At 34.0% G+C, this 72,089-nt stretch overlaps 3 protein-coding genes and 1 pseudogene across 4 annotated transcripts; all 4 read left to right on the forward strand.

Moving 5' to 3' along the window:
* Nucleotides 1–11,798: 11,798 nt before the first annotated feature.
* LOC145954506 (tubulin beta chain-like) lies at nucleotides 11,799–20,933 on the forward strand (annotated as a pseudogene). The gene is made up of 3 exons (XR_014431748.1): nucleotides 11,799–11,825; nucleotides 20,029–20,426; nucleotides 20,507–20,933. The product of XR_014431748.1 is annotated as a tubulin beta chain-like (transcript).
* A 110-nt stretch (nucleotides 20,934–21,043) lies between these two features.
* On the forward strand, nucleotides 21,044–22,667 carry LOC145949660 (uncharacterized). Its single transcript, XM_083060303.1, has 4 exons — nucleotides 21,044–21,100; nucleotides 21,231–21,295; nucleotides 21,726–21,815; nucleotides 21,906–22,667. The coding sequence occupies exons 1-4, from the start codon at nucleotides 21,088–21,090 to the stop codon at nucleotides 22,026–22,028; spliced, it is 291 nt and encodes a 96-aa protein (XP_082916429.1). The 5' UTR covers nucleotides 21,044–21,087; the 3' UTR covers nucleotides 22,029–22,667.
* LOC145949659 (uncharacterized) lies at nucleotides 22,553–23,527 on the forward strand. Its single transcript, XM_083060301.1, has 3 exons — nucleotides 22,553–22,674; nucleotides 22,983–23,046; nucleotides 23,156–23,527. Exons 1-3 carry the CDS (start codon nucleotides 22,553–22,555, stop codon nucleotides 23,510–23,512), a joined length of 543 nt encoding a protein of 180 aa, XP_082916427.1. The 3' UTR covers nucleotides 23,513–23,527.
* Nucleotides 23,528–62,249: 38,722 nt separating this feature from the next.
* Nucleotides 62,250–67,106, forward strand: LOC109816675 (uncharacterized). Its single transcript, XM_020381756.3, has 2 exons — nucleotides 62,250–62,416; nucleotides 66,223–67,106. The coding sequence occupies exons 1-2, from the start codon at nucleotides 62,344–62,346 to the stop codon at nucleotides 66,870–66,872; spliced, it is 723 nt and encodes a 240-aa protein (XP_020237345.1). The 5' UTR covers nucleotides 62,250–62,343; the 3' UTR covers nucleotides 66,873–67,106.
* Nucleotides 67,107–72,089: the final 4,983 nt, after the last annotated feature.

Raw genomic sequence — 72,089 nt, forward strand, 5'->3', positions numbered from 1 at the left:
TTGTTTAAAAAAAACTTCGTCTTTCATCTACTTTCATTTCAACAAACTGTTAGATGAAAACACACTTGTCCACTATTTTTGAAGAAACAATTTTTGGATGATAAATCCTTTCAGACGGAAAACATATTTACTCAACTTGTTTCATGAAGCAGACGATCAGTTTTATTGGACGCAAAAGGTTTTCTAGTCAAACAAGCCTGAACAAGTTTTCAACAGTGCTTGAATATTCTTTTTATTAAAAGAAAAAGGAATATCTTTACAAAACAATTTTGAAAAATCTTCCTTCGAATAGAAACACACATTCAACCCCCCTTTTGTGTGTATTTTCGCTAACTTCACAAAGGTGGAAGCCATGGGAATGTAGAAAATTATGCACTTAGTGCTCTGGTCGTGACTTAGCGCTGCAACTGTGGGAGAAAATGGGATGGTCGATACTCAGTGTTTCAAATGTGGCTCAACGCTCTAGTTGTGGGAAAATTGGGATGGTCGAGACTCAGCATTGTAGTTGTGGTTGGGCACTGTAGCCATGGGAAAAGTTGGGCTGATTGAGAGTTAGCGTTGGAACGTTGAATGAGTGTTGTAAAGGTGGTGGTAAATTACCGAATTTGGTCTTATAGTCCTCATGAAAGTTGTAGCCTTGGATCTTAGCTTTCCAATCGCTTTGAAATCACCTAAATAAGAGGTCTACAACTCCAGTTATGACCTTTTTAGTGAGAAAAGGTTAAGCTGTCAACACTTAGGTAAATTATTGCGGTTCTTACAATTTTTAACATGGTAGATGAGGGAATTAGAACCCGATTTCTTCATGAAAATTGTCTTTTATATGAGATAAGGATGAGAATGATAAGAGTAGTAAAAATTTCTATGCATCATTTTATGTGAAGGTTTTTAGTATAGGATAAGTGATTTTGATAAGTTGTATGTTAATACATTTTGTATGATGGGTTAATTTGGTCAACATGAATAGAGTACTTGTGTCTATTGCATGTTGTATGATGTAGGATGATGATAATAAGCATTGGAATGCTATCTTTGTGTAGTTGAAATGGGGATGAACATTGATATGCTATGTATGAGTGATATGCTATTGTTGAATGAATTGTGGAGCATTGATATGTTATTATTGTATGAATTTTTAAGCATTGATATGTTATTCTTGGTTGACGTGTTAAGCATTGGTATGCTATACATGATTTGTAATATTCTAAATTTATGATACAATATTATCTTATATATATATATATATATATATATATATATATATATATATTTAAAAGTAATATCTCTTTTTAAATTTTAGTTACCTTATTTAAAATAGATAAAATTGGTTGTATTATTATTATAATTTTAGATAGTTATATTTCACATTTTTTTATCATATATATATATATATAGATGACATCCAACAATATTATAAATATTTATCATATTATGATTATATATAAAACCATCTATTATAACTTATATATTTTAATAAGTAATTAAAATAATTAGTATAAATATATATATGTGTGTGTGTACTAACTAATTATATTATAAATATCGCCTATGAAAAATAACTTATTATAAATTTGCATGATGTTATAGACATATAAAATAAAATGGTTCAGTGGTTTAACTAGTTGTACTTAAGGATTTCGTGTACTGGGTCCTGGGTTCAACTCCTACCAGGGCCTTATATACTTTTTGAGGAAAAAAAAAAATATATATATATATAACTTTTCCATATACTTTTTGAGGGAAAAAAAAAAAAAAATATATATATATATATATATATATATATAACTTTTCCATAGTACACTGGGTCACGTATAATGGCCACGTCCACGTCAGCATGTATATACACCTGGGCAGTTCATAAATGCAATCTGGATAAGGGATAACAATAAATCTTCAGGGTAAAATAGGCCTCATTTTCACCACGAAGCACGAAGTAAAGAAAAGAAATAGTGGAAAGAGAGCACTAGAGTGAAATTAAAAAAAAAAAAAAAAGGGTGAGAAGCGTAGTAAAATTTTCTTTGCGGTTAACTTGTGATAATTTTACATTCCAAGGTAAGGGGGAGGAGAACTTTGTTTCTTTAAAATTTTATTTACTACTATGTTATTTATTTATGTTATTTTCTTGGTACATTTATATAGTGAGGTGCCCCTAACCTCATTTATTTGCTTAACCTATGTTTATTTTTATCTATAATAATTGTTAATGTGTTCATATTTTATATTGTTTAATTATTTTATAATGATTGTTATATTTATTTATATCATTGATATTCTTGATATATTCTTGTTACGTAAATATATTTATTATAAATATATTTATAATCAACTATGATATAATTGTGATATCTTGGACTCGTCTTGTTGTTATTTTTCATGGATTTATGAAAATAAATATTATTCTATGGCCATAGAAGATAAAGTTTGAATTATTTATAGCTGAAGGTTTGACCTTGGGAATTTAAATGAGTAAGCATTTATGGTAAAATATTCTGGTGATATTTGATTGATATTACAATAATGCTCATTTATCCTGACTAGTCACTATTAAAATGATTCAAATTTTATTATTTAATTTTTTTTATAGATAATCTTGTTATTTATTTAATTATATTTATTTAATAAGTGTTCTCACTCCTTATTTCTTGTTGTGAAAAATTTAATATATTATAAATAGATGGATCTACCGGCCATCCCAGGTCCTTTCACAGTAGTGATCACTGCCGTCTTTTTCGGGGGTAATTGGGGAATAGATGCTATTTCCAACTCTGTCACGTTCCAAGGCATTGGACTGTCTTCATTCATTTTTTTTCCCGAGCAAGAAAATCCTACCATCATAGATGGACCTATTATAGTGACTTTCTTTTTACCACCGGCAAATCATATAAATCCTATTGTGAACTTCTTTCCACCACCAATGTAGCTACTATCGTAGTAGCAGTGTAAAATAACAAAATATATATATAGAATAGGTAATGCGTGTACTCTCAATAATAGTAGAATAATATGTATGTAAATATTAAAAATAATAATGTAAGATATTATGTATATATTTTTAAATATTTTAAGATCTTTGTAAGTTATTTATGTGTATGTGAGTTTGAAAATTCTCTTTTATTATCAGAAATTAATCTCTTCAAACTTTCGATATAATTATCTATAAACGTATAAAATTAGGATTAATACGTATATTTTAGACGTTATATGATTGATATTATTGATCTCTATATGCATTAACTTGATGTGAAGTATATAGTAGATGTATGGTGAGGTGTGGATGCTGAGAATGCGGTTTGGCATTAAAGCATGATGGCTAACTTAGGACTTGAGGAGAGGAAATTATTTTGAAAATTGAAGATCCCACATAGGGTATCTTGGAGTGGTGTTCGAGTAGGCCACAATTTAGAAAATCCTTCTTGAGTAGGTGTGTCTCTTGGAGTAGGTTTTGAGGTGTGTTGAGTCTCTTCCAAGTCCATAGTTAGTGGTTGAGTAAGATAGGAGGTCGAGGGCTACAACCCTTAATCAAGTACCTAGAAAGGTTGTGTGATTCCTTGAGGATAATCAGTGGGCGAATTCAATATGTGACTTGGTAATGCATGTCAAGCTCGTGGTAAGCCTATACCCAATTGTACTACTCCTAACGGTGGAATTGGTCTTTCCTAGTGTAAGTGACGAGACCCGAGAAATTAGAAGAGGAATTGATATCCCATTTTACTGTGATTGAGCTAACACTTTGGACATGAAAACGATTGGGTTGGTTTGGGCTTATGTTGTTATGAGATTTCCATAGATGAATGCGAGACGACGCATTGGTTGATATATTTGTATATGATGTATGTTGAGGTGTGTTCATATGCATTGTTAATGTTTTGTGGGACATCATTGGATGAGGTACATGTTTACCTTGGGTGTATTAGCTTTCATGTATGATATATGGCGTGATGTTGTATAATATAGACTTGTTTTCTATATGTACATGTTTTCGAACTCTAACTTACCATTTTTGTTTCCATGGTGATTTGGACTATGATGATCATACGTTGTGTGAGAGCAGATCAGGACTAGGCTTGCGAAGTTGATGCAAGTAGATGTTGTGACCCTTTTGACAATGGTACTACTGATGTACTTTGTATAGGTGTGCTCGACCGACATTAAGATCTCAGATTATTTGAAATTACTGTACACATGCATATATCCTGTTTATATTAGTCTGATTGTTTTACTTATATACTCATGTTATATATATGTATGTTATGTTCCTTCCCTTAATCCTGTACATTCTAGTAATTTAGTTTTCGCTGCTAGTTGTAGTGATTTCACAAAGTGTGACTACCACAATGGTCGTTATAGAAATAATGGATCTCAATAATGTTAAAAATAACATTAAAACGAGCAATACTAATTAAATTAACTAGTATTTTAGTTTGTGCAATATACATATTAAATATTTATCATATGTAATAAATTTTATAATAAATAAAATATATAAATAAATATTATATTTGAATATATAAATTATATTTAAAATTTATATAAATAAATAATTTTAAATATATAAATTATATTTAAGATTTATATGTACTATAAATAAAAATATGCCAAAAAATATTTAATATTTATGATAAATAATTTATAGTACAATATTATTTTTTATTTATTAATAATTTATTTTAAAAATATTAAAATTTAATTCATAAATAATTAGAATAATAAAAGTTAAATTAGATAAAAAGTTAAAAAAGTTCTAAAAGCTGTTTCAATAAAGAAAAGTCCTTCAAAACATTCTAAAGATTTATACTTAATATATAATAATTGATTAAAATTTATAATAAATTACATATATACTATATTTAAATATATAAATTATATTTAAATTTAATATATATAAATATTTTTAAATATATAAATAATATTTTAAATTTATAATAAATAATTTGTATTGTAACAAAAAAATATTTTATTTATTAATAATTTAATTTAAAATATTAATATTTAATTTATAAATAATTATGATAAATGAAAATTAAATTAAATAAAAAATTAAATTTTCTTTACAAATCTTGTTATTAAAGAAAATTCTAACCAACACGTTCATGTAATATAAATTTTTTTTGTTTAATATATAAGAGTTGATTGATAAATTAATCTAAAAATAAATGTTTATATTTAGGGAAAAAAACATTCTATTATCATGGATGGATAAAACCATTTTTGTTTTCCACAATTATTTTTGTTTTTCACAACTGATTTTTGCATCTTATTACCGACTTGGGGATATCATGTTGGTCACCCCAAAATTTTTAAGTTCATTTCAATTTTTAGTATTAAAATATTTTTGGCACCCTAAAAGAAAGGAAAAGTGAGGGAATTTGGTCTTAGCCTTCTTAAACATAAATTCTCAATTCTGCCTCTAAATAAAATTGAAATACATTGAATTTCTATTAAATAAAATTATAAAAAGATGATAAATAGTTAAATTAAAATTATTCTCTTAGTTCCACAAAAGCAAGACCTGACACATGTCTTACATGCAAAATTTTACGCTGTCTTGGGTATCAGTCATTCCATCATTTAGCTGCTACAAAGCATCATTCTATTTTAAATGTCTACTTAATGCACATTTAATGTCTTAACTTTTCATACTGTTTATCTGCCTATCAATGTCGGTTTTATTTTACTCCATAACATTTAATTGATTTCGATTAAGATACTCCCTCTTTTTTTTTTTTAATGTTGTTTTGGTGCTATTTTATTTATTTTTATTTTTTCATTATTATTTTCTTAAAATTAATAATTAATTAAATTTTTATTTTTATTTTTATAATTAATATATGTTTACTGAATAATGTGATTAAAAAAATAAAAACATTAAAAATAAATAAATATATTATTTAGTAAATAAATATTAATTATTAAAGAACAACTTCATTATTGAAAAATATATAATTAAGATTAAAGATTTTACTATAAATGATTAGATAAGTTTTTTTAAAGTAAAAATTGATTATCAATTTTATTGTTAAATATTTTGTATTAATAATATGATTATTAAAAATTTGATAATTTTTTTCTGTAAAAAAATTTAATAATCTTTAATTAGTTAACACATAAAATATTAAGTATTACTAATAAAAGAAAATACAAAATATTAAACATTTTTAAACATCTAGTTTTATTAAATTTTTAATTATATTTTTGTCAAGTAATTAGGAAATTGCTGAAATTTAAAAAGGATACACTCTTATTTAGATCAAGTATCCATGTTAGAATATGGGTAGTAGTCGGTTACTATTTATTCTACAGAATAAATATTTGTTTTTGAACTCGTTCTATATGTTTATAGAGTGAACATTTGTAATTTTTTTTATTATCTACATGTATTTAAGGGCATCATTTGATATTTATTAAAAAGATATAAATATTTTTATAAAATTTAGTAATAAAATTTATTTAATTTTTTATAAATAATAATTTAACTGTCAAAATTTAAATTACTAAAATATTATAAGCAGATGAATATTTAATTTAAAAATAAATTTAACTATTAAATTAATTCAATCTCATAAACTTAAAAAAAATATTTTAAGTAATAAAATAAATTTAAGTAATAAATATTTACTTAACACATTATATATTTAAAAAAATTTAAATAAATTTATTATAGCATATATTAATAGATATAGGATGAATAATTTAATATTTATTTGCATTCATATTTATTAATAAGTACGAATATTAAATGTGATAATAGAATAGGTTAAATTAGACTTTGAATATATAGATCATATTTATTTTATAAAATTAATTTGAATTATTATTTATTATAGCTTATTTTTATAAGTTTAACTTAGTCTTTTTAAACTTCAACATGAAATATTAACTTATTTTATAATTAGTCTACTTAAAAGTCTATTTTATACTGACAATGTTAAATAGATCAATAAATTTAAAGCTTTAAGTCAATAATTATATTTTTAAATACACGTCTAAGTCTTTATTTAATTTGTATGATAATGATTTTTTAAATTGTATGGTAAAAAATATTTTACTCTATTATTATTTAAAATTTAGAATTTATAATAAAAATAAAAAGTTAATCAAAAAACAACTCATCTATACTCATATATCTTACTAAACCTTTTATTTATATCATATTTGAAGTATTGTAAATAATCAACAATAAAAATGAAAAAATATAAGTAAAAATGTAATTATTAGAAAAAATTTTATTTTTAATATCTTGATTTCGTATAAACAAAAAATGTAAAATGATTAAGTGTAGTAAAAATATAAAAAAAATATTGATAATTTAAATATTTGCATTACAATTTTATTTATTTAATTATATTATTTATAATAATATATATTATTTTTTATTATATAATAAATAAATAGATTTACCAATCAAATCTAACAATTTTTTTTTCTTAAACTTAATCTTTTTAAATGAGTTTTTTTTTTTTAAGTTTAATCTTGATATTTTTATTAAATAAATAAAATGAGAGCACAATCTTTTATTTAAGGTTTAATATATTTTTTTAAAAATTATTAAGGCACGTGGTGTTTGTGAAACATAAATCTTATTTTACAAATACAACTTTCTTTTTTCTTTTAAAAACTGAAATTGTATTTTTCAGAGATGGCCATTTTATTTTATTATGTAAAGCAGGCCTTGAATGTAAAATACAACTTTGACATTTTTATAATATAAAGAAATAAACACAATCTTTATAAAATAAAAATCATGTGAAATATAATTTTTAATACGACTTATTTATGTTGAAGATTCTTTCAAAATTTGTCTATTTTAATTTTTTTTTTAAAAATTATTATCTTCTAAAGAAATTCAATAAAAGATAATTTATAACTATTAATAAAATAAATACATTTTTAAATAATTATTTTGATCTCCATTTTTTTAACTGTTTTATTTATTTGATTATATAATAACTTTTTATGAAAAAAAGGATAAAATAGAAAAAAAAAAAATATATATATATATAAAATATAATTCATTATGTAATTGTAAGAGACACAAAATGCTTCATCTTTTTAATAAATAATAATTTTGTGTTGATCAATCAAACTAATAAAAATTGAATGTATTTTTAGGAAATGCAAATAAATCAGGTATCATTATAATAACACATTGAATTCATGTAATATGATTTATTATTATTTTTTACAATCCCTGTAATATGATTTATTAAAACTTAATGATTAAGTAAGGTAATTAATTAATTTAAATTAATCAACAAAAATAAAATTACAGTTGCAATATAAACATCAGTGTTGATTTAAAATCATCCCATTAATCTAACTCACCAATCAATTAATTAATATAGTATTAATAAATTTCAGATTCATCCATCTTTACTTTTAAATATTTAATTATCAGAATATTATATAATATAATTGAAATCAGACCAATCATATTCATGAATTGCGCATTCGAGTGAAAATAGAGAAGATAATGTCTGCAAAACAATAATTAAGTATACAGAAACAAAAACTCTAAACTACCTTCTTTCAATCATTTGAATTACAGCGTTTTTAACCTTTAATAATAATAATAAAATTCTTAATTATTATTATAATATGACATCATTTATTAGTTCTTCATTATTTTATCCTTTAATTTATATTTTTACTAAAATTACTTTTTTATATTACTTTTTTATATTACTTTTTTTAAATCATGACATTGATATATCTATTAAAAATGTTAAAAATAGTGATTAATTTTTATAAAAAATTATAAATAAATAAATATAAATAAATATTATCTTTTTAATATAATCTATTTTATATTATTAATCAATATATACATTAGTAAATAATTTTCGTTTAATGATTTAGTACTCAAATATCTTTAAAGATATCTAAAATTTACTTGTACACAAGGGTGAGAATATGACAAAAACATATAAGACTTTGAATATATAAGACGAGTTTATTTTATAAAATTAAAATTAAAATTATTATTTATTATAAATTTTGTATAAGTCTAATTTGATTTTTTTAAAAAGTTTGATTTCACTTATTAATCTATTTAAAAATCTATTTTATTATAACGATGTTAATAATACTAATAAATATAATTTTAAAAATTAACAAATTTATTTTTGAATATAATGTTGTGAGTTATTTTTTTAATTTGTGTGATAAAAAAATAATTTATTTAATATTATTAAAATCTAAATTTTAAAAAAAATATATACAATGTTACAAAGAGAAAAAATGAATCATTTTTGTTAAAGAAACAATTTGTGCATACACTAATGCACAAATTATAAGCATGTAATGAAAAAGGGTAATTTTATTCTTATCAATTTTTAAAAAATATTTTTTATATCTCATTTAATATATTCTAAATACTTGACTACTATTTTAATAAACTAAAATAATTATAGTAATAAATTAAAAATATATATTGCACATGAGATTATTTCAAGGATACATATATAATGTCACAAAGAAAAAAATAAAAGAAATTATTTTTTATTATAGAGACGATTCATTTATACTCATATATAATGACATACATATTATACACAAGTGTATAATATTGTACAATAAATGTGACTCCAAGATTTCTATTTATGATTTATTAATTTTGTATGTAAAATGTTTAAGTGAAATAATGAAAACTATTGATAATTTTTTTTATAAATTTATTTATTTATATTATTAATAATATATATATATATATATTATTTTTTATTATATTATCTATAACATAGGAGATTAATCTATTTGATATACAAATTTTTAAACGATTTTATTTTTAAATTTTTAAATAATAAAAATAATATTAAAAATTAATCATTTTTATAAAAATAAGATTCAAAACTCAAAACTTTTAAATTTGAATATCAAATACAATACCAATTAATTTATTAATATTAATAATTTTAAAAAACTTTTATTAAATAAAATACAGAAATATAAAATATCTCGATTCTACTAATATAAATAAATATGATGACTTATTAAGGATAATAAATTATTTTATAAACTTAATCTTCCTCCTTTTAAATGAATTATTTTTAAAAAAGCTTAAACTTATTTTTTTTATTAAATAGATTACATCAAGTCAAAACTTTAAAAATGCTCGATCAAATCAAATTTAAAAAAAAAATGATAGAATCTCATTTAAAATCTGAAATATTTTCATTATTGCGGTGGCACTCTTTTCAACCATCTTAATTCGATATTCGGCCACCTTCGATAGTTTTATCCTTTCAATTAATACTCTCTGAAAAAATCGATAATTCGATATTCGGCCACCTTTGATAGTTTTATCCTTTCAATTAATACTCTGAAAAATCTGTATATATAGTCATTATCAACATGCAGTTTCACCAAACTTTCCATTTCACAATATATTAAATATTTGGATGACTAAAGCATACTTTTAGCCTATTTTGTTCTCATGCCTCAAATTGTTTATGATATATATAGTCAAAAAATTGATAAAGTCTTTATACTAAATAAAAATTGTTGTTGAAGGTTAACATTTTTATTAAATATAATTAAAAAATAAACTAGTTATTAGTTGATGAGTAGAAAATTAAAAGTAAAGCTTATTATAAATATCTCTCTAAAAAATGCACCTTTCATTTATTTTTAAACAAAATAGACTTTTTTATCTTCTGATGATATGTATTTTATTTTATATAAATTACTTATTAAGAAAAATAATCTTATAAGTTATTACAGCTGAATTGAGTCATGTTTGAATAAATTTTTCTATATTTTTAAGAAAGAAAATAGAAAAAAAAATATAATGAATTTTAAAATTAATTTATATGTAAATTGTCTTATTAATTTTTCTAAATGTTTATTTTTAATTTATACATATATAGACTTTAATAGAAAATAAAACTTTTTTATTTTTCATTTTATTTTTCTTAGAAGTGTTTATAAAAAAAATTATACAAATATATTATTTTTTAAAACTAAAGTATCCTCTAAAAGCTAATTATTAATCTCTTGAGATAAAAGTACTAGATTTCATTTAAGTAATCTTTCTCAACAAAAGCTTTTCACATATATGAACCAAAGATTTAACCACAAAAACATAATTAAAAAAATAAATTATGTACTACCATCTCACACTTTTCTTTTTTTTTTTTCTTTCAAACTTCTTCTTACAATATTGTACATATCTAAACTTTCATGTCTATATATATATATATATGACTCTACCACGCTCACTAACAATACAACTCACAAGAGTCTCTTTTCCGTCACCTCTAGCTTTTTCACTCTCTAAATGGTTTTTCAATACTCTTTCACAATGACCTCTAATATCATGTTTTTGTTCTGCTTGGTTGCAGTGATCAACAACACTGTTGTTCCAAGTAGTGCAACAAGGCAACTCAAGGCTTCACTGGATGAGAAAGAAGCCATGAGCAGCACTGAAAATAGAGGACACGATCAAGTGGATCCAATAAACAAGAACAACAACATGGAAAGTAAAGAACAAAATTTTGACAAGAACCAGTTTCCTCCCGTTTTTCCATTTCCACGACGACCTTTTCCACTTCCACCATACGTTCCAGGGCTTCCATGGCCAATTCAACCTCCCCCAATTGGCATTCCTGGCATTCCTTCATTTCCATTCCCTCCTGTGGCCATCCCTGGTGTTCCTAGCCTTCTTACACCTCCACCTGCCTAAGTTGTCCAAAAAATGTTAGTGCACTCTTTTTAACACTTTTGTTAATATTTTCTTTATTATTAGTTGAAAGTTACAAATTTAAGTAGATGTTACCATTAAATCGAGAGAAACTCGTTAAATGGAATACAAGATCTACAAAAAATTTGTAAGTTTTAATAAATTTTGATTAATAATAAAGAAAATATTTAAAAAAATGTTTATTAGAGAGTGTTAACATTATCCAACTTACTTATATGTTGTAATCAAGTTTGCATGTTATGTTATATTTTGGTGTTGTAATCAAGTTTGCATGTTATGTTATAGGGTTTGCTTCTACCATGCACATACATAAAGTTGTATGGTATATGTTTATGTGTGTTATGTTATGTTTGCAGTGAAAATAAGCATAGATAATGATGATAAATAAAACAAAATTAGTATGTGTGAGTTTCATGTTGCTAGTTAGCTTTTGGAATAGATTCCTTTAATTGCTAACTAGCTAGTAAAGTTTTTGTACTTTTATATTAGCATGCATAATATAAAGGGATGTATTTCTTTAATTTTTAATATGATGAATTCTAAATGTCTTTCTTAAATTTTGTCGATGACTGAAATTATACTTGGTGATTACTTTGAACTTTAAGAAAATACTGCAATTAAGAAATAACAAAACTAAGATGTGCATCACGTGTTTCTCGAAATCATCCATGGATTATTGAAGAGAGCTTTATGACTTTGAGAATATTATATATTAAGAAATATATAATATATTTTGTTCTTCAACCTTTTAATTTAATAATTATATTTTTACTTTTTTTTTTATAACTTTTATATTTTATTTTTTAAAAATATTATAATTAATTATATTACTCTGTGTATTATACGGTTCCATGTACTAGGTTTTCCATAAAGAATGGACCGATGGAATGACATTTATTGTCTTATCGACAACAAAGAGATCAAGATCTTATTACTAGAGTATAATTAAGGATATTCTAATTCATAATATTCCACATTTACTTTATATAAGAAAAAAATAATTAATTCATTAAAATCAATAAAAATAATTAAAAATATAATTTTATTAATAATAAATTTTATTCAGAATACTTTTAAAATTAAATCGTTTAATTAAATAGTAATTACATTTAATAATATTATGCATAATTATATATATACAAAATGAGCAATTAAAATATTTCAATATAAGTCTTAGTTTTTATAATTAAAAAAATTCCTATTTATTTCTTACTATGGAGACTGAATGGGAAGTATGACATAAATAACACCGCTTCATAATCTTTGAGCAACTATTATACAATATTGGATTCAAGCATCAAGTAACGAAAGAGTAGCTGGTAGAACCCAAATGATGAAAAATCATTCCCATGTCAGCTGCTTCACCTTTCAAAATGTAGAATAATTGAAATGATACTGTTCAGGAACACGGGCTATACTATCGCTTAGCAGAGAACCAAGCCTCTATATGCGCAATAATTAAAGTGGAAATAATTCAAACACGATTTATTTATTTAATACAAATACTTATAAAGAACCAAAGCAGGAAAATCAGAAAGTTTGGTTGTTTTTAGGCTAAAAGGTTAAGGGAAACGAGAGTTTTAGGGCTCATAAGACCTACCTCTTCATCTCAAATTATAAGATATTTATTTATAATCAAAGAATTTACGGATGGATTTTAAAGGTGGAATTTAAAAGTAATTAAATTACAATTGATAAGTCTTACTTTTGACTATCGACACATAATTACAAATTATTTTACAATTGACAAGTCTTATTTTTGACTACCGACATTGAGACAAATTAAAAAGCACCTTTTAGGCGATGTAAGAATCACATCTTCTTAGTTGGATGATTTTTCACTAACACAATTACAGTTGGGGCCAAATAGCTTTCTAGCGCAAAATTCTTAAAATATTTTGTGATGTTCTATACCAACTTGAGTTTCTCTATAACTTGAGCAATTCTTTGAAAGCTGACATCAAACAAATTGATTTTAGGAGTCTTAAAGAAGTGTTCTAGTCACAAATCTTCAAGGCCAAGAGCAGGATTTTATGCCATTTGTAATTGGTAGCAGTCATCTTTTGGACTACTGCTTACTTCCTCTATTTCCTATTCATCATCAGAATCTAACAAAGAAAGGGTATCTAATAATTTTTTCTTAAATTCTTCTTTAGAATTGGCTTTCAAAGAAAATTCCAAAGGGGCCTTCTTTTTTATCCCTGTAATTTTTTTAGATGATACATAAGAAAAAAAAAGAAGCCAATCTAGTCTTTTAAGACTTGAATTTGGATTCAATAAATTCTATACTAACTTTTTTCCACCAAAAAAACTTTTACTTTTAGGCAGAGACTTTGTGGATATGGAACCTCCAAGTATTTGTGAAACTCATACAAGTGTTGAAACAACCAACTTACTCCATGGTTGAGCAAAATTTGAGAAGTTTCAAGTGGGTAGGTATATTCAAAGTTAATGCCTTGAAATTATCAAAATATTTTACAATTTTAAATGGTAAAATGACTCTTATTGGTCTTACAAACTGGAACCCATCTAGAAATAAAAAAGATAATTCAACAAGTAATTCATTTTTAAAACTTATATACCATGAATGTCTATGGTTCTTTTCAAAAAGAATCTTATACTAAGCTTCTTTGTAACCAAAGTAATTTTAAGAGGAAAGGGTAAAGGATCTTGAAAAACCCTTTTCAGTAAAAGGGTGCTAATTTCAACATGAAAATATCAACACTTTTTGTCATTTTAAGTTTAAAATAATTGACAATGAAGGGATCCCTTTTATCCGTTTCTAGGGTGATCTCTACAGGTCCAATGTCAATTAAAATAAACTAGTAAAACCTTTTTTCTCCAGGCTTTGATTTTTAGATATCCAACTCCAATTAGAAGGGAATAACCTTTTACTGATTTCTAGTGATTCAAAATTTTCTAATTCAGGTTCTAAAGTAACTAGTTTTTGATAGGTGGTTTTTATATGGAAAATTAATGGTGATGGTAATTCTGTGATTTTTTTTCAGAAATTTTAGATGATTATTAGGGTTTTAATACTAAAAAAGAATTAGCGGTGGTTATAGGAGTATTTAGGATAGTTGGTAATTTTCTAGTCTTTGTAGTGGACTTTACATATGAAGGAGTAAAGTCACCTAAAGATAAGCTTTTAGAGGGTGTGAGAACTATGAGCCTCATGGGGGCTTCATTTTTTTAAGGGAGTTCCTTATAAGAACTCACGAGTTAAAAAATTAGGTAAAAATTTATTTTTTCCTTTTATAAATTCTATTTCAAAATCAAAACAAGAAAGAAGACTTTGCTATATAGCAAATTTTTTTTCTGAAACAACATTTTTAACATCCTCTTCTAAAACTTATTTTACAAATTTACAATTGATTCTTAAAGGGAATTTTTTTATTTATTAGATTACTTTTTGAAATTTTTGAACACAAAGAATAATACTTCAAATTTCCTTTTTAATAGTACTATATTTAAGTTGGGATTCTACCTAGACCACTACTAGAAAAATTAATATTTGTGACGAATTTTGTGACGGAAAAAATAGCGTCGCTAATAGTGACGCATTTTGTGAGGGAATTTTAAGTTTTGTGACGGATTAACATTTATTGACTTTTATGACGGATTTTGTGACGGAATATATTTCGTCTCTAAAAATCCGTCACAAATTTCGTCACTAAATAAAAAATAAAAATTTTGTGACGGAAAAATTTTCGTCTCTAAAAATCCGTCACAAATTTCATCACTAAACAAAAAAAATGTTTGTGACGGAATAAAGTTCGTCTCTAAAAAATCCGTCACAAATTTCGTCACTAAATAAAAAAAAATTTAGTGACGGATTTTTCCCTCTCAAAATTCCGTCACAAATAGGTTAAAATATTTTGTGAAAAAATTTGTGACGAATTATTCCCTCTCAAAATATTAAATTTTATTTATGAAACTTTTATATTTAAGAATTATGCATAATTAAAGAAAATATGTTAAATATTTTTAAAAAATAATAATAAAAATAAAAATATTTTATTTCATTAAAAGACTGAAAAAATTATGAAATTTATTTAATTAAATAAAAAATTGTCAATTTTGAGCATAAGAAATTAAGACATTCATTAAAAATATTTATAAAAAAAACTTGTGAAATTAAAAAAAAAAGAGTATTAATTTAATTTTGGCTTAATTACATTTTTGTTCCCTCAAGTATTGTAATTGTGCAATTTTGATCCCTAAGGTTTTAATTGGATAATTTTAATCCCTAAATAATTGTAATTGTGCAATTTTAGTTCTTTAATTTTTAATTGAACAATTTTAGTCCCTCAAATATCATAATTGTACAATTTGAATGTCTCCCATTAAAAATTTAATAATTTTAAAATTTTAATATATATATATATAATAATTTAAAATTATATAATTATTTGCTTATTTAAGTTAGCATATACTATAATTTTTATTAATGTAACAAATGATATATATTTAATATTACTAAATAAATAAAATGTATATATTATTAATAATTTAATATTGCTAATAAATTAATATCAATAATATTTTTAGTATATTTATAGATAAACTCATAATTTGATAAATATAACTTAGTATATGTTAATATAATTTTACAAAAATATAAATATACTAGATAAGATATGTATATTTATAATTAATATACTTATAATTTTGTAAAAGTATATTAATATATAATAAGTTATATTTATCAAATTATGAGTTTATCTATAAATACACTAATAATATTATTGATATTAATTCATCAATAATATTATAAAAATAATAATATATAAATTTTATTTATTTAGTAATAATAAACAATTATACTAATAGAAAATTCGGGATGTTACAATTTGATATATTAATGAAAATTATAATACACGTTGATTTGAATAGACAAATAATATAATTTTAAAATATTGTATATATATACATACATATATATATATATATATGTATGTATATATAGTAAAATTATGAAATTTTTAATGAGAGTATAATATAGTATTAATGAAAATTATAATACACGTTGTTTTTTAGTTTAGTTGTTTATTGAAAAATGTCTTTCTAATGTCATAATTTTATAATTTTAAAGTGTAAATTTTTAGTTAAAAAATTAAAAGTTTCTTATTTTATGTTAATAAAATAATATCTTTTAATTTCTTTATTTTTATGTTTAAAAACAAACTATAAATTAATGTAATTTAGATTTAAAAGTGACAAGGATAATTTACAAGTTTTTAATTATTTTTTTTAACTTTAATTGCTTCTAAATGAAGGAAAAAAAGTAAGAAAACAAGATATCTTGAAACCCTTCATTGAGTCATATCTAACAAATTATGAGAAACAATCCCACACTCTAGTGAATAAATTTTTATCAATACCATAGTACTTGACTCAACCATGGGTTTGACAGTAACACATGGTCGTTATGAATTCGATTAACAAGAATATGGAGAGGTTGGGAACCTTATATCGAAGATTTAATTCGAATGAAAATAGAAAGTACTACTACTGTGATGAATTGGAATGATTATTCGATAAACCCTAAACACTTTGATTTTGAAATGCAAGAATTGCTTTGCTCCATCCTCTTTCAACCGTCAATAATTTATCTATTTTAAATTATGTCTTATTTTTATTATAAAAACCAAAAAAACTGTAAAATTGGATAACCAACAAAACTACTACATGGAGGTTATTTTTTAATAAAGTGGAGACCAAAACCTTTGTATTTCTTTTATCTTTAGTTAAGTTATAAATAAGTTTAAATTGATTTTTTTTAAAAATGAGTAAACATGATTTAGATTATATAAAAAATGACTAAACGTAATAATTTATTGTAGATTTTATTTATAATTTTTTTTTTTGGAAAAAACTCAAATGAAATCAAATTTCTAAATAAAATATTCAAAATAACATAAATTTAGTTATTTGAATTTTTGTAATTAAAAAACCATAAGAATTATATAAATTTCAAAATTCAAAATTAGGCTAATTTTAAAATTGAATTTATAATAAAATATGATTATATATTTAAATTTTAAAAATGAATTTAGAAATTATTGAAACGATAATTTATATTTATGTTATTTTATATAAAAAAATGAATTTGATAAATAGAAATATCTTAAATTTAGATTTTTAATAAGTTGAATATGTAATAACTCAAAATTGCTGGTGGCCGAAACGGGCCGTTTCAAAAGTGAAACGGGCCGTTCCGGAATAAGAAAAATGCCCAAAATTGGATAAACAGAACGGCCCGTTCTCATAACCAGCAGAACGGGCCGTTCTGCTTCTCCAATATAGGGCATTTTTGTTATTCCGGCACGACCCGTTTCACTTTTAAAACGGCCCGTTCCGTCTACTGTTACGGAATAAATTTAAATTCAGTATAAAAATAATAAAAAAATGATTATAAAAACTAAAATTAAATAACTTAGTTAAAAAATGACTATAATTAATAATTTAATGTAAAATTTGTTTAAAATTTTTTGAAAATAAATAATAAAATAAATCCTCCCTTTCGTCTTCTTCACTTTTTAGAAATGTGTTGACAAGATAATGGATAATATATTTATTTTTAGATAAAACTTAAATCCAATATTAAATGCTAGAGGGAACCGGCCAAGTTAACTATATATAGAGTATCATACAAAGAAGGAGAGTGACACTTAAGTATTCTTAATTAAGATTTATATTAAAGTTTATATTAATATTTTATTGTTGAATTTATTGTATTACCCTTTATCAAATTTTTCTGGTATTAAGTGCATTTATATATTTAGAGTTTTATAAATGTTACACTCAAAATGTGAGGAAATGTATTAAAAATTTTATATTGAATAATGATATAACTAAAATAAAGTATATATAAATAATAAAAATTCGTACATTACAAATCACTTATATATATATATATATATATATATATATATATATATATATATATATATATATATATATATATATATATATGATTAAGAAATAACTTATTTAAGATATATTATATAATAAGTTTTTATATAATAAGATCTTAATTATAATTAACATTAAACATTCAATGAACTCGAATAATGATATGTTTTAAGAAATAACTTCTTTAAGATCTTAAATAATAATTTTTAGAGATTTAATGAATTGAGTAAAATTTATATTAAAGATAATATATAATTAAGATTTGTAAGTTATTGATTATAATACTTTTTAGTTACCGTATTTACCAAAAAATTATTTTTAATTAAAATATATTTTAGAATTTTAGTTAATTCATTATCATTCACTCACTTGATTAAAAAGTGATAAAATATAATTAATTTTTAATTAATTTAATAAAATATATATCTAAAATCTGTAACAATTTCTTAAATACAAATATTTAATTAATTAATTTTAATATATACTAAATTTAATATTAAAAAATTTATAAATATTTTAGTTATCATTTTTATTATCTTTTGATTTAATATTGGATTTCTTTTGATTATGAAAGATATTTACCTGGATTTGAGTTATGATTGTTATAATCTTTTGATTTAATATTGGATTTTATTTATTATAAAACATAATAAATAAAATCTAAAATCTAGAGCAATTTCTTTGATACAAATATGTAATTAATTTTAATATATAATAAATTTAATATCAGAATATTTATTATAATTTTAGTTATGATTTATATAATATTTTGATTTAATATTAAATTTCTTTTTATTATAATATTTTAATATATTTTATTTAAAATATCAGTTAACATATTTTATTATATTTTCATTTTTATTTATTATAAAATAATTAGAATATTTAATTTAGAATTATGAAAAAAATAACTATTATAAGATTTAATTTATTTAATTTCATTATTTATTATAATACTTTTTGGATAATATTTTGTAGATATGTGGTTGATTTTGAGAATGATCATGTTTTGATATGTATTAAAGTGCTCTATGGGTTCCTACGGGAAACCTATTTATGAGAAAGAGACAAAATAAGAGTGTTTTGATCATGTTTACGGAAACCTGTTTAATGATAACGAGAAAAAACATTTTTTTTTTCATGTAAATTAAAAAATACTCGTAGTAATATATTTGAAAATAAATTTGTTAATTTTTTTAAAAAGTTAAATTTATTAATATCATTAATATATAATAGACTTTTATTAGGGTTTAGGCTTCTTGCTTCATTCGTTCCTACTGGTCTTCTTCGTTCCTTCATTCGTGCTTAGGGTTTCTACTGGTCTTCTTAGTTCAGGTTAGCAAAGAGACAGCTCTCCGTTCGGGTATGCAGAGAGGTTCGCGAATATTGAAGAATCTCCATCACTGCAATAGCACATAGACCCATATGCTTACCCGCGTTGCAGCCCCTTCTCCTTCTCCGTGAACAACATTAGGTGCGGGAACCAGATCGGCGCCAAGTTCTGGGAGATGATATGCAACGAGCACAGCATCGACCACACCGGCAGGTACAACGGCGACTCCGACCTCTAACTCGACCAGCGGCGGAAGGTACGTCCCACGCACCGTCCTCATGGATCTGGAGCCCGGCACCATGGACTCCGTCAGATCCGGCCCCTGCGGCCAGATCTTCTGCCCCGACAACTTCGTCTTCGGCCAGTCCGGTGCCGACAAAAACTGGGCCAAGGGCCACTACACCGAAGGCGCTGAACTCATCGACTCCGTCCTCGACGTCGTCCGCAAAGAAGCTGAGAATTGCGATTGCTTGCAAGGTACTGATTCATGATCCATTCATTCGCTCCTTCTTCATTCGGTTGTTAATCGATGATTGTTATTGTTGTTGTTGATGTAGGGTTTCAGGTGTGTCATTCGCTTGGGGGAGGGATTGGCTCCGGCATGGGGACGCTGCTGATCTCCAAGATTCGACTAAAATTTTACATAATCATAGGTAAAATATACAAGAAATGTACAAGAAATGGCGAGGATTTGAATTCGAGAAAGCTCTTGTTCATTGCCCGTGCTTTGTTTTCTTGTTAGCATGGATAGCTAGCTCTTTGTTCCCTGCAGTCGTGTTGCTTTGTTTAACACTTGGCTCAAGTTATTTTCCCTTTTGTTCTTACAGGGGTATTCTGATCATCATTCACGGGCTTAATGAACACAGGTAATCTTGCTTGGTCTACTTTTTTTGTGAAACTACATTCTTTCTGGGCTTAATAGTTGTTTTTCATTGTGGGACTAGTGTAGTCTGCTTTTTGTTTTCCAAGTTTGATTTTTCAGGTCATTGTCAAAACATTAAAATCTTTTTCCTTTTGTTATTTCTAATGTAAGATAATAGGATTTATCCCACAACTTCTGACTTGGTACTCATTTTTCAGTGGCAGATATGCAGAATTTGCAAGGCAATTAACCTCATGCAACTTTGGTGTCTATGCGATGGACTGGATTGGTAATTTGAGATTTCTTTTTCCATTTACTCCCACTGTGATCCTCATTGGTACACAATACTTTTGAATCTAATGCATTCCTGCCCTTATCATTTTGTGATGAATTTGGGGTGATTTGTCTGTTTGTTACAGGTCATGGTGGTAGTGATGGATTACATGGTTATGTTCCTTCTCTTGATCATGTGGTTGCAGACACAGTAAGTAATATATATACTTTCTTCAATTTGTATGAATATAGACTCGTTCGTGGCATATGTTTTTGTTGGTGATGGTAGTTCTTAGAATGGAAAAATGTTTTAGGCGTCGATAGTTTTCCTACCATTTCAAACATTGAGACGTAAGAAGTGAAATAAGCTATTGCGTAAAGTTCAAATGCATGTTAATCTTTAATTCTTAAGAGTATAAGGTAGTGAAGGTGTCTCAGTTAACTTGCTATTTTTTTTTCTTGCTAGTTATATTTATTTTGACGTTGTCTCAATAGTATAGTAAGTATGTATCCATCGTTCAAATATTCTGTGCTATTCTTTGCTTGTTTTCCTTGGGAGATATATTATATTATTGCATTTCAAATGTCAGTCAGTGATTTTTGCTGTGTAATTTACATACTGATTGTAATGCCATGGATAGGGTGCTTTCCTGGAAAAGATTAGATCAGATAATCCTGGGATTCCATGCTTTCTCTTTGGTCACTCCACTGGTGGGGCTGTGGTCTTGAAAGTAAGGGCTTAAATCTTATGTATTATACCTTTTGCGATTAAATTTGCCTTTGATGAATTTTGAAGTTTAATTTCTACAAATTCTGTGTAGGCGGCTTCTCATCCTCATATTGAAGTAATGGTGGAAGGAATTATACTAACCTCGCCAGCTTTACGTGTGAAGCCAGCTCATCCAATTGTTGGTGTAAGTTTTGCAATTGTAGGTTGTGCATGATGTTTGAAATTAACGTGTTTCTGATTTGTTACTATAGTGCTAGCTATGATCACTTGGACTTATGTCAGAATATGAATATCTAATTTTATTTTATAAAAGATGTTCTGTCTTTACAACTCTTTTATATTCTTCATTGGATCTTCAATTGTGGAAAAATTTATGATCTTAAGGAAAAATGATTATTTTTGTTTTTATTTTATTCAGTTCCTATGCATATTCAGTTCCTATTTTATTCAGTTAATTATTTTAAATTTTAATGTATATTTGAAATGTGCTTTTATATTCTTCATTGGATCTTTTAAATTTGATTCAGCTCCTATGCATACTAGAATAAATTTGCATTCATATTTCAAATTTGAGAGTTAATACATGGTTATTTTAATATCATTTATGCTATTTATTCTCTTTTGAGAAATAGATGAATTATCTGATTTTGTTTGTTCATGCCAAATATATAGAGGGGAGAGAACTGGTGCAGATATTGCTTGCAGCTGGAGCTGATCCATCTGCTCAAGATTCACAGAATGGCAGAGACTGGCAGTGAGGATGACGGTCTTTTGGATCTGAGTGATGATGATTTTTTCCTTGCTGGGAGTTCTAGTGATGAAGCAGATGCAGATGATGAATGGACAGACAAAAGCACAAGGTCAGTGGGGATGTTTTAATCCTTTAGCAATTCTAACAATGAGAATTTCATAATACCCTGCGTGCATTAAGGTAAAGGAGAATTAGAATGTTAAAAGAAGAGTAGCGGAATCAACCCTCACTTGTGATGTTGGTATTAATGAAGTCGAAGCCACATTTATTTATGAAACTTCTGGCGTTTGTCCAGCACTATGCTAGGAAAATATTCCAAATGCATTTGTTTTTGGAAATTTGCATTAATGATTAAGATGCAGCAAACATATTTTATTTTGACGGAATTTGCTATATAAAATTTTCTATTGGTTGCAGGGAGCAGGCTTCCAGTGCTTCTGGTAAAGGCGTGTCTGGCATGTCCAGTGATGAAAAAAATCAGGTCTGACAGTAAGAGTAGCAACTGTGTTTTAATTCCCAATATTCTATGCTATGAAATATATAGTCACAAACTATTTTGCAAATTTTGAATATCTTCAACCTTTTTATAGAGGCTGATTTCTGCTAGAGCTTTGATGCCTCCACCTCGTCCTTCAAACATGAAGTTGTCAAGGTTTGGGTCATCTTCTGGTCAAAATTCATCTATGCAGAGATCTGAGGTTTCTACATCGAACAACACATCAAATAGCAAAAGCAGCTCAGACTTCAAAGTAAGGGGATCCTTAAGATCAGGGACAAGTCATGGTAGTAGTCTAAGTTCCAACTCTGATGCTCACAAACCTCGGAGGAAGAGAAGACCCAAGAAGAAAAAGAAGCAGGTTTATTACCTATGCTCTGTCTTGGATTTTATTAATTTTAAGAATTTTCCCCCTATATTTGAATTTTTGTTAGGCCGGGAAAAAAGGTAATCAATTTTAAGAATTTTTTCCCCTGTATTTGAATTTTTGTATGATTTGATTTGGAATTTTCAACATGTTGCCTCTATTAATTGTATGTTTGGTAGATAGGTATAAGGTCATTAAGCAATCCAGCTTAGTAAAATTAGGTTGCTTCATGTGTATTGTTTGAAGGGTTTAGGGTTTAGGGTCTACGGATTTTCATCATTATCTACGGATTTTTTCCGTAGATAATGCTGATTTTTCTTGTAGTGTTTAGCCTAGAATAATAGGCTCTGGTAATCGATTACAAGACTTGGTAATCGATTACAACGGTTTATTTTCAAGTTGTAAAGTTTAAATTCAAATTTGGAATTTTCATCTTCTGGTAATCAATTACAAAGAAATGGGTAATCGATTACCAGAGAACCTTTTAATAAGTAAATTTCGAACATATGATTTTCATTGTCTAGTAATCGATTACATGTGTAGGTAATCGATTACCAGACTCTTAAAAACAATGGTTTTCTCAAATTTAGTCATCAATAGTTAGTGAGGGATTCATCCCAGTTAGTGACGGATAAAATCCGTCGCAAATTGTGACGGCATTCTGGCGTCGCAAATTGTGACGGATTCTACTTAATTAAAGTCATCACAGTTTGTGACGGATTTAATCCCTCACAAATTGCGAAGGATTAAATCCCTCGCAAATTGTGACGGATTCTACTTAATTAAAGTCATCACAGTTTGTGACAGATTTAATCCCTCACAAATTGCGACGGATTTTTATTAATTTCTAAACATTTATTATTAGAAATTAGTGACGGAAATTATACTGTTTGTGATGCCTTAATTCCGTCACTAATTGTGACAGAGAAAATAATCCGTCACTAAATATTTTGTGACGCCAAATTTTGTGACGGAATCATTTCCGTCACAAATTCCGTCACTAATTGATTTGTGACGGATTTTATCAAAATTAGTGACGGATTTGTTCTCTCTCTAATTTTAATTTTTCTAGTAGTGGACTCTTGAGTGGAATTTAATTATCTGTTCAAGCAAATCTTTTATTTTTTGTTTTAGTATTCCTCCAAAACCTATATTTGAGGCATCTATCTCAACAATCATAAAAGCCTAAGGATGAGGAATTCCTAAACAAGGCAAGGTTTTAACTAGCCTTTTATTTTTATTATTGTTTGAGTTAATTCATTAGTTAAAGGTTTTGGATTCTTACGGGGCCCATTGAAAAGAGGTTTACAAATTATTCTAACCTTAGGAATAAAACTGGCCATATAATTGACATCCTATAAAGTAATGAAACTCAATTACCCCCTAGAGCATTATTAATGTCCCCAAAAGATGAAACTACTTAACTCCTAGTAAATCCAAAAAAAGTAAATGCAATGGTTCTAAAAATTTTAAAACATAATGAAATAACTAGTTGTTTAAAATGAAGACTTGAAGATCTTTTAACTCCTGAACCACCAGAGCTTGTAGTATTAGAAGATATAATTCAATATAATTCAGGAATGATGGAAGTAGCATTTACTCCAGTAACGAGATCTAGGTCTTTTAAAACTCCTATTTCATCCTTCTCCACCTTTAATATGGCTAGAAGATCTTTAGATCGATCTAGTCCTATAATGTTAGAATATATGATTTTAGCCAAGAGGGGGTGAATAAGATATTTAAAAATTTATTTTTAGGATCTTTTGTTTTCAAAAGCCTTTTTAAAATCTTTCCAAAGAAATCTATTGACTTAGATAGTATAGGATGTAGTGTTGAGATTGATTTCTAAATCTAAGAACAAAATGCGTGCTGAATCTTAAATGATATGCAATATTCAAATGTAATAGATTTAACACATGCAATCAATGTTGACAATAACTCAAATAAAAAGTATAAGGATAAAGAAATGACACAAGGATTCATAATGGTTTAGTCACCATTACTATGACCTACATCTAGTCTCCAATCAACCTGATTAAGATTTTTCACTATCTTTAAATTTAAAGTATTACAATCACACCACATGCAATAAAACCTCAAGAATTAGATTCAAAGAGAGAAACCTACTTAAGAACAATGATAAAGAGAGTTATAGAACGAATTCACCTTGAAACAAAGTCAATTTAAAGAGGTGAATTAGATTCAAATCAACTTAGCCTTTCTCTCTTAGTTGGATGATGATGATTCTTCAACCCTTTCTTGAAATTACCCACAAAGGATCAAATGATTCTTTCATAGAGAAATTAAAGAATTTTAAAGAGCCTTTTTCAGGTGGATGGGATCGAAGTCGGTGAATATGCTGACAAATATCGTTGAAATAATCGTAGCGATCGAGACAAAACTCTTGAAGTTTCATGACGGATGAAGAGTAGATTCGAAAACATTGATGCGATCTCGTGGGTTCACATCCCTGGTGAGATTTGTATCGTGGATTTACCCGGTGAAGGGATAAAAGTCGATGAACATGCTAACAGATGAACAGTATTGTTGAAAGAATCGTATCGATCGAGATAGAACTATTGGAGATTCGTGATGGATGAATAGTAGATCCAAAAACATCGATGCGATCTTGTGGGTTCGTACCCCCAGTGACATCTGTACCGTGGATTTACCTGAAGGATGGGATAGAAGTTGGTGAATATGCTGACAGATGAACAATATCATTAAAAGAATTATAGCGATTGAGATAGAACTCTTGGAGATTTGTGACGGATGAAGATTAGAACTGAAAACATCGATGCAATCTCGTGGGTTCGTACCCCCGGTGAGATCTGTACCGTGGATTTACCCGGCGGATGGGATAGAAGTCAACGACTATGTTGAAAGATGAACAATATCGTTTGAAGTTAGCGGAAAAACACACAGAAGGGGGGATTGAATGTGTGTGTGCGACAACGAAGGAATTTATTTAAAAAAATGTTTTCGTAGAGGGACTCTTTTCTATCTAAAAACAATATTATCTTGAACACTCTAAAACTGTGCAAGGTTGGCTTAACAAAAGATTTTCGGTCTGAAAGTTTATCGTCTGCACAAGAAAAATGTTTCTTAAAAGGAAAATGTTATTTAAGATAATAAGTTACGCAAGTATATTTTTTGTCTGAAGATAATAAAAAAAAATAGTGGATGAAGTTTTCAATATGATATAACAACTAAATAAAATTGTGTCTGAAAATAGATAAAGAGTGCAACAAGTTTTATACTGGTTCGCTCGACCTGAGCTACGTCTAGTCTCCTTCAACTGAAGGGTTCCACTAATCACAACAGATTACAAGTATTATCAACCACTTCTGGTTCGTCAACTTCACTCGTCGACGCTAGTATTCTTAAACCACTTCTGGTTCCCCAAGTATTATCAACCACTCTTGGTTCGTCAACTTCACTCGTTAACGCTAGTATTCTTAAACCACTTCCGATTCATCGAGTATTCTCAACCACTCCTGGTTCTCCAAGTATTCTTTCAAATAGCCTCTTCAGGCTTTACAAAGGATGAATGGTTTGAGTGTGTGTATAACTCTCACAGTGAGGATAAGATGGTTTCTACACCCGTTATGGTATCCAACCTTAGTTTTACAGAGATGTGTTTTTGAGTGTGTATATTACTCTCACAGAGAGGATACAATAGTTTCAACACTCACTAAGATAAGCTATCTTAGATCTACATAGATATACAAGACTATACAAGAAGAGATGTAAGTTTACTTTGACGTTTGTTTTTACTTATTACTCGTTGCTTCTCTTCTCTACTCTTCTCTTGTTTTGTCTTGATATTTATAGCCTCGTGATAAATCTTCCCGTTGTTTAAAATTGAAAGTGTTCATAGGAGCGGAGCTTCCCGTTGGTGTAGATAGCAGTTCATTCATGGCTATGTAGATCTTTCATTTAATGCATTTGATTTTGCATTAAATGTTTGCTTGCCGGATCTGTGTTACGTGAAGTCTTTTGCATAATTTGTTCACTTTTATGTCTGACTTCAATCATAACCTAGGTATATCTGTTCTCTTTCTATCATTGTAGCTACAGAGATGTTGTCTTTTTTAGAAAAGTACGTGTACTTGCTCTAACACACGCAGCTTTGACTTGTGGATTCGCGCTTGCCTATTTTTCTTCTTTCTTTTCGCAATATTGATGACCTTGTGTGCTCTTCTTATGAGTGTAGACAATATATGATATCTCTCATTGTGAATAGTGGACTTCAGACGCTTTTCAATATCCTTCATCTGCGTCTAGAATTTAAGTCTTCGTCTGAGAGGTACACTTTGACTTTTCCTTTCGTCTGTTTGGACTCTTCCTTTCGTCTGGTCAGTTGTGAGGATGGAATACTTTAATTCCGTCTAGAACATTTCTCCATCTTGTGTTATCCATCGTCTAATACTTTTGTTGACCTTTGACTGGTAATGCGTTAAGGTTCATTTGACGTCTGTACGAACTTCATCTGGTGCTTGACTAGTTTTTATCTTGTTCTTGACTTAGCCTTGTTTGATACTTGGTTTGGCCTTTCGTTTGATACTTCAAGACTTCGACTACCAGTTTTCGCAACCCAAAAATTTCCGATCTTGTGACCTATGGTTTAGACATCCTTTTAAAAATCTCATCAATTAAGGAATTCCCGGACACCAGACTAATCCTTAATTAATGGTTTTGAAAAATGAGTTCATGGAGTCGCCACCAATGTTTTATACAAAACATTGGAAAAAGAAAAAGTTTTTAAAAAATTCAATAATGGTCTTGATAACCAGAATTGGGTTCGGGAGTCGGTTACGTGTAGGGAAGGTATTAAGCACCCCTACAGCGCCCTTAATCGGTACCCTATGATGAAGTTAATGTGATAAAAATTAATATATTAAATATTATATCCCCTTTATTAATATTTATTTACATGCTTGAAATTTAAATTATACAATTGACTCTAAATGTCTACATAATTGCTTTTATTATAACAATATTGATCAAAGATAAGAAATAAAAGAGCGAGAAAAAGATTGACTAAAATACCTCTTTGAATGAGCTCTATTGAATCTTCAAAATAGGAAGATTTTAGGTGCTTTGTGGCAACCTTTCGCACTAAAATTGCCTCACAATACTCAAGAAATAGAATAAGAGAGAGAAAGAGAAATTTCGAGCTTTAAGGAGTCTTGGAAGAAATTTTTTTGGGGTCCTGAGAAATGTGCCCAAGCTGTCTATTTATAGACTTCAAAAAGGGTCCAGAATGGGCCGTTCCAAAATCGGAACGGCCCGTTCTGGATATGGCTGTTACGTGTAAATTTTGTAATTGGAACAGCCCGTTCCAGAGATAAGATTAACACGTCATTTGGTATACTGGAACGGGCGTTCCAAACAAGGATCTTTAGGCTTTTTTTATAACTTGGAACGGCCCGTTCCAGTTTAGGAACGGCCCGTTCCAGTTAAAGCTTTAGCCCTCTTTTGAAGAGTTTGGAACGGCCTGTTCCAATCTTGGAATGGCCCGTTCCAATTTAGGAACGGCCCGTTCCAGATTAGGGTTATTGGCCCTTTTAGGAACTTGGAATGGCGCGTTCCAAATTGGGAACAGCCCGTTCCGGTCTTCTAAAATTCTCTTTTTGGGCTTTTGGGCCTTCTAAAGTCCTATCTTGTTGTTTGCATACTTCGAGAGCTCCTTCCCTTCATAACAGGGGTCCATTCCCTTGTTTGTATGCCCCCGGACGAAATTGGGTGTCTACAGCTGCCCCTCTTTACTTGTCCTTTGGAATAATAATGTGTTGCTTTTCCAAAGGCAAGAAAAGACGTAGACATTTCATCCGGGTCTTCTCTTTGTCTCTTTGGTGCTTCTGCGTTGTTTCCCTTGTGATAATGTGTTCCTTTATTTGTAGCTTCATTCACTCTGAGGTTAGGTAACCCTCTTCAATCTTGTACTAATTTTGGGGATCTAGCAACCCTTTCACTAAGGTCAGGTAACCCACTTTGTACTAGTTTTAGGGATCTAGCAACCCTTTCACTAAGGTCAGGTAACCCACTTTGTCGTTGAGGTAGTTTCGTAGCTCAGCCTCTCCAAGCTGGACTGATATTTTAAGGCTTCAGCCGGCCTCCTCTAAGGTCAGGTAACCCACTTTGTCGTTGAAGTAGTTTTGTAGCTCAGCCTCTCCAAGCTGGACTGATATTTTAAGGCTTCAGTCGGCCTCCTCTAAGGTTAGGTAACCCACTTTGTTGTTGAAGTAGTTTCATAGCTCAGCCTCTCCAAGTTGGACTGATATTTTAAGGCTTCAGCCGGCCTCCTCTAAGGTCAGGTAACCCACTTTGTTGTTGAAGTAGTTTCGTAGCTCAGCCTCTCCAAGCTAGATTGATATTTTAAGGCTTCAGCCGGCCTCCTCTAAGGTCAGGTAACCCACTTTGTTGTTGAAGTAGTTTCGTAGCTCAGCCTCTCCAAGTTGGACTGATATTTTAAGGCTTCAGCTGGCCTCCTCTAAGGTTAGGTAACCCACTTTGTTGTTGAAGTAGTTTCGTAGCTCAGCCTCTCCAAGCTGGACTGATATTTTAAGGCTTCAGCCGGCCTCCTCTAAGGTCAGGTAACCCACTTTGTTCTAGTTTTGGGGATCTAGCAACTCTTTCACTGAGGTCAGGTAACCCACTTTGTACTAGTTTTGGGGATCTAGTAACCCTTTCACTAAGGTCAGGTAACCCACTTTGTACTTGTACTTGATGTCTTCTCAATGGTGTTGTGCGATGAAAGACTGCCCCTAGGTGGATGGGCAGAGAAGTGGATGGTTGGCAGGGATTCCAGTGTTGCCCCTGTCACGTGAGTATTGTGATGCCTCTCCAAGCGCCTTCATTGTGGGATGGTTGCTAAGAGTTTGGTGTTGTTCTTGTCAAGGTGAGTATTGTGATGCCTCTCCAGGCGTCTGCTTATAATAGGGTTTTTTCTAACTTTTGTTTTTCTTAGCTTCGGCTTTTTCAACATGTACGAAGCTTGCCTTTTTTCTATTTTTTTTCTAAATGCTTCGGCTTTTTCACCATGTACGAAGCTTGCCTTTTTTTTTCTGTTTTATTTTTTCTAAATGCTTCGGCTTTTTTAAAATGTACGAAGCTTGCCTTTTTTGCTTTTATATTTTGTTGTCATCATTGGTGGCGGGATCACATCCCATGATGATGTTATTTGCTGAATCTCTATTGATGAGTATTATTTTGGAAGCCACTCTTGGCTTTGGTTAGGAAATCATTCCTAGTCTTGGCATTCTCTTGGATCATCCTTCATTCAATTGAGGAATAAGGCGCGATGGCCTCTTCATGCTTACAGACTTACTTGTTTGGTCGATTCTATTCTATTCCACTGTTGATATGTCTTTGTTTAGTGGGCACATAGAATCACTTGGGGTTGCTGTTTGCCGCTGCTTGGTTCATGGTTGGCTATTTAGCTTGTGCTTCGTCCTAATGACTCCTTCTGACCCATAGCAAGCAGAATGCATGGATGCATGGATGCAATGAAAATGCAAGACAAGATTGATTTTATTATTATTATTATTTTATTTATTCTTTTTTTTGTGTAACGCCCTTCCATATGCCCCTAGCTCATATGCATGCGATGCAGTTTATGCTCATGTATTTGTTCCTAAACATGCAATTCAATTTTTTTTGTTGGGAAATTAACTTGTGCGCGTTAAGGTTAATGTTGACGATTCCTGTTGATCCATGCCGTTTGTGATTATTACCGAGATATGTTCTTTTGAACTCAAGGTTTCAGCGGCTCCTTGATTATCTAGTCGATGTGTAGTCAAGCGTCTCCCAACTCCGTTCGGGGACATCACGATCTTTCCTCTGTGAGTATTCACTGTGCATTCTCCGTGTATATTTTCGGTACCATTTTAATGCCATAAGGGTCAAGAGAAAAGAAAGAAGGGATGTTTGTATTTTTTTAGAAGGGTTGTTAGAATGGATATTTTTCTCAAAAGGGTTTTTTTAGAAGAATGGATGTTTGTATTATTTATTTATTTTTTATTTTTTTTAGAAGAGTTGTTAGAATGGATGCTTTTTCCAAAAGGGTTTTTTAGAAGAATGGCTGGCCAAGGTGGGCTTTGGTGTTTAGGGTTATTAAACAAAGCATATTTTCTACAAAGAAGCTATCATTGTGTTTTAGCCTTTTTGGAAAGTGGAGTGATGACTTGGGGTCGTGCTCTGATTAAATGATCCCTCTTGAGCCGCCTTTCAGTTTTCAACTTAGGTCGCTGCTTTAACGTCCTAACTTTTGCGTAGGCCACTTTAGATGTGTTTCCTAGCAGACATTTTTCTTTTGATCTTTTTTTTTTGCCTAGGTTACCCATTTTTACTTGTGGGTTGCCTAGCAGATCTTACCCTAACTTTTGCGCAGCCCCCTTAGTGGGTTTCCTGTCGGGCCTTCTTTTTCACAGCATTTGTGTGGGACGCCCTTATTTTTATTAAACCCTAGTCATGTTTAGATTCCTGATTGTTCCTTTGTTATCCTTTCCATGCTATTATCGAGTAACATCTTTGTCGCAAATACATTTTTTTTATTAAGGGTTGATGGATGAGGCCTAGAGTGAATATTTAAAGGAAGAAGATAAATGAAAGAATGTTATGGCATTTAAAACAGTACTTCCAATTTACACGTGCCCCTTTAGCAAAGCACGGAGGCCCGGGCATGCCCCGAGTTCGTGATTCGTACACAGAGAGATTAGCTGAGGTTGCCCCCTAGAGAGGCATGGTTGACAATTGGTTGAACTACGTTAGAAACGCATTCCCACTTGCTGGAATGTGGGTGTTTCGACTTCGGAGTTAAACCTTTATGAATTCTTGCTTTCTAAAGGGAATACTCAAGCTACCTTTCGGTTGTCAACTCGAGAAGGTGTTGTTTTTTTTATTTTTATGTATCCCTAATTTTTGCATAGGATGTATCCTATCGGGATTTTGATTCTTTTTTTCTTTGCCCTAATTTTTGCCTAGGATGCCCTTTATGGGTTTTCGTCCTAGCGGGTTTTTGTCATGCAATGCCTTTATTCTTCAATTGGGTTTTGTTGTAATTCCCTAGAAGCAAGGATTCATTCATTCTTAATCATTCCTCCTATCCCAACAGTTGTCATTTCTGCATGGGGAACTCTCGGTGTTTGAATCATCAATTTGGGCGTGTTATGCCCCCCAGTCTTCTTGCACAATTACTGGTTTTTAAGTGCTTCCAATTTGATGTATCGAGTTTGCACTTGATTACCAGTGATCTCATTATTTGATTAACACGCACAAGTTAGGTTTCCCTTTTTATTCTTATTTATTATTTACAAGGAAGACATATTATCTATACGAAATGCAAAATAGGATGCAAAGGTGATTGAGAAATTCAACAAATATCATTCTCATTTATTTGTTTGTTTAGAGAACATTCTTTATACAAGATCTTTCGGTGCACTTTGATGATGTTGTTGAGGCTACAGAAGCTAATGCTTGAATGATGTCCCTATAGACATGCTTGCTCATTCTTTGATTTGCAATTAGTTCTTATTTCTTCTTAGATTCTCTTCTTGCTATTCCCATCAGAAGTAACCGTCAATAGGATCTTCGGGTTCACCACTATTTTGGTGATTGCCAAAATTTTCATCTTTATTGACGAGGTTGATGAGTCAAAGAAGAAAGATGTAGTTTGGAGTGATTTGATAACGAATTGGAGGTGTAAGGGAGCTTATCATCAAAAATTTTTTTTTTTTTAAACTTCCTAGGTTCATGATTTCTCGTTCATCAGTGGAGTTTTCTTTAGCTTCCTAAACTATGTTCTTTTGAAGCAATTTTTTTTTTGCTTCAATTTCCTTTTTTGCGTGCCTCCTTTTCAAAATTTCAAATAATCTCCTATTTGAGTTGAGGAATGAAATATTTCTAAATTGGAAGAAGTCTGAGAAGATGTAGACTTTGTCTTCTGTTGAAAGGATGACGAGAGTCCAAAGTCTAGTAGGCCTCCTTAGTATAAGGGCACACGATTCTTCTACTTTAGAATGTTCTCCTTTCTCAAAAATATTTACATACTATGTGCCTTCCATTTTCTAATGAATGTATATGCTAAACCAAAAGATGCATGATATTTGTTTTCTGCCTAAATTTTATAATTTTTTTTTACTAAAGGGGAATGATGCACGATTTTTGCTATATATTTATTTGTTTTTGTTATTTTTTTTTGGAAATAAACTATCCTATATGATGCTTTGAGATTTAGGTATATAGAAGAGAGTTAAATTTTTTATCATATTTTTTTTATTAATATCTATTTGTTTATAATTCTTATCTATTTGAAATAAATAAACACAAACAAATGCAACACACATATGCTCAAACAAATGTACTCCCACGAACAGTCACGTTTAAATCCTTGGTTTGGTGGTCCCTACAAGAAAAGTGCATTGTATATGGCAGTTCTAATTATACTCACTTTGGTCTTAAGGCCCCCAAGGTGCCCCCATTATAGGGACCCAGTATCTCTGTCGCCGTCACCTGGCAAACTCTAAGGTCTGTCACAGTATTTCGGGCTAGAGTAACCGATTATCACCTTGAGTGTGATTTCCGACAAGGCTCGTAGGCTCCAAGGCCAAACTTGGGTTGGTCGTACGACAACCACTCCCTATGTTTAATACCCTCATGCCCTAGGGTGTAGGGGGAACTGTTGTGTGCAAAGGTTTGTGTGCAATTTATTTCAAACATATGCGAAATTTAAACAGGCAAATAGATATTAAAGCCAAACAAATAAAGCAAACAAAGTAAAGGGGAAAAATATTTAAATTAATATTTTTATTTTATTAACTTCATCAATTAAATGGGCCTGACCCTTTTTAAACGTCCCCAGTGGAGTCACTATCTGTCATAACCCGAAAATTTCCGATCTTGCGACCTATGGTTTAGACATCCTTTTAAAAATCTCATCAATTAAGGAATGTCCGGACACCAAACTAATCCTTAATTAATGGTTTTGAAAAATGAGTTCATGGAGTCGCTACTAATGTTTTACACAAAACATTGGAAAAAGAAAAAGTTTTTAAAAAATTCAATAATGGTCTTGATAACCAGAATTGGGTTCGGGAGTCGGTTACGTGTAGGGAAGGTATTAAGCACCCCTACAGTGCCCTCAATCGGTACCCTATGATGAAGTTAATGTGATAAAAACTAATAAATTAAATATTAGTGTAGACCCCTAAAATTGTCTGGGTCGGAAATAAAGCTCAAAGACTCTCGAAGACCGAAGGAAAGTCAGTCGGAAGGACTCCTGGAAGACCCTAGGATGATTCTTTGTAGGTCTAGAAGTCTTAGAGTAGCTTAGAATAAGGGTGTGCGAGGATTGGAGCTCAATACACCCTCCCAGAGGTTCAGTACGGCCGTACTGAGCCATTTGAACTGCAATACGGCCGTAGTGAACTCAATACGGCCGTACTGAAGTTTTTGAACTTCAGTACGGCCGTACCAAATTCAATACGGCCGTACTGTAGTTCAAAAAACTTCAGTACGGGCCGTAGTGAAATCAATACGGCCGTACTGAAGTTTTTGAACTTCAGTACGGCCGTACCAAATTTAATACGGCCGTACTGTAGTTCAAAAACCCAGTACGGGCCGCATTGACCTCCCAGGCCGTATTGCGCCTCAATCCTATAAATAGGACGTCATTGGCACGTCCTCCCACACTCTTTACACATTCCTCAACCCTCCTGCTGAGTATTCTTGGGTTTTTGAGCTATTCTCTGCCCTAGAAATCTCTCCGGGAGCCGATCCGACGAAGTTCTTGAGTCACGAGCCATTAGCTTGAGATTCGAACAAGTCGAAGGGAAATCTCTCTGATTTCCATAGTAAAAATTATCTTTAGGGGAAAGGAGCGAGCGGACGTGTAGTGGGAAGGAGTGCCAAAAAGCCTCCTAAACTTCATTTTGAATATATAAAAGCCCGCTTCGAAGGTTTCTTTCTAAATCCTTTCCTTTACTGCTTTTATTTATTGCTTTTTGATTATTGCATTGCATGTTAGAGCTTTCATCATGTAAATATTTTATCTATAATCGTTTCTAATAAATAGGGGTAATCTAGTAATTTTACATTGTTATTTATGAAATAATCCGTCATAGGGAACCCGAAAGGGGCGTTGTGGGGTGCTAACACCTTCCTCGCACGTAACCGACTCCCTTACCCGACTCTGGTTGTAATGGCCAAAGTTGATTTATGAAAATCAATTGCCTTATATATTTTTCCAATGTTTTGAGTAAAATATTGGTGGCGACTCCAAGAACCCTTCTTTTTACGAAAACCACTAATCCATGGAGGGTCCCGCTTGGGATTAACATGGATTGGTGAGAGTCATTTAAACAAAATTGTTAGCTCGATGAAGTCTCAGTTTGAGAATAAGTCGTTCTAACAATCCATCATTTTTTCAAAACTTTAAAAAGAGTCCGACCATCGTCGCGAATGCCAATGTCCATTTCGGCGGGTGGCGACAGATGGCGACTCCACTGGGGAAGCCTCGAGAGTCAGTCCCATTTAGTGATGGATTATTTCTAAAATAATAGTTTAAAATTACTTCGTTACCCCTCGCTTGTATGATAACATGTTTTACCTAGTTGGCTTTAATAACTGTTGGATGTTTAAATTTCCGCAATCGTTTGAAATATAAAATGCACACGAACCTTTGCACACAACAGTTCCCTCTATACCCGGGGGCATGAGTGGAAAGCCATAGGGAGTGGATGTTAGTACGGCCGGTTGTCGAATGGGTCTATAGGTGCCCGTAGACCGTTGTCGGAAAACATCACTCAAGGTGAAAACCATGAACTCGAGTCCGACAGTGCGTTGGAGCTTTCCATCGACTTACGACGAGAGGAATTGGGTCCCTATAATGGGGGCACCTTGGGGGCCTTGGACCGGTGAGAACAGTTAGAACCTCCTTGAATATGCACTTTTCTGCAGGATACCCCTACCTCGTGATTCGCTCGTGACTGTTCGTGGACGAGTGAATTGTTTGTGCATTGTTTATGTGACATTGTTTGAGCATACATTGCATTCTTTAAACATACAACATTCCCTTTTAAAATAAGAATAAATAGGAATAAGAATCTTCCATTACATGGTGTTAACATCTACCTTCATCACATTCATATAGGTAGTTTCCCTTTTCACCCAAAAAATACAAAAAACAAAATATCCAAAAGAAGATATTTATCCAAACCAAGCAATATCATGCATCATCTTAGGGGCATCCCGAAAACATGATAATGCTTAGTTGAATAAACACAATGCATGCATATTCAACGTCATCATCTCATATCATGCATTCTTATCAAAGATCATGGAGGGATCTAGGTTTGCATTTCATACATCCCTTCTAGTAATTCATTAATAAACATTAATAAAAAGAAAGAATTAATCGATGCGTATGTTCAGAATGGATCGCACGCCGTTTGTTATTAAATGCAAACCAACAACCGCGCCAAGCGAACACACATCAACTCCGTTGTTGGTAATCAAGACGAATAAAGGGGAAGGTCCAACACCGTTAAGGATCACTGCTCCAAGACCTTTTCCCTACGAATCGAATAAGGCTGTGCCATGGATATACGGCATCCATTCTTTTGCCGACAGCGATATCTCTAACATCGCTGGACTTGGGGGCATGACTAGGAGTGGCAGGATCTACACTCCCGAAGATCTTCATTATAAAGCTCCCAAGAATAAAGGAAAGAATAAAGAAAAAGAAAAAAACGAGGAAAATAAAGAATCCGAGGAGGAGACTCACGAGCTGTTAAAATATATCCGACAGAGCGAGTACTCCATCATGGATCAACTTCATAGGACGCCAGCAAAGATTACTCTGTTGTCGTTGATCCTAAGCTCCGAACTGCATCGGCAAGCTCTGTTGAAGGTCTTGAACGAGGCATACGTGTCGCACATTATCTCCCAAGACAAATTTGAGGGGATTGTTAGTCACATCACGGCTAATGATCACCTCACTTTCACCGATGAAGAAATCCCCGCTGAGGGACCGAACCACAACAAGCCCTTGCACATCTCTGTAAAGTGCAAGGAATATCACATCGCTAGAGTCTTGGTGGATAATGGATCTTCCTTGAATGTGATGCCAAAAAGAACATTTGATCAAGTGGCAATCAAGGGAATCCAAATGCGCCCGAGCAACATGATCGTCCGAGCTTTCGACGGTTCTAAAAGAGAGGTGGTGGGAGAAATTAATCTTCCAATCCAAATTGGACCCACCATCTTTAATGTCGAATTTCAAGTGATGGACATTACTCCTGCATACAGCTGTCTCCTCGGCCGACCTTGGATTCATGATGCGAAAGCTGTTCCCTCTACGCTCCACCAGAAAGTCAAATTCATAGTGGGTGACAAGCTGGTGACCGTACAAGCTGAAGATGACATAACTCATCAGCAAGCCATCTGCCATACCTTACGAGGATGCAGCAGAGGAAGCTCTAGAGACCGCCTTCCAAGCATTGGAGATCGCCAATGTCGAAACGTTTCCCCGAGAAATGAAGAAGGTAGCCTACATGCTCACCAAGAATGGATACTTGCCTGGACAAGGACTTGGCAAGGATTCCCAAGGAATTCCCGAGCTACCCATTATTAAGGATAATCCAGGGAAACAAGGGTTAGGATACAACCCTAATAAAGATCAAAGGACGAAGAGGAACCAAGATCCTTCTCGACGTTCTTTAAGCCAGATCTTTAGGAAGGCCGGTTCACAAGCGTCAAGGCCGGTCGTCGTCATCAAGTGCTCTTCTCCTTCCGATAGGGATGTATAGACCTGATGACTGTTAGAGATTAATCCTCGGGGACAGCCCGACCCCCGAGCCTCGATAGGGCACATGTTTCCGCTAGAATTATAATAAAATCATTCTTTATTATTTCTTATTGTTTCTTTTCTTGCTTGCAATAAATTTCTAGACCACATTATTTTTAACCCTGTTTGAATAAGCATGAATGAGGTTAAAATCGTCTTAATAACAATAAACCCGCATCATTTTTATGTGGAAGTGTGTGTGACAACTTGGAGCACCATTCCTTGGCCTCGACAAGTGCCATCATGGATAAAAAAGAAATCCTTTAAAAACAAAAATCATAAAAACAAAAAAAGCTCGGCAGGAAACCCAAAAAGGGGGCTGCGCAAAAATAAGAGCAAAGAACCCGCTAGGAATCCCACGAAAGGGTGACCTAGGCAAAATTAGGGTTGCAAAAATGAACAAAAACAAAGGTCCGCTGAGACGCCACAAAGGGGTGTTTTAGGCAAAAATAAGGACTATCAAAAAAACAAAAGAAATCCATGATGGTACCATGAGCTGAATCCAAAAAGAAAGGTTCAAGGGAAACTATCTAAGTTGTCGAATCACAACGTCAATAACAAGACTTTCTTAACTTCATAAGTGTTTAATCAAACAAGCCTAAACACATGAGCCTACCTCGGCCAGCCATTCTTACAAAAACCATTTTCAAAACAATAATAATCCCCTCTAAAACACAAACTTTTGAACAAAAATATCTTTCCCTTCTTTTCTCTTGTCCCAAACGATTTTAGAATAATCTAGTGGAAACATGGAGATATAATGGTCAATAGGAAGGTTAATACATCTTCTAAAGGAAGGGAATGATCACTGGGTCGATGACACCAATCCCGATATAACACGCATCATTCCTCGGTTACAGAAATCGGCAGCGCACAGCCCGTCTAGAGGAATGGCAAAATCCAAACGAAGACACGCATCGATTAATTCTTTTGAAAAATAAATCAAATAGAAATAGGTGCATCATACCGCATACATGCATATAGATGATAGGTGTTCTGGAAGATCACTTATTCTCTGTTTATTCCAAAAAAAAAAAATAATAAAAAATAAAAATAAAAAAATAAAAAATAAAAAATAAAAATAAACTTCAGAAAAAAACAATGCGCCCGTACCATGTTCAGTACGCCCGTACTAAAATTAGGGTTATGAACAAATTTTCAACTCAATACGGGCGTACTGAAATGAATACGGCAGCATTGGCCATAACGTCCACACCAATACGGGCGTATTGAATTCAATACGGCCCGTATTGGCCCATTCTTTTGTACATCAACAACATCTTCATTCCTCTGCATACTTTGTCTGTGAGTGTGTTTGAGATCCCTCCGTACAGAAAAAGCCAAAACTCGACAAAAAAGGCAAAAAATTCAGAAAATCCAACAAATCGTACAGAATAACTGAGCCTGGAGAGGCTTGCCGAAATAATACTCCCCAGAGACATCTCAGCTTGCACTCTTGGGTCGAATTCCCAGTGAAAGCTATCAGAGCAAGATCAGCAAGATTCCTCAACGGAAGCATGATCATCCAAACAGAGCATCCGAGTCAAAAGACTCAGACTTCCTCAGTGGAAGATAGCTTTCCAACTCAAGCGACGAGTGAAGCTAAGCCTGCAGAGGCTTTCTAAATAATACTCTGGGATACACAAGATCCTCAATCCCCATTCGCCTACTCAGAGGCACTCCTTCAAAAAAAAAAAAAAAAAAAAAGGGAAAATCAGAAAAGATCAAAATGACAGAATCCCCCAGCGGATAACAGCCTACGCAGAGGCAACAAAACCAGAAAATCAAAAAAAAGAGTCACCCGAATAAGGATAACCGGGATACTCCACAAACGTCGAAAGGACGTCAGCCAATCATAAGACATCGCTCACATCAGAAAGAGCATCTTTGTGTCTACATCCCCAAGGAATCAGAATTTCCCCAGTGGGCACCAACTACGCAATGGAAAGTTGGGACACAAGAACCCATGAGTAACTGCACATCCCCTAGACGGATCCCTGCGTTATCCAGCCCTCAGCAGCACCCAAATCGAAAACAACCATCGAAACAGCATCGTGGACTGTGGAGACAAAATCATCTCAAATCCCTGGAGAGGGCAAACTCACGCTACCAAAGTGACCAGAAGCACGGAGGTATGCAACCTTGGGGAGGGCAAACCGCAGACCCTGGAGAGGGCAAACTCAAGCTGCCAAAGTGATCAGAAACACTGAGGTATGCAAGGAGCCTGGAGAGGCGACGACTAATACTCAGCTACCCCGTCGTCAGAAACACGGAGGTATGCAGCTGCCGAGGTTGTCAGAAACACCAAGGTATGCACGAGCCTGGAGAGGCGACGACTAATACTCAGCTACCCCGTCGTCAGAAACACGGAGGTACGCAGCTGCCAACATCGTCAGAAACATGGAGGCATGCACACCCTGGAGAGGGCAAACTCACGCTACCGAGGTTGTCAGAAACACCAAGGTATGCACGAGCCTGGAGAGGCGACGACTAATACTCAGCTACCCCGTCGTCAGAAACACGGAGGTATGCAGCTGCCAACATCGTCAGAAACATGGAGGCATGCAGACCCTGGAGAGGGCAAACTCACGCTACCGAGGTTGTCAGAAACACCGAGGTATGCAACGAGCCTGGAGAGGCGACGACTAATACTCAACCTGGAGAGGCCACTCAACAATTTTCCCACCGGAAGACACTACAAGTCGGAAGGATGGCTTACTCCCCGGACAATTGGGTCAACTCCTTTACTTGTCAACCAGTACACCAAAAAGCCGTTCGACTAAGTAAAGGGGGGGCAGCTGTAGACCCCTAAAATTGTCCGGGTCGGAAATAAAGCTCAAAGACTCTTGAAGACCGAAGGACTCCTGGAAGACCCTAGGATGATTCTTTGTAGGTCTAGAAGTCTTAGAGTAGCTTAGAATAAGGGTGTGCGAGGATTGGAGCTCAATACACCCTCCCAGAGGTTCAGTACGGCCGTACTGAGCCATTTGAACTGGAATACGGCCGCAGTGAACTCAATACGGCCGTACTGAAGTTTTTGAACTTCAGTACGGCCGTACCAAATTCAATACGGCCGTACTGTAGTTCAAAAAACTTCAGTACGGGCCGTAGTGAAATCAATACGGCCGTACTGAAGTTTTTGAACTTCAGTACGGCCGTACCAAATTCAATACGGCCGTACTGTAGTTCAAAAACCCAGTACGGGCCGTATTGACCTCCCAGGCTGTATTGCGCCTCAATCCTATAAATAGGACGTCATTGGCACGTCCTCCCACACTTTTTACACATTCCTCAACCCTCCTACTGAGTATTCTTGGGTTTTGAGCTATTCTCTGCCCTAGAAATCTCTCCGGGAGCCGATCCGACGAAGTTCTTGAGTCACGAGCCATTAGCTTGAGATTCGAACAAGTCGAAGGGAAATCTCTCTGATTTCCATAGTAAAAATTATCTTTAGGGGAAAGGAGCGAGCGGACGTGTAGTGGGAAGGAGCGCCAAAAAGCCTCATAAACTTCATTTTGAATATATAAAAGCCCGCTTCGAAGGTTTCTTTCTAAATCCTTTCCTTTACTGCTTTTATTTATTGCTTTTTGATTATTGCATTGCATGTTTAGAGCTTTCATCATGTAAATATTTTATCTATAATCGTTTCTAATAAATAGGGGTAATCTAGTAATTTTACATTGTTATTTATGAAATAATCCGTCATAGGGAACCCGAAAGGGGCGTTGTGGGGTGCTAACACCTTCCTCGCACGTAACCGACTCCCTTACCCGACTCTGGTTGTAATGGCCAAAGTTGATTTATGAAAATCAATTGCCTTATATCTTTTTCCAATGTTTTGAGTAAAATATTGGTGGCGACTCCAAGAACCCTTCTTTTTACGAAAACCACTAATCCATGGAGGGTCCCGCTTGGGATTAACATGGATTGGTGAGAGTCATTTAAACAAAATTGTTAGCTCGATGAGGTCTCAATTTGAGAATAAGTCGTTCTAACAATCCATCATTTTTTCAAAACTTTAAAAAGAGTCCGACCATCGTCGCGAATGCCAATGTCCGTTTCGGCGGGTGGCGACAATTAGATCCCTTTATTAATATTTATTTACATGCTTGAAATTTAAATTATACAATTGACTCTAAATGTCTACATAATTGCTTTTATTATAACAATATTGATCAAAGATAAGAAATAAAAGAGCGAGAAAAAGATTGACTGAAATACCTCTTTGAATGAGCTCTATTGAATCTTCAAAATAGGAAGATTTTAGGTGTTTTGTGGCAACCTTTCGCACTACAATTGCCTCACAATACTCAAGAAATACAATAAGAGAGAGAGAAAGAGAAATTTCAAGCTCTAAGGAGTCCTAGACTAAATTTTTTTGGAGTCTTGAGAAATGAGCCCAAGCTATCTATTTATAGACTTCAGAAAGGGTCTAGAATGACTCATTCCAAAATCGGAACGGCCCGTTCTGGATATGGCCATTACGTGTAAATTTTGTAACTGGAACGGCCCGTTCTGAAATTGGAACGGCCCGTTCCAGAGATAAGATTAACACGTCATTTGGTATACTGGAACGGGCGTTCCAAACAAGGATCTTTAGGCTCTTTTTATAACTTGGAACGGCCCGTTCCAGTTTAGGAACGACCCGTTCCAGTTAAAGCTTTAGCCCTTTTTTGAAGAGTTTGGAACGGCCCGTTCCAATCTTGGAACGGCCCGTTCCAATTTAGGAACGGCCCGTTCCAGATTAGGGTTATTGGCCCTTTTAGGAACTTGGAATGGCCCGTTCCAAATTGGAAACAACCCGTTCTGGTTTTAGAATAGCCATTTCGGTCTTCTAAAATTAGCTTTTTGGGCTTTTGGGCCTTCTAAAGTCCTATCTTGTTGTTTACATGCTTCGAGAGCTCCTTCCTTTCATAACAGGGGGTCCATTCCCTTGTTTGTATGCCCCCGAACGAAATTGGGTGTCTACACCAGTGCCCTTCGTCTTGTATCTGGCTTTTGATCAGGTTTTAGTCTTGATGTCTGATTAACCATCGTTTGATGTTTTGTGCAGCTCAACCATGCATGGTATGTGCAATAACGCGTACTCCATTTTTCAATTTGTTCTTATATTTATCTGAAACATTAACATACATGTGAGAAATAACAATATGCATTATATTTTTCATGTTCAAAACCTTGTTGGGAATTTCTTCGTCTGACTTAACATCGTTGAAAGAATCGTAGCGATCGAGACAAAACTCTTGGAGATTCGTGACGGATGAAGAGTAGATCCGAAAACATCGATGCGATCTCATGGGTTCATACCCCCGGTGAGATCTGTACCGTGGATGGGATAGAAGTCGATGAGTATGCTAACAGATGAATTGTATCATTAAAAGAATCATAGCGATCGAGACAGAACTCTTGGAGATTCGTGACGGATGAAGAGTAGATCTGAAAACATCGACGCGATCTCGTGGGTTTGTACCCCCGGTGACATCTATGCCGCGGATTTACCCAACAGATGGGATAGAAGTCAGCGAATATGTTGACAGATGAACAGTATCGTTGAATGAATTTTAGCGATGGAGACAGAACTCTTGGAGATTTGTGATGGATGAAGAGTAGATCCAAAAACATTGATGCGATCTCGTGGGTTCGTACCCCCGATGAGATATGTACCGTGGATTTACTTGGCGGATGGGATAGAAGTCAGCGAATATTCTGACAAATGAACAATATCATTGAAAGAATCATAGCGTTCTAGACAGAACTCTTGGAGATTCGTGATGGATGGAGAGTAGATCCGAAAACATCGATGCGATCTCGTGGGTTTGTAGCCTCACTGAGATTTGTACCATAGATTTTCCCGACAAATGGGATAGAAGTCGATAAATATGTTGGCAGATGATCAGTATCATTGAAAGAATCATAACGATTAAGACAGAAGTCTTGGAGATTCGTGACAGATGAAGAGTAGATCCAAAAACATCGATGCGATCTCGTGGGTTCGTAGCCTTAGTGAGATCTATACCGTGGATTTACCTAGCAGATGAGATAGAAGTCGGCGAATATGCTGACAAATGAACAGTATCGTTGAAAGAATTGTAGTGATCGAGACAGAAGTCTTGGAGATTCGTGACGGATGAAGAGTAGATCCGAAAACATCAATGCGATCTCGTGGACTCATACCCCCGGTGAGATCTTTACCGTGGATTTACCCTGCGAATGGGATAAAAGTCGATGAATATGTTGGCAAATAAATAGTATCATTGAAAGAATCATAGTGATCAAGACAAAACTCTGGGAGATTCGTGATGGATGAAGGGTAGATCCGAAAACATCGATGCGATCTCGTGGGTTCGTACCCCTGGTGAGATTTATACTGTGGATTTACCCAGCAGATGGAATAAAAGTTGGTGAATATGCTGACAGATGAACAATATCGTTGAAAGAATCATAGCGATTGAGACAGAACTCTTGGAGATTCGTGATGGATGAAGAGTAGATCCAAAAACATCGATGCGATCTCATGGGTTCGTACCCCTAGTGAGATCTATATCGTGGATTTACCTACCAGATGGGATAGAAGTCAGCGAATATGCTGACAGATGAACAATATTGTTGAAAGAATTGTACCGAACCTCTCTAAGGGACATTCTTCCTTCTTTTCTCTGTGTACGAATCACGAACTTGGGGCATGTCTGGGCCCTCGAGCTACATTAAAAAGGCACTTGTAAATCAAAATATTATTTTAAATGCCATATACTTTCTCTACCTCATTTCTTTTCTCTCTCTAAACACTTACTCTAAGCCTCACCCATTAACCCACAATAAACAATCCGTATCTAGAATATGGACGTCACTTAGACGATAGCCTAACATGCACTAAATTTGAAAAGTAAAGCAAAGGAATAACCACCTAATTCAAACATGACTAGGGTTTAATAAAATTAAACAAAGAAGGAATCCCACATCTCAAACAAAAGCTGCAAAGACAGAAGCCCGACAAGAAACCCGCTAAGGGGGCTGTGCAAAAATTAGGGTAAAATTCGCTAGGAGACCCACAAGCAAAAAGGGAAACATAGGCAAAAGTAAGGATTAAAAGAAAAATGTCCACTAGGGAACACATCTCAAGTGACCTAGGCAAAAGTTAGGATACTAAAGCAGCAACCTGAGTTGAAAACTAAAAAGGGGCTCAGGGGAGGATCATTCAATGAAAGTATGATCCCAAGTCATTGCTTGACTCCTAAAAAAGAAAAGGCTAAGTACAAAAACGAATTCCTGGTAACGGATATGTTTGTTTATCAACCTAAAACACTAGCCTACCTCGGTCAGCCATGCTTCTAAAAATCATTTTTGAAAAATCCCTTTTATCAAACCTTTTACAAAAAAATATGTACATCCTTTTTCTTTCTCTTGACCTATATGGCATTAAGGTAATATTGAGAGATACACAGAGTATGCACAGTGAACCCTCATAGGGAGAAATTGGAGGTGTCCTGGAACAAAGTGTATGTACACCTAATCTAAGGGCTGATACAACATATCCGATACAAGCAAGAGGGTCGAACTGCACAAACCTCGGGTTCAAAAGGCAACACTTGGAATGAATTCGACGTGGTTGAAGGTTAACATTCCATACCAATAATTAATGTGCATAGATTAACTTCTTGAAGGTAAAAATTAATTTGCACTTTAAGCTTAGCATATAAGCATTAATGCATTACATGCATATGGAACAAGGATGCACAAAAGGCTATAAACTCAACTTTAAAAAAGAATGAGAAAGAGAGAAGAATTCCAATCCATTTTTCTTTGCATTCTCTTTGCATCTTGCATTCTTGCATTCTTCGCTTGTGTTTACTTGCCATGAGTCACGGGGAGTTCTCAAGCCAAAAGCATCGACAAATGTTAGAAAGACTCAACAGTCGAGAAAGGCCACAGGGGCCAAAACCATATCGACAAAGGGACGGAAGAAGTAAGGGAACTCTCTAAAATTGGTTTCATAGCCACTAAGCAAAGAAAAGTACAACAACAACAAGACAGAGTAGAACCTGCCCAGGAGGAATAAGCAAACATTCAACATCTTGCGTGTAGAAAAAAAATTGATCATCCCACAAAAAGGATGATCTTTCACCCACTAGCACAAGGACATTATCTACAAACTATCTTTGTTAGACATTCTCGCCTAAGAAAAAAGGCGACCAAATCAGAGAAACCAATCCTCAGAAGACGCTTGGACATGCATCATAATACTCATACGGTAGGAACAACACCAAAATCTCTATCGCATATCTCATTCCCCAACCAGAGACGCCTAGAGAGGCATTACAGAACTCACTTAGCAGGGCATCAGCAAAATCTTGCTAATCTTAGACTAATATAGGGGCATTTCAGGCATCTTTTTCCCGTCAACCTCAGGGCCTACAAACATCAGTTCAAGGATCACCGTCAAGTATTCACCAAAGGATACGACGCCGACCTTCACAAAAGACGCCAACATCTACTCATCTCGATTTGAAGACACCGTCGAGTTCCTCAAATCAGTGAGCGACATCGAGGGCACCGCTGAGTACCTCAAGTCAAAACTAAGGGTCATTGTTGAGTATCTGCCAAAGATTCTGACGTCCACCTTAATAAAGGGCGTGAACACTCATCTTGATTTGAAGACACCATCGAGTTCTTCAAATCAATGAGTGACATCGAGGGCACCGCCAAGTACCTTGAGTCAAAACTAGGATCACTGCCGAGTATCCGCTGAAGGTTCTGACATCCACCTTCACCAAGGACGTCAACACTAGGTCAGAATGCCCTATTCTAACCGACTCTGTTATGTGTAAAATTCAAATCCGAAACGGACTATTCTGCTTTGGGAACGAGCCATTCTAGATTCAAATTTTACACATAATAGAAAAGTCTAAAACGGCCCATTTCGAAATCAGAATGGCCCGTTCTAGTAGATTTTCTTGCCTATAAATAGCAGACTTGGACACAGTGCTCGGGGCTAGAAAATTTAGTATCTAAAAGTCCCTCTAGAGTTTAGACACTTATCTTCTCCCTTTTTTTGTATTTCTTGAGATTTGTGAGGTAATTATAATGCGAAAGGCTGCCAAAAAACACCTAGATTCTGCCCTTGAAGATCCAATAAAGCTCGATCAAGAGGTATTTCACAAAAATCCTTCCTTCAATCTATTATTTATGCCATACAACATTGTTAATCAATAAAAACAACCATGTACACATCTTAGGGGAGATCGTGTAATTTCAAATTCAAATGTAAATAGTTTCTTAATAAAAGGGGTAAACATTTAAATTATTGTTTATTATTATGCTAAAATCATCATAGGGTACCGAATTAGGGCATCGTAGGGTACCTAACACCTTCCTTACACGTAATCGACCACCAAACCCAATTCTAGCTATGAAGGCCATTATTGTAATTTTAAAAATCTTTTCTTTTTCCAATGTTTTAAGTAGAACATTGGTGGCGACTCCTTCAAACCTTTTCAAAAATCATTGGTTAGGAATTAGTCTAATGTCTGGGTATTCCTTAACTGATGAGATTTTCAAAATGGAAGTCCATACTATCTGTGGGCAAGATCAGAATTTTTTAGGTTCTGACAAGCTTCATCAATTCAGTCTCTTCTTGAGGTTTCCATTGGTATCAAGAGCAAGGTCTTTTTGGTAAACACTTTACTTTAGCTTCCTTTCAATTTCGTTCAGTCAAATCATGTTGTTTAATGTTTTTGTTCATTTCTAATGTGTTGCTCTTGATTTTATATTGATTTGCATGGATTAGAATTGTTCTTGTGTCACAACCATAAATCTATAGAACAATTCACTTTGTCTTGAAATTGTTTTTTATTCATACATTAGTCTTTATGGATCAATCTTGTTATGTGCCTTTAGGTTAATCTTTGTCGCCACCGGCCCGAAACGGGCTTTCGGCATTCGCGAAGGATGGTTGGACTCTTTTATTTGTTTAAAATTATGGATTGCTAGAATGACTTATTCTCAAACTGAGACCTTGTCAAACGAGCAATTTTATTAAAAGGCTCACCAATCCATGTTAATCCTAAGCGGGACCCTCCATGGATTAGCGGTTTTCATAAAAAGGAAGGGTTCATGGAGTCGCCACCAATGTTTTACTCAAAACATTGGAAAAAGAAGTTTAAGGCAATCGATTCAAAAATCGACTTCGGCCATTACAACCAGAGTCGGGTAAGGGAGTCGGTTACGCGTGGGGAAGGTGTTAGCACCCCACAGCGCCCCTTTCGGGTTCCCTATGACAGATTATTTCTAAAAATAATAGTGCGAAATTACTAAATTACCCCTATTTATTCTAAGCAATTATAAATTAACTATCTACATGATGACAGTTTAAATATGTACACACAGAAAGCGGTAAAAGAAGGGACTTTAAAGAGATAAACCTTTGAAGCGTGCTTTCTTATATATCTTGACAGAAATTGGGAAGCGTTTTGGCGTTCCCTCCCTCTACAAGACCGCTCGCTCCCTCCTATAAAATTTTAACTATGGAAATCCGGAGGATTTCCCTTCGACTAGGTTCGAGACTCAAGCAAATGGCTCGTGACTCAAGAACTTCGTCGGATCAACTCTCCGAGTGATTTCTAGGCAGAGCACTGCTCAAAAAAACCTAGAATACTCAAGAAGAGGGTTAAAACTCAGTGTGAAAGTCTGGAATGACGTCCAATTGACGTCATATTTATATGGATGAGGCGCAATACGGCCTCTGGGGGTCAATACGGTCCGTATTGAAGTTTTGAACTACAATACGGCCGTATTGAATTCAGTACGGCCGTATTGAAGTTCAAAAAACCTCAATACGGCCGTATTGAGTTCAGTGCAGCCGTATTGAAGTTCAGTGCGGCCGTATTGAGTTCAGTGCAGCCGTATTGAAGTTCAGAAACTTCAATACGGCCGTATTGAGTTCAGTGCGGCCGTATTGTAGTTTAAAATGTTCAATACGGCCGTACTGAACTTTTGGGAGGCCGTATTGGGCTTCATTCCCTCCACTTTCTTATTTTTTGCTACTCTAAGACCTCTAAACCTACAGATTGTCATCCTAGGGTCTTCCAGGGTCTTCCAGGAGTCCTTCCGGCTGACTTTCCTTTGGTCTTCGAGAGTCTTCAAGCTTTATTTCCGACCCGGACAATTTTAGGGGTCTACAGCTGCCCCCCCTTTACTTAGTCGGACGGCCTTTTGGTGTACCGGCTGACAAGTAAAGGAGTTGACCCAATTGTCCGGGTGATGTGCCAACCTTCTGACTTGTAGCGTCTTCCGGTGGAAAATTGTTGAGTAGCCTCTCCAGGTTGTTGCATACCTCGGCGCTTCTGACAACCTCGGTAGCTAAGTTTACCCTCTCCAGGGTCAACTTCACTCGACGCCCGAGCTGGAAGTTGAACACCAACGTGCCTCTGACGACGCTGATGGTTGAGTACTGTCTCTCCAGACCTTGAGTACCGTCTCTCCAGACTTTGAGTACTGTCTCTCCAGACCTTGAGTACCGTCTCTCCAGACTTTCTTTGAGTACCGTCTCTCCAGACTTTGTTTGAGTACCGTCTCTCCAGACTTTGTTTGAGTACCGTCTCTCCAGACTTTGTTTGAGTACCGTCTCTCCAGACTTTGTTTGAGTACCGTCTCTCCAGACTTTGTTTGAGTACCGTCTCTCCAGACTTTGTTTGAGTACCGTCTCTCCAGACTTTCTTTGAGTACCGTCTCTCCAGACTTTCTTTGAGTACCGTCTCTCCAGACTTTCTTTGAGTACCGTCTCTCCAGACTTTGAGTACCGTCTCTCCAGACTTTGTTTGAGTACCGTCTCTCCAGACTTTGAGTACCGTCTCTCCAGACTTTGTTTGAGTACCGTCTCTCCAGACTTTCTTTGAGTACCGTCTCTCCAGACTTTCTTTGAGTACCGTCTCTCCAGACTTTCTTTGAGTACCGTCTCTCCAGACTTTGTTTGAGTACCGTCTCTCCAGACTTTCTTTGAGTTTCTGATTTTGTAGCCTCTGTGTAGGCTATTATCCACTGGGGGTTCTGGATGTTGATTTTGATTTTGTCTCCACAGTCCACGATGCTGCTTTGACGATTGTTTTTGATTTTTGTGCCACTGAGGGCTGGATAACGCAGGGATCCGTCTAGGGGATGTGCAGTTACTCATAGGTTCTTGTGTCCTAACTTTCCTTTGCATAGTTGGTGCCCATTGAGGAATTTCTGTTTCCCTGGGGTGTAGACACGAAGATGCTCTTTCTGAGATGAGTGGTGCCTTATGATTGGCTGACGTCCTTTCGACGATGGTGGAGTATCCCGGTTATCCTTATTCGGGTGACTCTTTTTGTTTTTCTGGTTTTGTCGCCTCTGTGTAGGCTGTTATCCGCTGGGGGATTCTGTCGTTGATTTTGATTAGCCTCTTCTGTTAGGCATATCATCTTGATGTTCAATGATATGGCTGAAAAGCCAAATTCCGCTTGGGGAATTGTTATTGATCTTTTGGATTTTTTTCTTTTTTGAAAGAGTGCCTCTGAGTAGGCTAATTATCTTGATGTTTGGTGTTCGGCTGAGTGCCGGATTCCGCTTGGGGAATGATTATTTGTCTTTTGTGATTTTTCTTGAGGGGGTGCCTCTGAGTAGGCGAGTGGGGATTTGGGGATCTTATGTATCCCAGAGTATTATTTAGGAAGCCTCTACAGGCTTAGACTCACTCAACGCCTGAGTTGGAGAGCTATCTTCCACTGAGGAAGTTTTAAGTCCTTTGACTAGGTATACTGCTTGGGTGATCGTGCTTCCATTGGGAATTTTGTCGATCTTGCTTTGATAGCTCTCGCTGGGGATTTGTTCCGTGAGCTTGAGTTGGGGTTTCTCTGGGGAGTATTATTTCAGCGAGCCTCTCCAGGCTCAATTATTCTGATGAGAGTATTATTTCGGCAAGCCTCTCCAGGCTCAGTTATTCTGCGAGAGTATTATTTCGGCAAGCCTCTCCAGGCTCAATTATTCTGAGAGTATTGTTTTTTGTTCAGCCCGAGAATGCGAGCTGAGACGTCTTTTGGAGAGTATTATTTCGGCAAGCCTCTCCAGGCTTAATTATTTTGTGGGAGTATTTTTTCAGCAAGCCTCTCCAGGCTCAATTATTCTATGGGAGTATTATTTCGGCAAGCCTCTCCAGGCTCAGTTATTCTGTGGGAGTATTGTTTCGGCAAGCCTCTCCAGGCTCAGTTATTCTGCATGAGTATTGTTTCGGCAAGCCTCTCCAGGCTCAATTATTCTGAGAGAGTATTATTTCGGCAAGCCTCTCCAGGCTCAGTTATTCTGTACGAGGCGATTGATTTTCTAAATCTTTTGCCTTTTTTGTCGTTTTTGGCTTTTTCTGTATTTTTTGCCTTTTTTGTCGTTTTTTTGGTTTTTTCTGTATTTTTGCCTTTTCTGTTGATTTGCGGCTTTTTCTGTTGACCGCTGCCATACACAAGCAATTTTTCCTATTTTCTATTTTATGCAATTGCCTCATGATAAGGTCTTTGAATGTGCAACTAATGTGTGTGATGCACAAATGCAAGTTTTATTATTTAATGTTTTTTTTTAGAAAAATGAATGGCTCTCCCTATCCTCCTTTTCTTGGAGGAATTTCTGTCATCGACGTGAGGGAATATTTTTGTGAGCCTTTTATGCAGGAGATTATGGATTTTATAGGAACCCCTCCAATTTTCTTTATTGACCGATTATTAAGGAATTTCATACAATTTTTAGAAATACCAATTTAGAGGCATAATCACATGGTCAAGAGAGAAAAGAAATGAATAGATATTTTATTAATATTCACAAGTGTTTTTACAGAAAGATATACAGAAGGAAATTTCTGAAGAATGGCTAGCCAGGGTAGGCTATATACATTGGGCTTAACAATTATATCTGTAATTGTTGCTCTTTACATTCCCCTAGTTGCTGAGCCAGGAGTGTAGATGCTGCAAGACGCTTGCTTCTAGAAGATAATCACTTGAACCGCCTTTCGGTTTTCGATTCAAGTGATCGTTGCTTGCTTTGTTTTTGCATCTTATTCTTTTGCCCCTAATTTTTGCCTAGGACGTATCCTAGCGGGGATAAATTCACCTTTGTTTTGCCTAGTACCCTTGTACTGGCGGGCTTTTTATTTTGCCCTAACTTTTGCCTAGGATGCCCTTTTCGGGTTTTCATCCTAGCGGGCTTATGCAAGCAACGTCTTCAAGCATAATACTTCTTTACCACGTCAGCGTTGACTGGGTATCGAAGCTCTTCTCCATCCACGTCTGTGAGGATTAATGCTCCTCCTGAGAAGGCTCGCTTCACCACGTATGGTCCTTAGTAATTTGGGGCCTACTTTCCGATTTTGTCCTTTTGAGCTGGTAGTAATTTCTTCATTACCAGCTTTCCCTCATGGTAGACTCGAGGGTGGACTTTCTTGTCAAAAGCCTTTTTGATCTTCCTCTGATAGGCTTGACCATGGCATATGGCGTTCAGCCGTTTCTCTTCGATAAGGTTCAACTGGTCGTATCGGCTTTGAACCCATTCTGCCTCGGAAAGTTTTGCTTCCATGATTACCCTTAGAGAAGGTATTTCGACTTCGACGGGTAGAACTGCCTCCATCCCATAGACGAGGGAGAATGGAGTAGCTCCTGTAGATGTGCGTACTGAAGTCCTATAGCCATGAAGAGCGAAGGGTAACATCTCGTGCCAGTCTTTAAATGAGACAACCATCTTTTGCACTATTTTCTTGATGTTCTTATTGGTTGCCTCGACTGCCCCATTCATCTTCGGCCGATATGGGGAAGAGTTATGATGTTGGATCTTGAATTCTTGGCACAGTTCTTCCCCCATTTTATTATTCAGATTAGATCCATTTTCAGTGATGATTTATTTCTCCATGCTTCCACTAGATTATTCTAAAATCTTTCGGGACAAGAGAGAAAAGAAAGGAAAGATATTTTTGTTCTGAAGTTTGTGTTTTAGAGGGGATTTATTTTTCAAAAATGGTTTTTGTAAGAATGGATGGCCAAGGTAGGCTTATGTGTTTAGGCTTGTTTGATTAAACACTTATGAAGTTAAAAAGTCGTGTTGTGATTCGACAACTTGGATAGCTTCCGTTGAACCTTTCTTTTTGAATTCGGTTCATGGTACCATCATGGATTTATTTTTTTGATTGTCCTTATTTTTGCCTAAAACACCCTTTTGTGGCGTTTTAGCGGACTTTTGTTTTTATTCATTTTTGCAACCCTAACTTTTGCCTAGGTCACCCTTTTGTGGGATTCCTAGCGGGTCTTTTGCTCTTATTTTTGCGCAGTCCCCTTTTTGAGTTTCCTGCCGAGCTTCTTTTATTTTGAAAGATTTCTTTTTACCCATGATGGCACTTGTCAAGGCCAAGGGAAGGTGCTCCAAGTTGTCACACACACTTCCACATAAAAATGATGCGGGTTTATTATTATTAAGATGATTTTAACCTCATTCATGTTTATTCAAACAGGGTTAAAAATAATGTGGTTTAGAATTTTATTATAAGCAAGAAAAGAAGCAATGAGAAAGAATGATTTTATTATAATCATAGCGGAAACATGTGTCCTTATTTCATCACTGATATGGGTCCCAATGTTGACCTCTTTTATCTCTCGGCCCTGCCCCAAATTCACAGTCTCCAATTTCTCTTGACGAGCTTCTTGATCTAGCAATCTTTGCAGATCCGGAGAAATGGTCTCCTCATCACTGTCCAACTCAACCCATTTATCCTCAACTTTCGGATCCCGGTCAGAGCGAACAGTTACAGACATAATTATTTTATTGGTTCTGTTTAGGTTTAGAATTATTAATGTTAATAGGGAAAGAGAGAAAAGAACAAAAGAGAGAGTAATGTGAAAAATGCCTCTTTATTGATATGTATTAAAACTGTACAAAAACCCTTATTTACATGAAAAGGTTCTCATGATCTCGGGTACTGATCATGAGTCCCTAAAAGAGAAATATGAAGGGGCCCTATCGTGGCTTGTTCTTCTCTCTAATCCTGCTTTGGCCGAGGATTCTTGCTCACGTCGGGCGCTGTTGAATCAAAAGTGATCCACCCAGCATCGATAAGGTTTTGGACCTTATATTTGAGAGCTCTACAGTTCTCCGTTGAATGCCCCGATGCCCCCGAATGGTACAGACATTTGTCTTGCGGTTTGTACCAATAGGGATGAGGTGGATCAATCTTCTTTAGTGGAACGTAAGCTAGGAGACGTGCTTTCACTAGCTTCGGCAGGAGGTCGCTATATGTGGTCGGAAGTTTATCAAACTTCTTCACAGAGTTGTATTGCGACTTTCCTGACTTCGAAGTGGAGGAAGACGAGGAAATGGTTATGGCGCTGACTCCTCTCTCCTTCTTCTTCCCAAAGGTCTTCTTAGCTTTAAATAATTGGGAAGGTTTAGCTAGTTTCCCACTTTTCAGCTCTTGTTCCACTTTTCCTCCAACATGATGGGACTCATGGTCACTGTGCTCAGCCCCGTGTATGTTGTGGTGACGCATGAGTTCCATCATTTGCGCCATTTGCTCCTTGAGCTGTGAGAGCTCGGCTGTAAGCTTCTTATATTGTTCCTCCAACGCGTCCATCTTCTTGATTTTCTGCGCGCGTGTGAGGACAGAGAGATGACCAGCCACTTTCTAAAATGTTTTAATCTAATTAGTTTATTCATGGTATGAATACACTCTCGATGTGAGCTTGATAAGACTCCATCTTTAAGGCGCTGCCTTTTTAAGATGAAGGTTTATCACCCTCCCTAGCCTATGATCTCTCCCCAACGGAGAATCTCAATAGTCATGGGTCCCTTTTACTCACATCGAGAGGGTATTGGTGATCCTAAAATGAATAATTGATGAGGATGCATGAGGTCTTATTGGCAATGATGTACATGCTCCTCGCTTTTTATTATATTTTCACACATGGTCTTTTCTCTCATGTCATGGCATTTTCATGCATGGGGATTTATTCTTAGACCTTATCACGAGGTTATTTATTAATGCACAAACAATTGCACATAAGCATTTACACAAACAATTCACTCATCCACGAACAGTCACGAGCGAATCACGAGGTAGGGGTTTCCTGCAGAAAGGTGCATAGTCAAGGTGGTTCTAACTGTTCTCGCCGGTCTGAGGCCCCCAAGGTGCCCCCATTATAGGGACCCAATTCCTCTCATCGTAAGCCGATGGAAAGCTCCAACGCACTGTCGGACTCGAGTTCATGGTTATCACCTTGAGTGATGCTTTCCGACAACGGTCTACGGGCACCTATAGACCCATTCGACAACCGGCCGTACTAACATCCACTCCCTATGGCTTACCACTCATGCCCCCGGGTATAGAGGGAACTGTTGTGTGCAAAGGTTTGTGTGCAGTTTTTATTTCAAACATTTGCGAAAATTTAAACATACAACAGTTATTTAAAGCCAAATAGATAAAGCATGTTATCATACAAGTAAGGGGTAATAAAGTAATTTTAACTATTATTTGTTAAAAATAATCTGTCACTAAATAGGACTGACTCTCAAGGCTTCCCCAGTGGAGTCGCCATCTGTCGCCACCGGCCCGAAACGGGCTTTCGGCATTCGCGAAGGATGGTTGGACTCTTTTATTTGTTTAAAATTATGGATTGCTAGAATGACTTATTCTCAAACTGAGACCTTGTCAAACGAGCAATTTTATTAAAAGGCTCACCAATCCATGTTAATCCTAAGCGGGACCCTCCATGGATTAGCGGTTTTCATAAAAAAGGAAGGGTTCATGGAGTCGCCACCAATGTTTTACTCAAAACATTGGAAAAAGAAGTTTAAGGCAATCGATTCAAAAATCGACTTCGGCCATTACAACCAGAGTCGGGTAAGGGAGTCGGTTACGCGTGGGGAAGGTGTTAGCACCCCACAGCGCCCCTTTCGGGTTCCCTATGACAGATTATTTCTAAAAATAATAGTGCGAAATTACTAAATTACCCCTATTTATTCTAAGCAATTATAAATTAACTATCTACATGATGACAGTTTAAATATGTACACACAGAAAGCGGTAAAAGAAGGGACTTTAAAGAGATAAACCTTTGAAGCGTGCTTTCTTATATATCTTGACAGAAATTGGGAAGCGTTTTGGCGTTCCCTCCCTCTACAAGACCGCTCGCTCCCTCCTATAAAATTTTAACTATGGAAATCCGGAGGATTTCCCTTCGACTAGGTTCGAGACTCAAGCAAATGGCTCGTGACTCAAGAACTTCGTCGGATCAACTCTCCAAGTGATTTCTAGGCAGAGCACTGCTCAAAAAAACCCAGAATACTCAAGAAGAGGGTTAAAACTCAGTGTGAAAGTCTGGAATGACGTCCAATTGACGTCATATTTATAGGGATGAGGCGCAATACGGCCTCTGGGGGTCAATACGGTCCGTATTGAAGTTTTGAACTACAATACGGCCGTATTGAATTCAGTACGGCCGTATTGAAGTTCAAAAAACCTCAATACGGCCGTATTGAGTTCAGTGCAGCCGTATTGAAGTTCAGTGCGGCCGTATTGAGTTCAGTGCAGCCGTATTGAAGTTCAGAAACTTCAATACGGCCGTATTGAGTTCAGTGCGGCCGTATTGTAGTTTAAAATGTTCAATACGGCCGTACTGAACTTTTGGGAGGCCGTATTGGGCTTCATTCCCTCCACTTTCTTATTTTTTGCTACTCTAAGACCTCTAAACCTACAGATTGTCATCCTAGGGTCTTCCAGGAGTCCTTCCGGCTGACTTTCCTTTGGTCTTCGAGAGTCTTCAAGCTTTATTTCCGACCCGGACAATTTTAGGGGTCTACAATCTTGTTCCTGAATTTTAATATTTTAGGATTTCTTATATCGTGTTTGAGACTCCAAAATATTCAATCAAAAGAAAACTCCAAAGAAAAACAAGTAGTTGTATGAATTTTTCCTTTCTTGATCTCCTAGTTTTGTCTTAGAAGTCTTGTGTACTTGCTTTACTTCTCATCGCTTCTCTTAGGTGCCTTTTTCTTTTGAAGTCTATAAAAATTAGTCTCTGTTTTGGTTTGGTTATATTGCTGGCTGCACATATTAATATTCTTAAAAGTGCTCATTGAATGATTCCTATGCATGTTACTAGATCTAGCATGTTTTAGTGTCATATTTTGTGAACTTCACTTGCTAACTCATACTTAGCAATTTAAGGCCAGAAATTCCTTGAGTCTTTTGTGCTTTGTTTAAGATATACAATCAAATTAGGAAGTGTGAAACAAAAATTAACGAAATTGTACAAAAAAGAGAACAAACTAGAAGCAAAACTAGTTACTAGTAACATATAAACTTATCTAGTAGACTGACACTTTGTATACCTCTTTTCCACTACTTGTAAACCTTTTTAATTCATTGTTAGGCCTCTATTTAGTTCTCATATTCAGTGTAAAAAAAAGAGAGAAAGAAAGAGCCAAGAAGGCAACAAAAGTAAAAAAGAAAAAACAAAAGCAAAAGCTAGAAAAACAAAAGTATAAAACAAAGAAAGTTTAAAGCACTTGGTGTTGTGAATTTTTGTGTATTTTTTTTCCTTTTATGTACTTTTTGTTTGATGGCTGTAAACACATTAAAATCATTCAAAATTTTAGCAAAAATTAATTTTTGTTTCATTTTGTAATCAACTCTAGTGCCATTTCTAGGACTATTCCTTTGAAAGCTAGTGTTGAAATTGTCCTTTATTTTCTTGCTGTGTCTTTTAATATTCTTTAAATTTGTCACATTTATTCCTATTTGAGTTTAGCCTCTTCTAATTGTTCTTTTTAGTCTTAATTTTATTGGCTTCCATTCTTTCTTGTTGATTGTTAACTCTTGGTGGTGATAGGTTCATTTTCTAGTTCTCACACTTGGAAAGAAGTTGATAATTGAGACATATTGGAACTACATCAAAGGGGGCTACAACTTTTTGGAGATAAAGGCACCTAAAAGCCCGAGTGAAACATGTTAGTGAGGCTAACTTGTGTGTTCATTTTGTAGGGAAAATTTCAAAACAGGAAATAGTAACAAAATTAGAGACGTAATTTTTCCATTGCAAGCCAATCCATTACAAAATTCGTTATATTTCATTTAGTTTCATTGTGGGTTAACTTCTTTGACATTTCATATTTTTCTTAAGCTTGTACTTGACCTTTATGAGTATTTTGGGAAGCCTTTAGTGTTTTCCCACCTCTCCTAGGTATTATTGGTGAAACTTAGTATTCATTAGTACTTGTGGAAGTGTCTTAAAGGGCTCCAAGTGTCACTTAGGCTTCCACTAGGGACACGCCTAGTTTATGAGAGTATATTTTTTTTTGAATTTTTAAATTTTAGTTTATATTATTTTTATTTTATGAGTTTTAGTATATTTTTGAATTTTGGGATTACTCTGACTTATTTTGCAGTTTCTGATTTTATCTGCAATCTACACTATTATGCCTTGCATTATTTTACATTCACAATCTGTATGTATGCCAAAAACTACACATATTTCACACATGATTGACACAATAACATGCTTTCACAATTGCTTGAATATGCACTAGAACATGCATGTTTTCAGGTGGAGTTTCCCTACCTAATTTGTTGCATTCATTTGAAGTATCGTCTATATGACTTATCTATATTGAATGCAAGATTTAGGAACATTCGTAAACGCAAGTATATATGTATGCGAATAACCATGCATAGTCTCGTAAGTCTATATATCATGCTAAGTTCGTTTGATTATAGATTTCAAAGACTTACTCCCTACAACAAACTACTTATGTTTAAAATGTTACATCTTTGGTAGTAAGGTTTACCTGTCTAAAGAAGCAAAGAGCTTGTGCTTAAACACAAAATATTTCTAAGCTAAAAAAATTATTTTTCTCAAAAATCATGCAAAAAACTGTCTTAATCTAACCAAGATCGAAAGTTTTCTTACAAAACGGTAAAATAAGCTTTATTCAAAAAAATGTGTTTGTCACCATAAAAAATGGGGAGATTGTTAAGTCAAAAGATAATCTTATATCTCTCATTTTTATAAGTTTTAAGGATAACAAACACTACAGTTTTTAGTAAGAAAATGCATTGTAAAAGTCATTGTTTCAGACTATGAAAGATGAAGTAGCATTTGTAAGACGAAACTAATTAGATGAAAGATACAAACTGTTCGTAACGATCATTATTTATTGTGACTGACCATTTTAAATTTTCAAATGAATGCTTTATACCTTAACAGATCAAAAGTTGTTGTCTTGGAACTCACATTCTATTAAAAGTGTATAAAATCATGAAAAGTAGTAGAACAAAGGAAAAAAATCTTGAATTTCACAAAAGAGGCATTGAAAAAGGACTATATTCTTGCCTACACACTGACTTTGTTTCCTGTTGTTCTTGTTTTGCTACTTTGCTCTAATAAGTAGCTTGATCTATCAAAGATAAGGAGTACGTTTAGGTGAAAAAATTAATTGAATCATTTAATGCACCAACGAATACTTCCTCTCTCTAAAGATCGTATGAAGGATTAAGACAAAGCAACTCTATGAATTAGACTCAAGAAGCTATAATGGTCATCTCTTTCAAAGTTACTATATGAGAAGCTCTAAAACTTAGAAGAAACACAATAGAGCATAGAATCTAAATATATAAAAATTATGAGATACAATACACATCTCTTAGAATATCTTCTTCAAGAGCTTTCTTGTACTAAAATGATTTGTTGTAATCACGTCTAAAAGAGACAAGAATTGCAATCTTGTGATACCTTCATAACTATTGTTATAGGATAGAGCTTAGAGATGTTTGACTGTAAAAGAATACTTAGGTTTGAGTCTGGAGAGGATTATCTATAAAAGAATACTTTGGTTTGAGCCTGGAGAGGCTTATCTATAAAAGAATACTTCAGGTTGAGCTTCGAGAGGCTTGTTTGTAAAAGAATACTTAGGTTTTGACTTGAAGAGACCAGTTAAAGAACACTTGTTTAAGCTAGAAGTGGCTTAGTAAAAGAATACTTGTAACTTTGTTAAAAATTAGTAGAACTCAATTTGGATGGATTGAAAATTGGACATAACCTCGATGGTTCAGGTGAACCAGTATAAAAACACTATGTTCATTGATTACTCTTACTAACCCTTCGTCTATTGTAGATACTACTTCACTTACTTGAAAACGTGAGTTTTTGATATACACTATTCAACCCCCCTTTTAGTGTCTATCTTTTCTCCATAATTTTATTTTGTGTTGATTTTTATGTTATGACTTTAGTTCAATTTTTTTTTCAATTTATTTAGCCTTTCCACCGGCATACTTTTTGGCCACATTTTGGTCAAGTGTTTTAACCCATTTTGTGGCGAGACTCTTAGTCAAATGGCCTCTCAAAATAAGTCATCCTTTGATTTTTCTTATTAAATCATCTTTATAGGATTTTGTAGCATTTTCTAGAAATTTTTAGAAATATTTACATTGTCTAGCAATCTAATTAAATTTATGAAAAACTAAATTCATAATTAAATTCCTCACTTGCAAAAACATAGGAATAAACCCCTTAATCATCTCCTAATTATTTAATTAATTTTGATTTAATTATTTAGAAATTGCTTAAAAAGAATATTTTGATTGGTTGAAACTTGAATTTTTACTTTTTCTTAGACAATTTTATTTATTATTCTAAACATACTACAATTAAGATAAAATCCTATATTGCACATCGAACATTTTTTTTATAATTTTCTAACTTAATATTTTAGAAAAATAATTTTTTTGTTAAATCCTTAGAAAATTTCAATAAATTCTAATTTTAAGTTTTTCTCTCCTAACTTAAACTTTCTTAAATCTAATTTCTCACATTTTACCTATTCACAACACTGTCTAGAGAATAATTAATTTTGGCAATAAAATTCATGTCACTAAATTCATAAAATTTTACTAGATTACATTACATAAATTTCATTCACAATAAATTGCATAATATTTATTACAATAAAACATATAATAATTTGCAAAAAATTATATAGATAAGTAATATAAAAATTAGGGTTTTACAAGATGATTTTCTCTCAGACTTCAATAGTCTCAGAGTTCATGTATTTAAGTGCAACTCTATTTGAATCTCTTATCAATGATCCTTTCCTTATGGTGAGAAACCTTCTTAGCTTATCTTCTCTTTAGAAATAGAGCCACCATTACTCATCCTTTCAACCATTTTTGAGCTCATTCTTCTTCAAAGATTCTCATGGATGAAGATAAACAGAGTAGGAAGAAGCTACGAGAAGAAATCAATCATTCTTGAAGCTAGTTCCATCACCTATGCATCCATCGACCACTTTAGAAATGAATGAAGAATCAAAGAAGGTAGATTAAACCATGTACTGAGGAATGATAGGATACCCTTTCTACCTTACTTCATCCAAACCTGATATAATGTACATCACATGCTTATGAGCCAAATTTCAATCTGATCCAAGGGAGACACATTTAACTGTTATGAATTTATTTTCAAATATCTTAGAGGTACTACTAATATTGCTATTTACTTTGAGAGAATTAAGGATCACAACTTGGTAGGTTAATATTCTCAAGAATCTTATATAAGTAACCAAACGTATTTTAATTAGTCTCATATGAATAGTAGTGTAACTAAATATGAAAATCTTTAATTATCGAGAATCCTATATGAATACTCTAAGGAACCTTAATGAGTAACCAAACATATTTTAACTTGTCCAAAAATTTTTAATTCTCGAGAATCCTATATAAATACTCTGAGAAGCCTTAATGAATAATTAAACATATTTTAATTAATCTAAAACTCATAATTCCTAAATATAAAAAAACTTCTTCTTTACCAAACATCCCCTAAAAATAAGTTTATTTATTAAAATTTTTATTATAATGAAACATATATTATACTACGTAGACTTGATAAAGTTGTGAGACTTAAAGAGGGTATATATATAAAGAATAGGTTCATTCTAAGAGTTGAACTCGGGACCTCTTGCACCCTATAAATCATACCACTAGACCAAATGCCCATACTGGTGTGTGACAGTGTAATTTTGAAGCGCAGCAATGGCTAGAGCAGCTCTCCTTTACTTGCTGCGGTCACAGAGTCGCCGCCACGTGTTCACAAACACCCCTTCAGGTTCACTCTCTTCACTGTCTTTCGTTGTGCTCTTTCTCTCGCTGCTTTTTCTGCGTTCTCAACATTACCTGAAAAGATTTAAACTTTGCATGATCTCTTTCTGGGTTTTTCGTTTCTTTTTGTGGCATCCCAAGAATCGGCGCCAGTAATTACATTTTAATTTTTTAAGGCGCTGAAAAAAAATGATTGATGATTTACAAGATTCTATATAATTTTGAGCAACGTGAGTCAGATTTTAAATCTATTATTAGGGGGTTTAAAAAATGGTCTCGGGGATTCCTTGGTATTTCGAGAAATTGAGAACAAATACAGAGAGCCCAAAATCGTTGATGTTGTAGTGAAAATCGTGTCCCACGGCTTTAAAACCATGAATAGGGGTTTGGATCATTTTCATCGGAATTCGTTCTGAAATTCTGTGAGATATTGACCAATGTTGAGTTGTAGATCATTGGTATGAACAGTCCATGTCACAACAAAATTACCTTGGTTTGAATTAAAGTCAGGTTATGGTTGATTAATAGTCTTGTCGGAATTCAAAACTGTTGGTTTAGTATATAAAAGATTTTTTTTTTGTTGATATATTAGTATTGTGCTTGTGAAATTACTTCAATTTTACCAGTATTGCCCAGATCAAGACCAGCTTTTTCTGCCCTTGATTAAGTGAGGGTGAAAAGAAATGCTCTGTAGTTGTATATTGCCTTCGACTAAAATTATAATTCATGTAAGGTTTTCGTTTAAACTTGCAAAATGATTATTTAATGAGAAAAATATAAGAGGTGGTTTTCAAGGTTACATGATGTAATAAGTTCAAACCTCATTGACATAAATTTATGGAAGAAAAGGTTGTTTTTATTGATGAAAATTTTTATGATAAAAAGTTTAATTTTTTGAGAAAGAAGAGACACAAAGTACAGCTACTAAGAGGATAGGAAATTCTTCAAGGAATAAATAGAAAATACATCAAGAGTACAAAATGCAGCAAGGCTTCTCAATTGCTATATAATGCAGATATGGAAATTGTTTGGCATGAGAATGCAGTTCCCGAACAGGCCTTACAGGGTCTATTGTGAGAGATAAAAATAAAAGGGCAGATTAGTGGTAATGATACAAGTTTTTAGTTTTGGCCATGAATACCCTTCTGGATATACAGATGGGAGCGAATTTTCTAATTGGTAGTTTCGACATGAGGATGCTTCTTTGGGGTACACTTGTGTACTTCATTCTTTTTTGTTCCAAATATCAAATAATACAAATATGATTTCTTGTTTTCGTTTATCTTCTTCCCCTTCCCTATCTCTTCAAACCAAATAAGACAAAAGGTCTCTTGAAACCACTATTATAGCAGAGCACCATAATTAAAAGAATACCACAATCCTGTCCCGAGGTATGTCTAGTTGCTATAAAAACCAGCCATGAGTCAAGCCTAAGGTTAGAATGATTCTTATAGTGACAGGCTTCATAATAGGGGAAAATGTTTATGTGAAATCAAACCCATATTGTTGGTTGAAACCCTTGGCAACCAACCTTGCCTTGTATTTATTTAAGGAACCATCAACATTTTCTTTACATGAAAGACCCATTTACATCCAATGGGTGTTTTGCCAGGTGGGAGAGGGGTCAGTTTCCATCTCTTGTTCTATTATAGTGCTGTGAATTCAGTCTGCATGGCTGCATGCCAATTGGAGCCTTGAAGAGCTTGTTTAATTGTTTTTGATTGATGCTCAAACCTTGGCCATTTTCGATTTGAATTTGGTCTGGTCCTTCAAAAGGTTGAAATTGGTGAATATTTTCAGAGCTATTTGTGACATGATGTGAAGTGCCAAAGCCAGGATACCATACTTGTGCTATACTTGTGCTGGAGCATTCACAGGTGCAGTATTTGCAATCATCGCCTAAGAAAAAGTTTGTGTCGCAGGACAATAGTGTGGGGTTTGTGATTAATTTTGTGGTGGATGAGAAGGAACAGGAATTCCTATAGGTGTTGAAAAATGGTTCTGGTAGGAGAAATTTTGTTGCTGTCTGAACTGTTCAGATCAAGTTGTGGCGGCATAAGCTGGATCAAAACAATCATAGTAGTTGAGTGCAAAGTGTCCGTATCTGGAACATACTTGACGTTGAAGGGAGAAACATCCATGTCGTGACCTTCCCCAACCAATACAACCTCCTCCGCGAAATTGATTACCTCTGCATGTATTAGACACATAATCATCATTGAAAGAATTATTAGGAGCCGGTGTAAAATTTTCTTGAGTGGTTCAGAACTGTGCAAGACTTATTGTGGTGTTTTGGAAGTCACTGTTTGAGTCAAATTAACTGATGTTGAGTCGATTACTGCTTGTTTATTGTATTGTTTGATCTGAGCTTCATGTGCAAGAAGTGCTCCAACCTTTGGTACCTGTAGTGGAACTGATTTGCTGCTAATTGGGGTTACCACGGATTTGTAATAGCATGGTAAGCCATGTAGAAGAACCTCAAGATGTTAATGTGGAGAAATAGGATCCCTAATCGATGAGAGACAAACAACTAGTGCTTTGACTCGAGCAAGAAACTCATCCATGGTTTTTTCCTTCAAGAGTTGTGTTACGTAGCTCCGTACGCAAATAACTTGTGCTTGCATGTGCGCATTGAAGTGCTCGTGAAGTTTCTCCCAAAGTTCCCAAGAATGCACACAACCTATGATTTGTGTGACTATATTACTTGTGAGTGTCGATTGCAACCAAGAAAGTAACAATTGATCTTGTTGCTCCCATGCTTAATACACTGGATTTGCCTATCCAGTGGCACAATCTTCTTCAGAAAGAAATCACAAAGGAATATGAGGATTCACCAAAAGAGAATGAAGAGGATGACCTTTGATGACAGGTTCAATCTGTTGGCGCCATAGAAGAAAATTGTCTTTGGTGAGTTTCTCAGTGATCAAATGAGAAAATGTGAGAAGTCTTGATGAAGGTACTGTTGGAGGCGCCAACAAGGAGTGTGGCGGGGCTGGCGGTGGATTTGAAGGATTCATGATGAAAGAAAGGAAAAACACTAGGTTCTAGGCTCTTGAAACCATGTTCGAATACTGAACTTGAGAGAATTGCATTTGTTATTGCCGTTATGAAAGTAGAATTATACAAAATGTATTGATACCTATCCTCTATACATGAGTTCTATTTATATTAGAGGAATAGGTTCAAGACTAGTTGTTATAACTAACCATAAGCCGGTTATAACAATTTAGCAATAACAAACAATAGAAACAGAAATACACGAAAAATAAAAATTGAGAAATGATATTCTCTTATAGGTTCCAATTTCCCAGCCATGTTCATCATTTTATCAGTTGTTGCCAAATGCTAATACTCTGTCAACTATAACAAAACCCATCAAATGACATAAAGTAATAGTAAATGGCAGAAACAGACTTCCTGCATAACTTCAAATCAGGATCCAATAAATAACTCTAAACACCCAAACCATAATATGGAGATAGAAAAATGACAGGGTTATGCTTACAGTGAACCAATGATCACTCATGTAAGCCATTTAACGGTTTCTTATCTTGAGAAAACACCACTTGTATCATGTTTCATTTTTTATTTGAAAATTTTCATTGCTAATTTACCATTTTATTATTCCCCTCCCATTCAGTACTAAAGTTATGCTTATTATATCAAATGATTATTTGTTCTTGAGTAACTTTGTAGAGCTCTTCCTTGGGTAGAATGCTAAGACTGGTTGAGTTTTTATTTATTTTTTATTTTAACCAATATATCTATTAATGTTTTTGTTTTTACTTGTATATATTTGTTGCCATGGTTCAGCATATCATTGTTTTAGGTCCTCGACCTGTGGACGGCCCAATAACACCAATCATTCATTTAGAACTCCCTCCCATCTTACTGTTTTCCAAAGATGGGCATCACAAGCCCCAACCACTGAGGAAGACAACAAGATTAGCATCGGACCTCATAGTGGAGGACAATCAAGCGAAGGTGACAAGGAAACAGGAGTTGTTTACTATGGCCCGATCTCAAATACCATAAAGAAAGTAAAACTTTTGTCTCTCTCAACATGCTGTCTCTCCGTGTCGCTCGGTCCAGTCATAACTTTCATGACATCCCCTGATATGAATGTCATCCTGAAAGGTGCAGTAGCATCAACTGTGATATTCTTGAGTGCTTCTACAACTGGCGCCCTTCACTGGTTCGTTAGCCCGTACATTCACAAACTCAGGTGGCAGCCAGGTTCGGACAGCTTCGAGGTGGAGATGTTGTCCTGGCTGGCAACTTACATTCCAAAGACTATCAAATTTTCTGATATTAGACCACCAGAAACCAATAGGCCTTTTGTGACATTTAAGGCCAATGGAAAGTTTTACTTTGTGGACACCGAGCACTGCCACAATAAGGCACTTCTGGCTAGACTCACCCCACAAAAGGCGAGTCATGAGTCTGCTTTCAAAAACTTGTGATTTGAAACATGCTGTTGTGAGCTCTCAGCTATTTTACTGTTAGCATTGCATTAGAAGAGTAAGCTATAGCACTGCGTCAATTTCAGTTTGGCTGGAATTTGTTTCACTCTTCAAATTTTATATCTTGTTCTGATATCATAAACTGTTAGGTCTGCTTCATAAATTTGTAGCAGTGCTATTTTGCAAACATTATATATATGGCGAGTATTTTATACAAATTAGGGATTTTTGCAAGTCTTTGTCAAAATGATTAATTAACATTTTATTTATTTATTTATTTATGTATTCAATGTTATTTGGGTCCTTTTACGAATGGGTTTTGCGCTCGTGTATACTTGCACGGTCACGATTGTCTTGTTTAATTCTATTTAATCTTGACTATCTATTTTGGATTACATGTTTTCAGTTGCTGAACTTGTCAATGTTCATTTTTAGTTCTTGAACAAAATTTTATTTGATTTTAGTCTCTAAAATTTTCTTTCCTGAACAAAATTTTTTACCCTAAAACCAAAATTGTTAATAGGAGGAACGTTCAGGGACTATAACTAGTAAAAAGTTTGTTCAGAGACTAAAATTGAATATAGATAAAAATTCAGTAAATAAATTTTTAATTCATCTATTTTTTTTATTACAAATTTGACGGTTGGATTAAGATTGGAGAAGCAAAATTGTATACTTAAAAATAGAGGCATCAAAATTACGAACTAAGAGTTAAACAGGAACTAAATTTGTAATCTAGTCTAAATTCTTTTTGGAAAATATTAAAAACTAAGCAATTCTTCTTTACTATTTTTTTTTTTAATTTCTGTTACATAGTATATCTTTAGAGAATTATTTCCCTATCAAAACCGATCCATCATTTTGAGTCGCATGCTACCTAAAGATAAGTTTCAATTCCTATGTTAAATTTTATGTAAAACGCACTACAAGAAGTCAAATTTCATCAGTCCTCTAGCACGAAATAGTGAGTATATTCACTTTATAAGCACAGAAGCACACGTGCATCACTATTAAATTGAGTTTTTCAAAATATTGAGGGTGTTGATTTTGTCTTGGCCGCTAGTATGCAAATCATCTTCGTTGTGAGTGCTATTGGTGCAGCCTAAATTGTCTCGTCCTTTTTTGATTTGATACGCTTAAGCATAGATGAACGTCCTAGCCTCCGGTCTAAACGAATTACACCGTTCTGGAATTCGTCATCAACTTCACCATCGAAGAAACTCCAACAAACAAGAGAATGATAAGTGAATAGATGAGAATTGATCAAGAACAAACCATGATCAAGATTGGTTGATAAGTAAGAGTATTATTCACAAAGAATTAGCGATCTTTGATAAAAATAAAAAGTTCTGAAAAATCAAGAGTAGCATAAAATCTCTCACTTAAGCATAATACTTAATATCTCAATTCAATTAATTCAATAGTTCTTTTACCATGAGTGTAATAAGAGTATATACCCTTGAGGTCTTAGTAGAAAATATTAAGAGTATATTAGTGTTAAACTATAAACATTTATGAACGTAAACCATTTCAACTTTGATGTTAACAAAGTCATGATATTGATTGACTAATGATTTGGCTAAATCATTGTTAGAAACATGTGTCTAAGAAGAAAGCAGTGAAAATAAAATCATTTTTAATTTAACAAGAATATATTTTTTGCAAGTGTAAAATAACTCGAGGACATTTTTATTGCAATAACTCGAGGACATTTTTATTGCTTCACTAAAGGAAGCAATTCATTTTCAACTTTCCCCTTGAGCATTTTCAGGGCTTCCTTCCACCACAACTCTTAAGTTCCAAGACGCACCCCTAAGGGCTTTCAATCATGACCTTTGATATTGGAAGCTCTCACAATATCATTCAATTAAGAATTTCCAAACATCTAAACCTACATTATGTACCCATAGTTCCATCTATTATGGTTGGCAATGGTGGTTGCATGATGATGGAGTTCAAGTAGCTTCAGTTGCCAACTCTGAACTTGCTCCTTCAACGTTCTCTTGAACTCCTTGAGAATCTTCAAGGTTGATCCGAAAAGTGTTGCCTAAGGTTGAACTAAGCTCCTCGGATAGAAGTGTCCGAGGACCTAAGGCTACAAGGAAGAAATCTCAAGGTGAATGGAAGAAGATCCTCAAGTGACTTCGACTAGAGAGAATTTTTGAAGTATAAACTCTCATAAAATGCTCAAAGTGGTGAAAATACATGGTCATAATGACTATATAGGCATAGGATGTGTGCCAAGCAAGCTAGGTTAAACCTAAGGTTAAAATAAACCATGGTATATTTTATTTAATCTTAGGCGCCCAAATTTGAATTCCAAATTCAAATTTGGGTCCAAAAACTCTAGCTCATCATGTGTTCCATGTGCTTCCATGTGATCACCACATTTGCATGTTATTTGAGTTGCATTTGGAGGTGAATTTAGGTCATGCCATGTGCGCTACCATTGGCCGGCCACATGGCCTCTAAATTCACTCCAAATGTAATTCAAATACTGATGGAACCATGCCAAGGTCAAGAAGATCAAGAGGTGATATATTGAAGGACCCAAGAGAAATGGGTTGATTTTGAAGACCTTGCATATGATTGTATATAGTAGTTCATTGTATAGGTTCATTTTGCTTTTGCATTTATGAGGCATTTTCTTTCTTTCATTATATGATATTCCTTTTAGATTTTAGGGTATGTTACTTGGAGACTTTTGCTCCATTTGACCTTGTATTAAGGGTCATTCATTTTCATATTTTCAGTAGTAGAAGTGGGGTGACAAATAACAAGGTGTGTAGGTACAACTAGTAATTGGCCCAGAATTGGGCCTAGGTTAAATTTTACATATTAGGCTTGTTTTCTTCCATATTTTTCAAGGAATTGATTTAGCTAAGTCTCACCATCATTTGGTGAACCTAACTAAACCAATTCCAAGTTTTTGGATTGGATTAAATATGAAATTCAAGCCTTGGCCGCCTAGCCTAGTTCCCTTGGTCGAATTGTTTGGCTTGCCTTGCACACTTGGGAAGCTTGTGCTACAAGCTTCTAACTTATCTTGCTTCCCAAGCTTCTAAGTTAGAAGCTTGCTCCACAAGCCTCCTAAACCAACTAGGTCGGTCAAGTTAAGCTAACCATGGTTCTCTTGAACCATAGTTAGCTTAGCTTGCACCACAAGTTTTCCTACTCTATATAAATCTTTCTCTTACCTTTGTAATCACTTTTTAACATTTATGAGATTGAATTTCAGAAATTTCTCTCTCCCTCAAGAGTCTCAAAACCGTGGAGAACCCTTTCCCCTTAAGATCCTTCACAAAGGAATCCTTCCTTTGTGCCTTGGTTCCTCACATTCTTCTTCTCCTTCAAGAAGAAGACCACACCATTAGAGGTGCTTCTCAAGCTTTTGAAGCTTGATTTCTTGCTTCCGAATTCAAGGTTCAACCTCAAGAGAAGATTGGACAAAGGAGATGAAGCTTAGATGAAAACATTCATCACTTATCCAATCCATTTCCATCAAATACTCATGTAATGTAATCTCACACTAATGAACTCCTAACCTAACCTAAATGGCTGAAAATACAAGGCCTAAAGAAATCCTAAACTACACGGCCAAAATACAAGGCCCATAAAAACAAGTACAAGCCCACATGGGCCAACACCCTAATCTACATGGGTTTCAAGGCACAACCCAACTAAAAAATGCCTTGGGCTTTACCTCCTCTATGTTAACCCACTATTCCTCCATCCTCCTAAGCATAACTCTAGTAATTGGACCTTTAGTCCATGGTCCTCCATCATCCCCTCCCTTTTGAAGAGGATTTAACCTCAAATCCATAGACTCCTCCTCATAATCACTAGCCCCTAGAAAAGAAGATAGATAAGAAACATTAGAACTAGGGTTCACTTGATATTCCTTAAGAAGATCTAGGATGTAGGCATTATTTTTTATTCTTTTGAGGACTTAGAAGGGACCATCTCCTCTAGGATTGAGTTTGGACTTCCTCTAAGAAGGAAACCTATTCTTTTTAAGGTGAAGCCAAACCCAATCTCCTTCATTAAAGATAACTTCCTTCTTTCCTTTATTATTGTATTTGGTGTATTTCTCTGTTTGAAGTTGAATATGTTCTCTAACCCTTTCATGTAATTTCTTAATAAACTTAGTCCTAGATGATCCTTATTTATGAATAAAACATGAAGGAGAAGAATCAAGTCTAAAGGTGTAAAAGGATTGAAACCATAGACCACATCAAATGGAGACATTTTGTTGTCTTATGCACTACCCTATTATATGAAAATTCAATGTGTGGTAGGTAATCATCCCATGACTTTTTATTACGTACCTTTCAGGAATGCCCTCAACATAGTACCAAGAGATCTATTGACAACCTTTGTTTGCCCATCAGTTTGTGGGTGACAAGTGGTAGAGAATACAAGCTTAGTTCCTAGCTTTAACCATAAAGTTTTCCAAAAATGGCTAAGGAACTTAGCATCTCTGATGAAAAACTTGTTGAATAATTGGTTGGCTATGGCTACTCCTCCAAGCTCCTCCCTAGACCTTTGGCTCCTTAGAGCTACTCAAGCTTTTCCAAAGCCTCCTAAGGTAGAAGAGACCTCGAATTTCACCTTGAATGGTGAAGAACACTTTTCAAGTGATGCAACTTCTTGGAAGAAGATGAATCACTTTAAAACTCACCACACTCTTGTATGAAGAGGATAAGAGAATTGGATTGAAATCAAAGAGAGCTTGAGACTTTTAGGGAGAGAGAATTTTGAATAGAACTCGACAATTCTCACTAATAACATCCAAAAGTGTTTAAAAAATGTAAGAGAAAACTTATATAGGGAGGAGGTGGCTTGTGGTGCAAGCTAGTCTAACCATGGTTCACCTTGAACCATGGTTAGCCTCTTTGCACTCAAGCTAACTGTCCTAGTCACTTGGAAGCTTGTGGAACAAGATAATCTTAGAAGCTTGTGGAGTAAGCCAAGCTAGAAGCTTGTATCACAAGCTAACCAAGTGTGTGGGAGAAGCTAAGAGAAGGAAACTGACCATAAAGGGCTAGGTGGCCAAGCTTGTAATTCTCCACTTAATCCAATCCAAGAATGTTGGAATTGGCTTAGTTAGGTCCACCTAATGAAAGTGAGACCTAGCTAAATCAATTCCTTGGATTAAATGGAGAAAAACAAGCCCACTATGTAAAAACTAGCCTAGGCCTAATACATGCCCAATTA

The sequence above is a fragment of the Cajanus cajan genome, chromosome 1 (genome assembly GCF_000230855.2).
Source record: "Cajanus cajan strain Asha chromosome 1, NIPB_CcT2T_4, whole genome shotgun sequence".
Classification (NCBI taxonomy): domain Eukaryota; kingdom Viridiplantae; phylum Streptophyta; class Magnoliopsida; order Fabales; family Fabaceae; genus Cajanus; species Cajanus cajan.

Excerpts from the sequence above, each read along its gene's own strand:
- LOC145949660 (XM_083060303.1), top strand. Across the intron at positions 21,296-21,725 it reads ATCATGTGGTTGCAGACACA|GGTGCTTTCCTGGAAAAGAT; the intron begins GTAAGTAATATA and ends TGCCATGGATAG. Across the intron at positions 21,816-21,905 it reads GTGGGGCTGTGGTCTTGAAA|GCGGCTTCTCATCCTCATAT; the intron begins GTAAGGGCTTAA and ends AATTCTGTGTAG.
- LOC145949659 (XM_083060301.1), top strand. The coding sequence starts at position 22,553 with ATGGCAGAGACTGGCAGTGAGGATGACGGTCTTTTGGATCTGAGTGAT. Across the intron at positions 22,675-22,982 it reads TGGACAGACAAAAGCACAAG|GGAGCAGGCTTCCAGTGCTT; the intron begins GTCAGTGGGGAT and ends TATTGGTTGCAG. Across the intron at positions 23,047-23,155 it reads CCAGTGATGAAAAAAATCAG|AGGCTGATTTCTGCTAGAGC; the intron begins GTCTGACAGTAA and ends ACCTTTTTATAG.
- LOC109816675 (XM_020381756.3), top strand. The coding sequence starts at position 62,344 with ATGGCTAGAGCAGCTCTCCTTTACTTGCTGCGGTCACAGAGTCGCCGC. Across the intron at positions 62,417-66,222 it reads GTTCACAAACACCCCTTCAG|CATATCATTGTTTTAGGTCC; the intron begins GTTCACTCTCTT and ends GCCATGGTTCAG.